We start from the raw sequence: 72,089 nt of genomic DNA, 5'->3' as shown, positions 1-72,089 counted from the left end.
ATATACTACTAAATTAAGCATATAAATTGAAATTAGGGATATGATTAACATTTAATACTTCGAATAATGCGGTTGCACCAAAACCGGAACTCAGGTTTCCGTTGTGCCTCCATGCAGCCAAAGAAAGATATTTTCTGTCTTTTATTTTTCAAACCGATTAACTGGGTAGCTCGTGGATTATCCAATAGGGGGAGGGAGTACATACATACATACATACATACATACATATATATATATATATATGTATGTATGTATGTATATATATATATATATACGGTGGCGCTACGTAGCGCCACACACAGGCGCTGCGTGCCATGGAACTATATGACGCTACTCACAACGAGACACTGGTGGAGAAACCATCTTTCGTCGGTCGGCCGATTTCCACAATAGTCCCGGATGCAATAAAAACCGGGGCTAAAGATGATCTTTAGTCCCGGTTCAAAAGGGTAACGGGCATATTTGATCTTTAGTCCCGGTTTGTGTTATCAACCGGGACTAAAGATCATCTTTAGTCCCGGTTCGAATGCTGTCAGGGCCTGTCAGGCCCCCCCGGGATCTTTAGTCCCGGTTGGTAACACAAACCGGGACTAAAGATCGTAACTTTAGTCCCGGTTGGTATCCCGGTGATCTTTAGCCCCGGTTGGTGCTACCAACCGGGACTAAAGTCCCACCCCTATATATATGTCTTCTTCCTCCTCCAGCTGCCCGAGCAAGCTTCAAAATTTCTTCAAAAAAGAGGGGAGGTCATGCCAAAATTTCTATTGAATTTATTTTGGTGATTACATACAAATCGGAGGTGCCTAAAAGGTTTGCAACTTCATCCTCCAATGTTTTTTTTTGTCATACTACATTTGCACCTATGTTTTGCACACTTTTTTTGTCTCCAAAATTTAGTTGTAAGTTGATGAGAGAGAAAATGTGTGTGGGGAAGAAAGAATATATAGAAATTTAGTTCATTTGCTAAACAAGGTTTTATAAAATAGTTGAGAAGGAAAACTCTAGTGAAAGTTAATCTTAAATAATAGAAAACAAACTAAAATGAAAATTAAAAGAAGTAAAACACATTAAAATTAGTTTAAAACTTTACAAATAGTTTTTAAGAATTATTTGGTGTAATATTTTATGATTTTTGTATGAATAAAGATATCTTATAATTATTGTATGACTGTCATTATTGTAAGAATAATAATTTGTGTACGGTTTTTTTGACTCATGTAGATGGATCGGCAATGGATGTACGCTGACCGGCGGTCCAAAGAGTTTATTGATGGCGTGCACTATTTTTTGAGAGTGGCCGAAGCTAACAGGCAAAGGGGTTTTATTTGTTGTCCATGCAATAAGTGTAAGAATCAGAAGGAGTATTCTGCATCCAGGACTATTCATTTCCACTTGTTTGAGTCAGGGTTCATGCCAAGCTATAATTGTTGGACATCCCACGGAGAGCAAGGTGTTGAAATGGAAGAAGATGAAGTGGAAGACGACAATATTCCGGACTTTGCTCAGTATGTTGGATTTGAAGGAAATCAAACGGGGGAGGAGGAAATAGCTGCTGATGGTAACGACGTTGCGGATGATCTTGGTCAGATGTTGCAGGACGCCAGGGAGGACTGTGAAAGTGAAAAGGAGGCCCATAAATTGGACAAGATGTTGGAGGACCACAGAACTTCGTTGTACCCAGGTTGCGAGCAGGGGCACAAAAAGTTGGATACCACTCTGGAGTTGTTGCAATGGAAGGCAAAAAATGGGGTTAGTGACAAGGCATTTGGCGATTTATTGAAACTCGTCAAGAACATTCTTCCGGGGGGAAACAAATTGCCCGAGACAACGTACGAGGCTAAGAAGATAGTCTGCCCGTTAGGACTGGAAGTTCATAAGATTCACGCATGTCCGAACGATTGTATCCTATATCGCGGTGAGGAGTATGAGAACCTAGAAGCATGCCCTGTTTGCAAAGCACTACGATACAAGATTAGACGGGACGATCCAGGAGAAGTTGACGGGCAGGTAACAAAGAAGAGAATTCCTGCTAAGGTGATGTGGTATTTCTCTATAATACCACGGCTAAGGCGTTTGTTCAGGAACAAGGGGAATGCTAGAATGTTGCGATGGCACGCTGAAGAGCGTCAACAGGACGGGATGCTGAGACACCCCGCCGATGGTTCGCAGTGGCGAAACATCGACAGAAAATTTAAAGAATTTGGAAAGGACGCACGAAACATACGGTTTGGTTTGAGTACGGATGGCATGAATCCTTTTGGAGAGATGAGCAGCGGCCATAGCACTTGGCCCGTTACGATGTGTATCTATAACCTCCCCCCTGGCTATGCATGAAGAGGAAGTACATAATGATGCCGATTATTATTCAAGGCCCCAAGCAACCTGGTAACGACATCGACGTGTACCTAAGACCACTGGTAGAAGATCTTAAACAGTTGTGGAAGAAGGAAGGTGTCCCCGTGTGGGACGAGGACAAACAGGAGGAGTTTAACCTACGAGCGCTGCTGTTCGTAACCATCAACGATTGGCCTGCACTTAGCAACCTATCCGGACAGTCCAACAAGGGGTACAAGGCTTGCACTCACTGTATGGATGAAACAGAAAGTACATATCTTAAGCACTGTAGGAAGGTTGTATACATGGGTCATCGTCGATTCCTTGCAGCAAACCACCCGGTACGGAAGAAAGGCAAGCACTTCGAACATAAGGCCGACCACCGTACGAAGCCTAAACATCGCAGCGGGAAAACAGTGTTTGCTATGGTTAAAGATCTTAAAGTAGTGTTCGGAAAGGGGCCTGGAAGCCAGCATATAGAGAGCGAAGATGGTCACGCGGCGATGTGGAAAAAGAACTCTATATTTTGGGAGTTACCATATTGGGAATTCTTGGACGTACGCCACGCAATCGACGTGATGCACCTCACTAAGAACCTTTGCGTAAACCTTCTTGGCTTCCTAGGTGTATACGGAAAGTCGAAAGATACACTGGAAGCACGTAATGATCTGAAGCATATGGAACAACGCGGCGACCTTCACCCGGAACCAAAGGAGAAAGGAAGCCATTACTTGAGTCCAGCCAGCTACACTCTTAGCAAGGCAGAGAAGGAAAGTATGTTTGAATGCTTGGAGAGAATAAAGGTACCGTCTGGATACTCCACGAATATCAAGCGAATAATAAGCACGAAGGAGAAGAAGTTCACAAACCTAAAGTCTCATGACTGTCACGTGTTGATGACACAACTGCTACCAGTTGTAATAAGGGGTATCCTTCCAGACAATGTCCGGGCAACAATAACAAAGCTATGTGCATTCATGAACGCAATTTCGCAGAAGGTCATCGATCCGGATAGATTAGAAGCCCTTCAGAATGAAGTGGTGCAATGTCTCGTCAGTTTTGAGTTGATATTTCCACCTTCATTTTTCAATATAATGACGCATCTGCTTTGTCACCTTGTGAAAGAGATCCGTATTCTCGGGCCTATGTACCTACACAACATGTTTCCTTTCGAGAGGTACATGGGCGTTCTGAAGAAGTATGTTCGTAACCGTGCTCGTCCAGAGGCAAGCATCGCCAAGGGTTATGGAACAGAGGAGGTCATCGAATTTTGCGTAGAATTTATCGAAGACCTTCGCCCAATCGGGGTACCTGAATCACGCCATGAAGGGAGACTACGGGGAAAGGGAACTCTCGGAAGGAAAGCAATAACGACGGTAGACAACAATTTATTCCGTAAAGCCCATTTCACTGTTCTGCAACACTCTTCATTGGTAGCTCCTTACATCGAGGAGCACTTGGCTCTAGTTCACGCCAGGAACATCGGTAAGTCCGATGCATGGATTACACGGCATCACATTGATACTTTCCCCGCGTGGCTACGACAACATCTCATGGATAACGAGTCAATCAACCAACAACTTGCCTTCCTGGCGAGGGGACCGTCTGGGTCGATCACGACATTCCAGGGATATGAGATCAATGGGTACACATTCTACACGAGAGCCCAAGACATGAAGAGCACGAACCAAAACAGCGCTGTTCGTGTCGATGCCATGGGACACGATGGAACAACTGCCACGTATTACGGTGCCATCGAGGACATATGGGAACTTGACTATGGTCCTCTCAAGGTTCCTCTGTTCCGGTGCCAATGGGTTAGGTTGACTGGTGGAGGCGTAATGATTGATGACAGTGGGATGACAACTGTTGACCTTAACAAGGTTGGATACTCGGACGAACCTTTTGTCCTTGCCAATGATGTAACGCAAGTCTTTTTCGTGAAGGACATGTCTAGCAAAGGAAAGAAGGGCAGAGGGCCTGATGAGCCTAAGCGTCAAGTGGTTCTCCCAGGCAAAAGAAAAATCGTCGGAGTTGAGGACAAGACTGACGAGGATTACGATCAGTTGGATGGGCAACCCCCTTTCACGGTGACGATTGACCCTAGCATCCTCCTATCAAATGAAGACACCCCTTACTCACGCAGCGATCACAAGGAGGGAACAATAGTGAGGAGAAAGTACGTGCGGTCAACCGTCACCGCCGATGTAATGCCGTAATTATTGTGTACACGATGTAAACTATTTTGGATGTATTGATTATCCATATAAATCAATTGATGTATGGCATATGTTAATTACGCACGATTATTAGAGGTTTCAACAAGTTTAAATCATGTATATGCTAGTTATATGTGATACTTACAATTTTTAAAAGTTTTAAATCACACAGGTGGCAATTTCATATGTATGTTAATTAGAGTTTTTAACATTTAATTTACTAGCATTCATATGCTAATTATAATTGACTAGAGGATTTTTAAAAGTTTTAAATCACGCAAGTGGCAATTTCATATGTTAATTAGAGTTTTTAACATTTAATTTACTATCATTCATATGCTAATTATAATTGACTGGAGAATTTTTAAAAGTATTAAATTTAATATATTTTTAAAACTATCATTCATATATTAGAGTTTTTCACAATTTAATTTACTATCTTTCATATGCTACTTATATATGACTATTCGAATTTTTAAAAGGTTTAAATCATGCATGTGGCATTTACATATGTTAATTAGAGTTTTTAGCATTTAATTTAATATAATTCCTACGCTAAGTATATATGATGATTACAATTTTTATTAATTTTAAATCATGCAGTATGTACATACATATCTTAATTAGAGTTTTTACCAATATAATAATATCATTCATATATATGCTAAGTATATATATATATTGGAATTTTTATTAATTATAAGTCATATATTTGCTTATTACGATTTATCCACTTAATTTATTACAGACAAAAATAATTTTTCGAAGTAATTGTCATTAATCTTTGTACTTTAAATAATGTTAATGCATTAACTTCTATTTTATAAACACATATGTAAGCGAAAATCATATGCAGTGCTATAATCTTTAGTCCCGGTTCTTAACCCTAACCGGGTTTAAAAAGAATTTCGAAATAGCGGGAAAAGATATTTACTCCCGGTTGTTGGGTTGTTCTCAACAACCGGGAGTAAATATCTTTTCTTTACTCCCGGTTGTTCTCAACAACCGGGACTAAAGATATCTTTAGTCCCGGTTGTTCTCAACAACCGGGAGTAAAGATCCGGGGGTATATATATTCCCGGTGCGCCCTCGTCTTCTTCACCAACACTTAGACGTTTTCGGCCGATCGATCTCTCTCGGCCTCTCTCCTTCGCCGCCACTGCCTAGGGCAAATCCCCGCGCCGACGCCGCCGTATCTCGCCGTCGTCTCGAGCTCGTCGTCCTCGCCGCCGCCTCCGCCTCCTCCGCTGCCGCCGCATCTCTGGGGTGAGAGCCGCCGCCGCCAGATCTCCCTTCATCTCGATCTCTCCGATCTCGATCTCTCTCCGTCGCGCCGCCCGCCACGAGACGCCACGCCACGACGACGACGCGCCACGCCGACGCCGCGCCAAGCCGCCGCCGGCACGCCACGCCGCCGTCTTCGCCGCCGCGCGCGCAATGCCGCCGCCGGCACGCCACGCCGCCGCCTTCGCCGCCGCGCGCGCATGCCGCCGCCGGCACGCCACGCCGCCGCCTTCGCCGCCGCGCGCGCAATGCCGCCGCCGCCACGCCACGCCGCCGCCGCCACGCCACGCCACGCCGCCGCCGCCACGCCACGCCGCCGCCGCCACGGCCCCGCAACGCCACGCCACCGCCGCCGTCGCCACGCCGTCGCCGCCGCCGCCGCGCCAACCGCCGCCCCGATGCCGCCACACCACCGTTAACGAACGAGAACGCGAACGATCGAACGAACGAGAGCGAGAACGAACACGTCAACGTACGTTGCCGCGAGAACGTGAACGAGAACGAGAACGATCGAACGAACGAGAGCGAGAACGAGAACGATCGATCGAAGACAAGCGAGAACGAGGGAACGAACGTGAATGAGAACAAGCGAACGAACGTGAATGAGAACGAGCGAACGAACGTGAACGAGCTAGGGAACATGAACGAGCGAACGAACGAGGACGAACGTTAACGTGAAATGCAATATATATATATATATATATATATATATATATATATATATATATATATATATATGTTACTTCGCATTTATCCTAATACATCTTTTTGTATCTTGCAGAAAAGACGTGTTGTCGGAGTCGTCCGTCAAGCCTGAGTGGAAGAGCTAGCCCTAGAAGGAATTGGAGCAGGCAAGTGACGTAATAATATAAATGATTGTTATATTTGTAATGCAATTAATTAAGATTATTAGACCTGTAATTGGACTTATCATATAAGATTGTGTAGTGTTCTAATATTATTTGAGTTTTAATATAAGATTACTTTATTTGTAATTAGACTTAGTATGTATAATTATTGACTACGGAATTGGGGCGACAAGTAGCAATTGACTATTGTAGTCTTAATTAGACTTAGCATATACGCACGAAACACTTAGCATAGATGACTATTTTAGTCTTAGCATGTAATATTATTGGAGTTTTAATATAAGATTACTTTATTTGTAATTAGACTTAGTATGTAATTATTGACTATGGAATTGGTGCGACAAGTAGCAATTGACTATTGTAGTCTTAATTATACTTAGCATATACGCACGAAACACTTAGCATATACATGACTATTGTAGTCTTAGCATGTAATATTAGTTGAGTTTTAATATAAGATTATTTTATTTGTAATTAGACTTAGTATATAATTATTTACTAGCTAGGGTTGTACAATATACGTCACCTAGACTTAGCTTATATCACGATTTGTAATTAGACTTAGCACGTAAGGTTGTGTAGGGTTCTAATGTACGACATTTACACTTAGCATACATGACTTAGATTGTTAAAACATAAATGTCTCGTGACTTAGCAGATGTTTCTTGTATCAACAGATGGCTGACCGCGATGAGGAACAGATATTGTACGATACAATCGCGGAGGGAAGCAGCCAGTACTGGAATGAAGAAGAGGGGAACGAGGATCCAAACCAGTACTTGAACGAGGAAGGAAACGTGGAGAGGGATGCGGAGGGGAACCAGCAGGGGCACGTGGAAAGGGATGTGGAGGGGAACCAGGAGGAGGAGGCTAGTGGTAGTCAACCCGCCGTTGGACAGAAGAGGGCACGCGGGCAACGAGGTGCAGCGAAGAAGCTTGAGGGTTGACACATCATAACGGAAGTGCAAGAAGATGAACGTCCTAGTGCCCCGGCCGAAGCCGCCAAGAACTATGTACGTCACAGCGGTTGGGTTGTGCGGGATAACGTGCCTGTCAGTACGGTGTACTGGCGAAGAACAAGGGCACGCGGAGATCATGAGAGCTTTGTCCCAGATTCGGAGAAAGAGATGCTGTGGACCACAATGCTCGAGACATTCACCCTTCCTGCGGGTACAGAGGACAAAGTGAAAAGGTGGACTCTGAAGAAAATGGCAGAACAGTTTCAGAGCTTCAAGGGAGATCTGTACCAGAAGTATATACTGAAGGGGCAGACACCGAACTTCGACACATTCCCAAAGCTAAGGGATCACTGGGACGAGTTCGTTGCATATAAGACAGGTGAACATGGGCAGGCGATGATGGAAAGAAACAAAGAAAATGCCGCCAAGAAGAAGTACCATCACCACTTGGGGTCAGGAGGCTATAGCGTCGCGATGCCGAAGTGGGAGGAGATGGAGGCTAGCTTGATTGAGAGGGGTATCGAACCGGCAACAGCCAATTGGCCGGAACGATCGAAGTTCTGGTACTATGCTCACGGTGGAACGCTCAACCCAGCTGATGGCTCACTGGTCTTCGGCGATCAGATACGAGAGGCTGCGCGACGACTAACAGATGCAGTGGAAGCCTCCTCTCAGGGCACGTTCCGACCAGACAGAGATAGGGACGAACTGACACTCGCCCTGCAGACTCTAGAGCATCCAGGACGAACACGAGGGAAAGGGGTGATTCCTTGGAAGATTGGTTTCAAGGAGGACATCCACACGTACAGGAGTCGGATGAGGAGCAAGAGAGATACCGAGGCGAAGATTGCAGACCTAGAGTTCCGGGTATCGAGCTACGAACTCAACATGCAAGAGGAGGTGGCAAGGAAGGTTGATGAACGCATGTCCGCACATCGGTCCCATGATCCCCAGCCGACCATTCCTCCTGCAATGGTGAGCCCGTCAGGAAACCGTAGCAGCTGCGCCTCAACGGGGCAGGTAGGATCACAGAGCATGGACGCCATGCAAACACAGGACGAATCGACATGTCCCGTTGATGACATCACTCAGCGGACACAATGTGAGCTGCATATTCCTTTCAAGAACTTATCAATAAAGGTAAGATTTAGCCATTCCGCTAGTTGCTGCTTATATATGTTGATTACTAATAAATAATCTCTCACAACATGAAGGTGGCGTCGGGCATGGCCATCCCAACGGACCCTTCAGGTACTTACCACTGCAGGCCGATTCCAGCAGGATACTCGAAGGTCGAAGTTGAGTTGGTCGAAGGCGCGTACGAGGACCTCGAGCTGGATTACCCTGGAGGAGACGGTGAGACGCATCTACGAGACACAAGCCATGCCATTATTCTATGGCACAGGCGGTACATCATCCTCCCTGGGCGACAAGCGGCGTCTCGTGCACCATCTCCTCCGGCTCTGCCATCTCCTCCTCAGGATCCTGCACCGTCTCCTCCTCATGCTCCGCCAGCACCGTCTCCACCTCAGGCTCCAGCATCGACTCCTCCTCAGGATCCTGCACCGACTCCTCCTCGTGCTCCTACACCTACTCCCCCGCAAGCTCCTCTTCCGGCACCTTCAAAGTCAAGGGCCCCCCCAGCTCCACCGCCTGCCCACACAAGGGCAACGAAGAAGGCGAAAGTTGACGCCGCCAAGAACAAGGACCCGGGATACGATTGCACGCAAGAGGAGCTTGACGCTTACGTTGCATCAGAAGTCAAGAGACAATTCAAGCCTCGAAGTCCAGAAAAGAAGATTCCTATAGACCCCAGTGTCAGGAACTTCTTCAGGGGTATGTCTGCATCTGTCAAGGAGGCCATCAAGCTATCGGACTATGAGCGAACGCTGAAGAAAGCATCTTCTGGAAAGTCCAAACCAGTCCCTCAGCTTGGAGAGCAACCAAACCAGGAGATCGAGCCGTTGGTTACCGGTAAAGAAATGACGATAGAACAATTTATTACTGACACCGGTCTAACTACGGATCAATTGCTAGGAGTCGCACCAATCGAAAAGGCGGAAGTGAAATACATGTACGAACTCGGTAAACCGCTTGTCAAGCCTGAGCTGCTGCAGTCCCTACCCACACAAATGTACAAGTTCCATCAGCTGTACATGGAGATGAGCGCCGCCGGTAGAGAGATGATCGGAGCGAGGATCAGGGACACGGACTTCTTGCAAGGAGATGACATTCTCTGGATCAATTTCAAGGGAATCTACGAACTATACCAGCTGGACGCCCTCGACGTCTCTATTATGAGTTGCTGGATTTTGTAAGTATATCGTTCGGTTAGATTTCTTACTATACGTCTCCTTTAATAAATTAGGTCCTTGTATATAAGTAGACTATAGAAAATAATATACTCCCTTTTATTGTTGTAGAATGGAGATTCAAAGGGCCCGACGGCGGAGGGTTTTCGATACTGGATTCATCGACCCTCGGAGAGTAAACGTCGCAATGCTCGACCAATATCCACAAGAAACAGAGGACAATCTCGTCCATCTCCTGAAGGCGCAGCATTACAAGACGTTCATACTGTTGCCATACAACACAGAGTTAGTTTAATTTTACTGTCTTCCTACATACCAAATTTCATTCCCGTACGAACTTGCTAAGTGTTTCATATGTAATGCATCCCACGCACATTGCAGATTCCACTGGGTGCTTTTACTCTTCGACCTGGAGGCCTGCACCGTCAACGTATATGACTCAATGGATAAAAAAGAGTCTACGTTTGACAAGGTTTTCGAACTTATAGACAGGTACCATCATAAGTTCCTTTGTTAATTAAGAAAATCTTGTTATGTTAATTGCTACTACGAATCATAGCTTTAAACTCCATGTAGGGCTTGGTATCGGTTCCGTCATTTGGTCCGCGGCAAATGGAGAGAAAGACTTAGGCGGAAGTTCAAATTTCCTGTGAGTACACATGCTCTACATTTATATTTCTCCGATTCAAATACATACAAGTGTATATTAATTAGATCTCTCGTTGTTTGTCATTTATTTGTAGTGCGCAAAGCAAAAGCAGGGAAATAACTTGTGCGGCTATTACGTGTGCGAGTATTGCCACTGCCTTGCAAACCAAATCATCACCACAAGAGAGCTCGATGTACGTACAAATAAATTCAAAATTTCATTACGTAGCGATTTCTTGTTTAATTACTAATCAATTTCATACATTCATATAGTTTATTCGCATGAGGGATAACCTGACCACACACAAGGAATTTATCACGGCGGTTCAAGAACAACTCATGGGATTCATCAACGAAGAAATCCTTAATCCCAAGGGTGAATTCTACTACGACGGAAACACAATTCACCGGTCCTTAGCTTCTGAGCTAGCAGCGAGTACTACTACGTCGAAATGATAGCTAGCTAGCTAGGACATATAATGGATTGTAATTAATACATGACTACATATGTTTCTATATGCATGTGTACACATTTTCTATAATGTAAATATATTTTGGTCATATATATATCTATATACATATGCATTTGCATAACATATATATGTATAAATACATATATATTATGCATGTATATACATATAATATAATATAATATATATATATATATACATATATATATATGTATGCATATATATGTATTGAAACATATATATGCATGGTTTATATATATATATATATATATATATATATATATATATATATAAACCATGCAGCAACAGGGCCATGAAAAAAAAAAAAGGTCAGCTCGATCTTTAGTCCCGGTTGGTTGGCTCAGCCGGCCACGTGGCTGAGCCATCTTTAGTCCCGGTTGGTGTTACCAACCGGGACTAAAGATCGATCTTTACTCCCGGTTATTTCACCCGGGACTAAAGATAGCGATCTTTAGTCCCGGATTGGTACTCCCGGTTTAGAAACCGGGACTAAAGGGGGGTTACGAACCGGGACTACAAAGGGTTTCTCCACCAGTGAGAAAAGACTGCCCACCAAACCAAACCAACAGACCATGGAGTTAAAAAATAACTCGCGGAAAACGTGAAGCAACGAACCCTCGCCCGCAGGACCAAACAAAGCTGAATGTGAAGTTAAATTTTAACTAATACTATGTTGAGTTATGCGCTGCGGTGATTTCGTCGTTGAGTTAAAATTTTACCTATGTTCCGGCTATATGAATGAGTCGTCATTAACTTAAATTACGGGTTGGTGGTTATGTAGTTAAAAATTTACTGGTAGACGATGATCTATGATGAAAAATAACACAGTTATTTTGTAGATTCTTTTTTTATGGATGTGTGTTGTTTCTCATGACAAGGAATGTGAGTTAAATTTTAACTTATCGTAAACTGGTATGAGTAGATGAAAAACTTTGAGACATTAGGCGGTGGTGGCGATGTGTGACGTAATTCACACTTTATTATTAGAATTTTATTGTTTTGATGCACATCTCCCCAGAAAATTATGTCGATGGAAATTAACTGATGATTAATTCACCGGATAGAAATCAACTCCATGTCGCCGGTCCGCCGGTCCAGAAACTACGAAATCCTAGCGTGCATTGATTTGGCGTTAATTCGATAAGCTGTTAGAGGAGGCCCCGGAATAAGCGGAATTTTTTTTCATGCGATACATCCTGTTGTTGTGGATAATGAAGAGAGTCCTAGATCCAAAAATAATACTTGTACACCTAAATTTAGTTTTCTCTCCACAGGGAACGGAATTTCTGTTTCTTTTAGGTATGGTCAGATTCAACTCTCGTACATCATTTAGTTACTTTTACTCACAAATTACAAATAGTAAATATTTTACTCCAAACATTACATATAGTAATTTTTTAATTGTCAATATACTGATATGGAGATTGCATTTTTTTTTTGCAAGATGCCCGGATGCATCTAATCATATAGGAATCACATGTATTAGAAACTAATTACACACAAATAATGCAATAACACATCGGAGAGATCAAATAACAGGACAACGTCCAACTAAAATCAGGAAAAATAATTGATTAATGGCGTTGTTGATCCTGGCAGCTTTCTTCTCCTTCTGGATCCGTCGAATAAAAAAGGTGGCTCTTGGTGGTTTCCAGATTGAGAACGGAAACAACGGGCGGTGGCCGTTTCTTCCGCCGGTGAAGAAGATGAAAATGGAAAACTCGGAGAGAGGCATGCTCGGTGCCTCCGTCTCCATGGATGCCCGCCACTGCTCCATGGATGCCGGAGGACAAGCTCACCGCCGCAATGGTCGCCGCCGTCTCGCCTCTTGCCCATAGTCTTCACCCGTGCAGGTTCACACGGGAGGAAGGGGGCGCTGGATCCGCCGACGCGCCGCCTGCAACCGCGCCGGATCCGCGCCGCCGTAGCCAGATCCACGCGCATGGTGCGCAAAGCGGCGGCCAAATCCGCCGCCACATCGCCTCCCGCCCACAGTCACCCATCGACGCCGCACATGCCAACATCGCGCCCGTCCTCGCACCTCAGCACCACCGGATCCGCCGCTCCTCCTCCTCGTCACTCCTCTCATCCCCGAACCACCACCGCTGCTCCTCCTCGTCGCCAAGCCATCACCGGAACCGCCTCGCTGCCACTCCTCATCCCCTAATCACCGTCGCCGTTCCTCCTCTCTGCACAAGGAACCACAAGTCGTCACTGATCCGTAAAATGTGGAGAGGAAGAGGAAAGAGTGGGTGGACGGTTTCTATGATGGGAATCCGTAATATATATATACCAGATAGAGGCAGTATGTCGAGTTAAAATTTAACAGTGTGGTATGCATCAGATCGAGTGCGCGTGGGGTGGGTAGCTGAGTTAAAATTTAACTGTGTGGTATGCACCAGATCGAGTGCGCGTGGGGGACAGGTTGGGTTGTGGGTTGCAGAGTTAAAATTTAACTTGCGCGTGGGGGTGGGTGGTTGAGTTAACAGTTAACTGTGTAGCTTGCACCAGATCAAGTTCGTGTGGGGGTGGCGGGGTGGTGGGTCGTTGAGTTAAAAATTAACTACGTGGTCTGTTTAAATTGAATGTGTGTGGGGGTGGGGCAGGGGGTTGATTGTGTCAGGCGCCATCTAATACGTGGCGCCTGTAGCGCCATACAATAGTTCTCTCTCTCTCTATATATATATATAGATATAGTAAATTTGTTTGGTGCTCCATAGTGCCCGGGCACCATTGTTGAAATTGAGTATATACCTATATCAAATGAGTATGAAACCTTTTCAATTATTTAGGTATTAACATTAACTACTTTACTAACTAGTTCAAAGCAAGTTTGAACTGAATTTGAACTTGTTTTTGTTAGATTTTGATTCTCGGTATATAGCATCCATACATATAATTAGTTAGGTATGTAATCATGAATTGTGAAATAAAATTAAATTTGAGTTGTTTTATTGATAGGTATATGTATGAATCAAATTCTTATAACTAGGTATATACTCATAATTTGAAAATTTTGAAAAATTTGAGTGATTTTGAGCATTTGAAACCATGGTGCCCGGGCACCATGGTATATATATATATATGTATATATATATATATGTATATATATATATGTATATATATATATATATTGCCCGGGCTCCAAGGTATAAAACACACAAAATCTCTCAATTTTTTAAGAAAATTTAAATTGTGAGTATATACCTAGATATATGAATTTGATTCATACCAATACCTAACAACAAAATAACTCAAACTCAACTTTATTTCACAATTCATTATTACATACCTAGCCAATTATATGTTTGGATGTTACTAGTTGGATGCCCATGCGTTGCAATGGGAAAAAAATTAGGGCAACTTTAAATCTTAGCGAGATGATAAGAAATAATCAGTTCATCGCAACAGAAAATATTATTTTAGCATAAACAACAATTACATCTGATCTAATGATCTTTACATATTCAGCAACAGATACAGTGAAATATTGTGATACAAATATAATAAAACAACACATAATAATTCCAGGGATTCCAGGGGTATCAAGAGGAGCAAAGTTTGAAAATCTACTGAAATATCAAAAAGTATAAACATGAACAGTAAAATACATGTATACCAAAATAGAGAACAAAGCATGGCAATATATTCCTTACTTGAAGTCCACAAAAGCATGGGCAACGTACAATAATAGCTAGATGTCATGTAAACCGCTACAGCGAGGCATACATGTGTCACCACGAAATGGTCCCATAATACAGTTACAACACCAATGCAACAGAGCATTGACCATCATCTAGCAAACATGCTACTTCTAGCAAGATTACCACCTACTTCTAGCAAGCATCATTGCTATAAATAGCTTCCACCGAACGGGATCTTATACTTCCAGCAAGCATATAGCTAGAAATAATCCCCAAAAGATACGGATGCACTTCCCATCTCCCTTCATGTATCATGGAGAAGACTTCCCAGTAAGCTCCATACTGAGGCTGCAAAACCATTCATAATAACCTATATAAGTGAAAATAGTTAATAAAATAAATATTTTGGTCAAAAATCTATTTACCTCTTCCTTAATTCACGTGCAACTGCAACATTAGGATCAAACTGCACCCTACTGAAGCATGTAGTGTGCAGGCTATGGTCTGAAATAAAAGGTACAACAATTATATTACATAATTTTGTTGATCATAAGATCGATGAACATAAAATTAACAAGGACACATCAGCTTACCTTCTTCACGCTTTGCTCTAAGCATTGTTGCTACAATGATAGGTTGCTCATTAGAGCATCTCGCCCATTTAGTTAAATGGTCGGTAAGCATTTTATCCTTAATAACTAACATCACAGGTTTGAAACTACATAAAAATAAACATGTCAAATGCAAATAGTGATAAGAAATTAAGGTAGAAACAAAAAGACATGTACCCCAAAAAAAAAAAGTATGTGCATACCTGCCATCAATTATAAGAATATTCCTATATGGGATCCTCTTCTTGTAGCCTTCCACAAAGCCTATAGAGCTTACAAAGATGACCATTCCAATAACATCTGCACATGTGAAAATTGTGTTAATAGAACTTCTATTTGTCACAAATTAATATTTGTTTGGGTGGTTAGTTGAACTACTTACCAACATAAATGTCATTATGGTAAGTAAACTCGAAAACTTGATCAAGTGGCATAAGCGGAGGGAGTAATGGTAATATCTTCTCATGCATGTTTGCTATCTCAGTAATAGTAGTATCACGTGTGAAAACACACACAAAAGCATGGTCTGCAAGCCACTGATACAAAATCATCCTAGCTGGCTCTATGGACATCCTCGACACATAATATGCGGAACCCTCTCGAAGTAGGGGATCTAAACGATCCACTTGGTCATCATAAATGATAGCTACCATCTTTGTGCCCTATTTATAATAGATAAAGTCAAATGCCATACAGAAATCATTGCACTGTAACATATCAAAGCTCAAAATATATACAAGACCATGACCTGCTCATCCAATAGAACCAAGTTGAGCCTCTTCCTGCTAGGAGCAAATCTCTCAACATGGTACTTATGGTATACTCGAACACCTAGACTCCAACTGCCCCTAGGATGTACGTCACTGAATGTTGGAACAGGTAGTGCTTCTACTCTTTTACGCTTCAACGACCCCATCCTAAATGGCAAAAAATAAATGTTCTGAAAACCAACAAAGATGTGTTGCTACAGCAAACGATAAGGATTATACAGAGGCATATAACTTAACCATTTGTAGCAAGGAATTGGAAACTTATAGGATCAAGCAGAATGCCATTGATTAAATAATGTAAACTACTGTACGTTCATGAAGTTCTCTTAACTGTTTTGCAATAGGCTCATGATCATCAAATCAAGTGCAATTCAGGCTGAAATTCAAGAAATCCCTGCAAACTAAAACTTTTGAAACGGTGAAGTGAACGAAATCTAAAAAGCATTATACTCATCTAAATTACAGCACTGCCATTACCTAAACTACAGCATTACACCTACTACAACTACTACATATGAACATGAAAAGGGGGAGCATTACACCTACTACAGCCACTACATCTGAACATGAAAAGGGGTTTTTGAGTTGTACCTCGAATGAGCTATAGAACAAGATGACAGTGAGCCTAGGAGGCAGCTAATGCAGTGTGCCAAGCAAATAATATATATAGTTGTAGCCGAAAATATTTGAATATTTGAAGTTTTGAACTCCACCCGCCAAGAATCCAAGCCCGCCATCCTCTTCTCCCAGATTGTGACCAAATAATAGGTCGATTTTGTGCTTTCCCCATGAAGAGAGAGGTCTACTGCCCTAACCCGTGCTCCTGTCATACCAGCCAGCAGTACTCCTTGGTAGTATCATCTATCAAGTCTTAAGAGAGGGAGAGACATGCCGTGTAGACCACTCTTCTCCAATCAGACCTGCTACATTTCCAATCAAAGGAGTGTGTGTGGTTAGAGAGGGGGATTGAATGCAGCGAATCAGACACCTGCTAGATTTCCAATCAACGGAGGGTGTGGGGTAAATTGTTAGAGATGGGGGATTGAATGGAGCGTGCACTGGAATGGATGAGACTGATCTTACCTTGGATTCAGAGAGTGATGTAGTACTCCGTAGAGGACTTGTACGCTCATGGATCCTGTTGCAGGCAAGTACTACCAATGTGACTTGTGAGGTCCTTCACAGTACGACGACATGGCCTCTGGATTCGATTGGTGCACGAGTGCTCCGCTGCGACGTGGTCCCCACAATCCGCCGCCGCTCCGAGCCCTGCGCCTCCACGTCGCCCTTGTCCGCCACCGCTCCGCCCCACTGGCAGCCGCCGACAGCAAAGGAAGCGACGGGCGGAGGACGGGAGGAGGGGCGGAGGGAACGACGTCGGCTCGGTAGGGGGAGCGCGCTGCTGGCCCCGCTGTCGCCCTTGCTCGACCGGGCCATCGCCTCCGAGATCTCCCTCATCCAAATCCTGCAAGCCCACGGAAGAGGGAGGGGCGTCGGCTGGGAAACGCGTGCTGGCCGGGGAAGGAGGAAGGGGGCGCCGGCCGGAGGAAGTGGAACGGCGGCGCTGGCCGGGGGAGGAGGAGAAGAAGCGCTGAGGCGTGGCGGCCGGGGGATAAGGAGAAGATGCGCTGGGGCTGGCGATTTTTTTCGGTGGCCCTTGTTTTTCGTTTTCTTTTTTTTTTAGCGCGATTTGTAGTCGTAGAGGACGGTGGATGATAGACTCTGGGAAGGGATAAGGAGGAGATTTTAAGTTTCTTTTTATTAAATGGGTGTGGCAATCGATGATAAATATAAGTTTTGTAATGGAGTGATATCACTATATTTGTACGTATACAATTCAGTTCAATTATAGGCTCTCAATTTTAAATTTTAAATTTGGAATTTATTATATTTGCAATTTTGAATTTTAATTAATGTTGTAGTGGGTTCTATATGGACTCTTCTTCCATTATTACTTAATTTTAATTCAGAATTTTATTTATTTCTAATTGCATTTTTATTTGAACTCTTCTTTTTCTAATTTTGGAAATATATTTTATTTTTTATTTTAAATTTTAATTAATCTTATATCGTACAGAGAGTTGTACAGCAATGTGGGGGTAATCTTCGGGACTGTACGCAATGACTTCTCACTTTAGCACTGGCCGATGGTTTTGGTGTCCTTAGCACTTCTTTGCTGGCTATCACGAGGGTCCACTGTTTGGCGCTTAAAATTTTTGAACTCAGGTGTAGCTTCTGTTTCTGTGGAAGATCTTAGGTGTTTATTTGGCGTCGATACTGGAGTTGATAGGTCTAGATATTGTTCAATGTGGTCCAATAATGGTTGCATTCGGTGGTTATAACAGTTATCCATGGCAATAAACAAGGTTGAGAGCGGTTACTTAGCCATTGCACTGGTTTATACACATACTTACTATTGCCTCGTGCACTCGGGTACGCGTCTCATTGAGCACGTATTTATAGGGGAGAGGAGGGGGGTCCGGGTGTGGTTACTTTGGCCTGCTTTTGTCGAGCACGTGGGCAAGAGAGAGGAGAGGGGAAAATGGAGAGGAGGGCTGGCGGGGGCTTACTTCGCCGGCGGTCGGGGCCGAAGGTGGCGGAGATCGAGGTGCAGCGGCGAGCTATTCCACCGGTGCAAGTGACGGGTGGCGCTGCCGTTGGCGAGGGCGCTGGAGCGGTTGTGCCTAAGCGTTCCTGTCGAGGGGAAACCTTCCTGGCAGGGGTGGCCATTGTTTTGCGCTGGGTGTGCTCCAGTATGCGATTTGTCGGGGCAACCATCTTCACCATCTTAGCTTGGATGGTTCGCCCGCTGGTCTTGCTCTGGAAATGGTGGCGAGATCTGATCGATGATGGCCACTCTGATTACTTATGCGAGGCAGTTTGTCTCTTCATTGTGTTGGCACCGATTGTTTTTGTTTCTACTCTTAAAGCGCTACTGGAGTAGATAATTTATGAAATGGTTGCCAAGTCTTGGCATGTATCCCTTATGTATCAACTTGCATAATCTCTACTTTAATCTTTCTACACATGTGCCTGATTTGTGTTGCCTGTGAATGTGGGATTTCTAGTTTTTTCTCAACATTCTTAGGCGCTTTTAGGTTTGGCATCCTCTTTATTCGGCGGGATAATCCATTCTTACTCGATAAATGATTTAATGTTAGAAGGGCACTTCGGCGTAAGGGTGATTATGGACAACCATTTCTGAACCACTAAGTCATGGGGGCAAGAGATTGCATTACTCCATATTCAATTTTCTTTTACAACAAGGTACCAGGTAATACATCTCTAGAAAGGGGAAGGGAACTACTAATACTGGATTGGGTAGTGCCAAACAGGGCCTATGCACATCCCTTCTCATGGAGATGGTGGGGGCGAGAGGGGATCAACTTCCAACGGACGCTTCCGACGGATCCTGCCCATCCTCCCGCTCTCGATGTAGCGGGCTATCGTGAACACCTTGCAGAGAAGTAAGGTTGTGTGCTCTTGAGCTAGGCGCCGATAGCGGGATTCCAGATCGGCATATCGATCCCGAAGTTCATCAAGTTCTTCAAGAGCTTGCTCGTAGGCATTCTCGGTGGTGTGGGCTAGCTCGGAGAGAAGGGTGCATCTGCTCCCTTCAGGCTCTCCAGTCAGGCGGAGGCGGCACCGGCTGTCGTCTTCTTCGCGGTACGGGTGCATGCCAAAGCTGTTGGCTACATCCAAGGGAATGCTTATCCCGCAAAGCCGTAGGAGGGCTTCACGGAACACATCCCGAATGGCAGCTGCAAGGGTGATCCGGGGATGGCGAATCTGGAAAGTGAGCACTTCTTCTCCATCTCCCTGGTAGCGGAGGAAGATTTTCACCTTCCAGATCTCCAAGGATCCTTGGGTGATCCGCTCACAACAATAGACCGGCTCCTGGAAGTACCCTACTTGCTGGAGTAGGTACTTCAACTGTTGGGCATACCCATTAGGGTTTTCCATGGGCTAAGGTTTTTTTGACTGGCTTAGTTCAAGAGGGGGGTGTGCCCTTTTTGAAGTTGCCTTAGGTTCCTTTTATAGGCACTATTTTGTCGGTGGTTCCTGTATCCCATCAGCTGGGTTCCCATTAACATTGCTTGGGAAGGGGCGAGTCTGGATTTTCTGGGATTCTGGATCTGCAGGGTTCATTTCGAATCGTCCTGTGGTTGGTGCGTGTCTTCAATGTCATACCATCCCTCTTGTGGTGTTTCCAAGGTGGCTTTGGATAGAACGGGTGGACTGGTCATGCTAGTTTGAGTAGGTCAGGTGGGGAGGGGTAATTCGAGATGGTTCCCGGTTGTTTTTCTCACTGGCCATATCATGGGCTGCTCAACCGGTTAGACATAAATTGTGAACCACTTCACAAATGAAACCATCGCATGACACAAACATTTCCATAGTGCTATGAATTCAACTGATATTTCTAGAATAATACAAATTATGTGATTATGTTACAGGAAATCATAAGTGCGTAGAAAGCTAAGTGCTAATACATATCTTACATCTGAAATTAGGTAAAAACAAACATCAGCACATAAATATAGTGCTGGTATGACAAAAGCTAGCTACTTGCATGCTAGCTCAGAGGATTGCTGTTCAAACCAACATACTACAGTGGTGCTAGCTCAGAAATCAGTACCTCTATGACGTGAGAACCTCTCTATATACAATGTTCCTCGTGTACGTCCCACGAGACATGGAACGATGGCTCTTGTCCTTGCTTTGTACCGCGAGGATCTTAATGTTCATTCTTGCTGTTGCTCTAGACAATGCAACATACAACTGACCATGAGAGAACACCGGGTCAGGGAGGTACACGCCAACATTTGGAATGGTCTGGCCTTGCGCCTTGTTAATGGTCATGGCAAAGCTAAGTCTGACCGGAAATTGCTTTCTCTTAAAACGAAATGGGAACATCTCATCGTCGGAGGGGCATAGGGGTATCCTAGGAAGGAACACCCTCTTCCCAGCATGTTGACCAAGCACTATCTCAGCGTCGATAGTGTTTCTCTGGAATCCTCGAACCACCAACCTCGTCCCATTACAGAGTCCGTTGGCAGGATCAATATTCCTTAGAAGTATAACGGGGCAATTGATCTTAAGCTTTAGTATGTGCGGAGGCAATCCATTAGGGGTCAACGAATTTAAGAATTCAGGAGGATAGTAGTTGTGAGGATCATCCTCGGCACGATCGAAGCTGTGGTATAACATTTCCTCCCCTCGAAAACGATCGATCATCTTCATGTTTATTTGATCAACATACTCATTTCGTGTTGACAAGATGGCCCGAGATGTGATATAGTTTGGGTCGGCTAGATTAGCATCAAGCATCGGAAACACATTATCTATTAAATTGTTGAGGTCGTCATCATTCCCGGTGCATGGCACACATATCTCATCTGGAAGCCGTATGTAACCATCATCACATGCCTCCTCTATGCCATTGCCAACACGAAGAAGAAATTCGGCAAACCATCGGTCATTTTGCGCTCTCATATTTGTAACCAACCTTAGTTGGCGCATACAATCCCAAAGGTAGGACTTACGTAGTGTTGCATCGGTTATCTGAGGTCTCGTTCCCTTCCGAACAACAGGGAGTACCTGTCTAAAGTCTCCACCGAACACAACTGTCTTCCCCCCAAATGGCACGTCAGGACGGTCCATGATGTCGCGCATGCTTCTATCTAGGGCCTCGACTGCTTGCCGTTTTGTCATAGAAGCTTCGTCCCATATAATTAGGGAAGCTCTCTGGAGAAGTTTAGCTGTCCCACTCTGCTTTGTGAAACTGCATACCCCTCCATCATCAATGTTCAGTGGGATCTTGAATCTTGAGTGGGCAGTCCTACCGCCAGGCATGATGGAAGCAGCTACACCAGACGTCGCAGTTGCAACGGCTATCTTTCCCTGACCACGAATAGTAGCAAGTAGAGCCTTGTATAAAAAAGTCTTTCCAGTACCTCCAGGGCCATCTACGAAGAAGAGACCTCCTTGTCCGCCCTCAATAGCGGATAATATCTCATCATAAGCACATCTTTGCTCAGGGTTGAGTGAACTTGACAAATCCATGTGCCCATGATCCACCTCGATTGTAGACTCCTCAAAGATCTCTCTAGGCTCGCTGCCTGAAGTGTCGTATGACTCATCAATTTCGGGTAGAGGAAACGACGTTATTTCTTTTCCCATCGACTGGAGCATATTTCTAATGTCCAAAAGCACCATCTGCTCAATTGTACGTGGGCACGTGTGAGAACGACGATAGTCATCCAACATTCCCTCCAAGTGCTTGTTCCATAGACCAAGTACGTCACTTGGCTCACAAAAGACCAATATCGTGGCAAAGAGCCTCCGTAGCGATGATGGCATTTGGAACACCTCAGCCTCAGTAAGGCACTCATCTAATGTGTTGTCTGCCTCGATAAGACCCCTTTTTTCTGCAGCTTCACGAAAGGACGAGCAGACTTCACCATCCACTGTCCTAAGGTGTTCAAAGGAGGTGGCGCCAGTCACATGGGTTAGCAGCACCCTAAGGTAGTACCGCTCCCCCTCTGCAGGATGAGCTGTCACGATTCTCCCAATTTGAGTGATTCGCCGTTTCCTCCGTTGCCATACTTTTGGGCCAGCTTGCCAAGTAAATGCCTCTGGAAAATCCTTGTAGAGGATTCCTCGAGCATCTTCGTTAACTTTATTTGCCTCAAAATACTCAGTTAGCATACTCTTCTCGACGCCATTTCTCTCTACGACATCATGGAGATCTTGCCCCGCACGAAATGAGACCATGTGCATGTTTGGAAGATGCAGTTGTAGCTGTTTCACAGGCGGATGTACCTTACTAAGGTCAAAGCTATATATACGCCATAGTGCTTCTGGTGGGGTGACCCACCTTGCATCTCTATATTGTTGAATCTCATCAATGTTGCCATTGCTATCGGCCTCGCCTAGGGTGACAGATGCTCGATCATGCCCCTTATAAATGTACTTGAATAGGTATTTCACAGCCTTGATGCTGGAGCAAACCTCCACATTGATGTGGCAATTGTACATCCTTAGGAGGTAAGGATTGTAGGGCACTACCCACCTGTTGTCCAGCATCTGCTTTCGAACCTTAGCACATCGCTTGTTATCGCGTCTCCTGTACACAGGGTAGGAGTCCTTGCCATTTATGGTAACCGCGTTGAAAGCTCGAGGATAGCGGTTTTTGCATGAACCGTCTTGCATGCACACATTTTTACGATTTAGAGTCCCACATGGGCCATGCATCATATGCTTGACGACCATCTCGTACAACTCTGGATACTTATGCTTGTTTGGAAGTTCAGCGGAAATGATACAATCATATTGCTCGGGAGAAGTGAGCTTGTATTTTCCGTCCATGATCAAAAGGAAATGTGCATGTGGAAGACCCCTCTTTTGGAACTCAACCACATACGCATAAGCAATCACTTTGCCAAGGATATGCTTCTCAAGTAATTGTTTCTTGAGGTCCTCTAGTTTCGCTCGAAACACGCGCACTATGAGATCAGGCCTATCTTGGGGTGTCTGCCCAGGCTCAAGGTTACCTATTATCTCTTCCCAGTTAGGGTTGCATGTCATTGTCAAAAAAATGTCCGGCTTCCCATATTTTTGCACTAATGCCATAGAGTCCATATACCGACGCTTCATGTCCCGATTGCCCCCAATGAATGATGCTGGGAGCACAGTACGTTTGCCTACCTGGCTTGCACGGCTCTCTCCAGCATGAATGCTATCAACCACACCTTTGTATAGGTCAGCCCTTATCTCTACCTGGTGACGCCTTATGAAGTCTAGTCGAGTGCTTTCTACTTTGATGTACATATCAACTGCAAATTGTTGGAACAAGCGCTTCCCATACAATAGTGGATTGAATATACCACGACGCATTTGGAATTTGTAGCAATAGTAGTCTCTAACGGAGACACATAGTCTGCTATTTGAATCTGCACAAAGAATGAGAGCAAAAATATCGTAAGAGCTAAGGAAGTAAACCATCACATAAAAAAGGATGAGCTAGCAATACATGGATGGAAATGATAACCTGAGTCAGCATGATTATTTCCACGAGATGCAATTACATCATCTATGGACACACCTACTTTTGGGATTTCTGGGTGCCATCCGAGCTCGCCTTTCGGAAAGAAGAGAGGGTATGACAGTGGGTCGTAGCATCCGTAATATGACTGGATGTTGTACTTGGTATTGTTGTTCCCATATAGCACAACACTACGTTCGAAATGTGTACGCAGTTCATTCCCCTCTACCCACACGGCAGCCACTTCCGAAGTCACCGGCACATTATACTGCCTCTGGTCCAAACGATTATCAAGATTTAGTGTGACACGATATTCCTCAAGGTCATCAGCTTGCGCTAGACTTCTGAAGGTTTGGGAGTAGGGGTTGCCATGAAGGACTTCAACAAGTCTTCTAACAACTTCTTGGTCAAGGCTAGGGGAGCGACGAAACCGATGATTTAGACTTGGATCGTCATCATAGAAGTATAGCTCAAGATGTTCTGGGGCATTATCTCGCTGCCCAAAAGAGTGTATGTTGTGGTATATCTGGCCGTGGGCTCGAAATGTGTAGACGCCTGACCTCATATTGGTGTAGCGCTCATCAAGGCTCACACCAAGGGTGGTGAAAGAAAAATGTCCATTGAAGAATCTTATGTTGTCTCGAAAATGTGTCGCATCAGAATCCATGCTTGACCAGAGCCTCATTAGTTCAGGGGGTGTTTCCAAATTAGACAGTTTGATCTTTCCGCCCCGGCAACAAAACCCGTTTGTCTCATACTGGAACTTCTTAGCACCACAATGCTTGCAATTTGCTGTGGGCTTCAAGACATGTGTGTTACGAGGTATGTTACTGTACACATGGTCGTAGGGATCATGTTCAACTGAGTCATGTTCTATTTCATTTAAGTCTATGTCCTCCTCATCTTCCCCATCTGTAGGGATTTGGTTTAAGGAGTCACAATATGCACTACAAGATATGGAAAGAAGAGAACTATGCCAAAAATACCTCCACCAGCAAACATATAGTACTCGTCATCGTCATCGTCATCAAAGTCCATATCTGGATGGATTTAGTTTTGAGTCACACTACGCTCTACATGATATAGAAAAGAAGGAGAGCTCTGCCAAAAATACCTTCACCAGCAAACATGTGGCACTCATCATTTATGTCATCTTCATGGGTAGTTTCCATCGTAACTGCCACTTGTGAGAGTAAGGTACATGCACATCTATTCTATATTTTTATAAAAGTAATAAGAAAGCGAATATTACCATCATCCATAAGAAATGATTGTGGTGTGGACTCTGCACCATTAAGGTTGTGTGAAGATGATGGATTTACCGCGGATGAAGCACCAAAATTCGGGCATTCCATCGCGATGGATTCAAGACATGGTGTATCCCGTCTAGCTGCATCGCTTGTATTCCGTCGATCTAGCAATGCTTGCCTCTCATTAGGCGGTAAACTTTGCCTAGCTGATCTTCTACGGGCATTCAACTCTTGCCTCTCATCAGGTGTCAAACGTTGCCTATGAGCTTTTCGGCGGGCACTTTCTTTTTGCCTCTCACTTGGTGTTGCATTTTGTCGCTTTGCTCTTTGACGATCTAACTTTGCTTGCCTTTGTTCCGGTGTAAGGCTAGCATAGCGAGCCACGTGACGAGAATGTTCCCGTGCTAAAATAGATTCATTGAATAATTTTATTTGTGTACTGTGTTATGTAAAAAAAGAATGCTTATAGTTTTAGGTCGATACCATTTGAGCTTTCTCCCTGGTCCAAAACGTGAACCGATGTAAAGGTACTTCCTTTTGTTCTGTTGGATTTATTCTCCACTGCCAAAACAATTCGTTACCACCACCATGAGCGTGGGGATGTATTCAATACTCATATAAAATGTATTGTTACAAATATTTAATACTCATGCAAATGTACTGTTATAAATAATTTGGAGGGCGCAAAGCACCTTGTTTTCCTTTACAAGAGTGTTTGGTAGGAGGACGTGTCATTACTGAAAGGTGAAAGTAATATGTTAGCATATAAGAAAGAAGTAGCCTGGCCTGCAGTATTACATTAGCCACAAGTTGCAGCTAACAATTCTTATTATGTTTGTCCAACTCCAACATTCTTTCAGTCCACACCCAACAATTATATTCTATTGGGCAGTCAACAGTAAAAATGAGCTCATGTTAAATGACTGTATATCCTTAAAAACAGTAAAAATGAGCTCATGTTAAATGACTATATATCCTTAAAAATGGGAAGAACAAACATCAATTTAAATCATTTTGTTTTTCAAATTTTCATTTGATCAACAGATGACAGGTCAAATGATAGTAAAGGCTAGCTTGTCTCATTCAGCTATCTGATCAAAGGATACAAGCAAATGTGTACTATGTATGACCACATCTATCTGATTGTCAAAGGATACAAACAAATGTGTACTATGCATGACCACATATAGTAGCTGGCTGCACATATTTCTCTGATCATTGTGGGACATGGAGTTAGCTTGTGATATACTCATAAATGCCCCTCCACAATATTAATCAGTTAGTGATTAGTGAATAATTAGTTGATTTGCTTGCACAGTAGAAACAGAGAGAGAACCGGCGGCTTGGGGCGGCGGCGACGGCGCCTTGGGGCGGCTCTGCTTCTTCGCGGGAGTCGGGCAGCGGCAGCGGCTTGCACGAGAGAGACGGAGAGACAACCGGCGCCTTGGGGCGGCGGCGATGGCGCCCTGGGGAGGCTCTCCTTCACGGCAGAGGGGCGGCGGAGGCGGCTTTGGGCGGCACGGATTCTTCGCGGGAGAGGGGCGGCGGCGGCGGCGGAGGGCCGGCGCGACGGCGCGGAAGAAGCAGCGCGGGATGGCCGGCGCGGCAGCAGCGGCGGGGGATGGCTGGCGCGGCAGCAAGGGAGGGGCGGCGACGCTACGATGAGGCGAGAGAGAGAGAGAGAGAGAGAGAGCTTGCGCGGCGAGGTAGCAGCTGCGCGGGAGGGCCGGCGCGGCAGCGGCGGCGGCGGTGGCCGGCGCGGCAGCAAGGGAGGGGCGGCGGCGCTTCGATGAGGCGAGAGAGAGAGAGAGCTTGCGCGCACGGTGAGGCGAGAAAGACGAAGAGGAGACAGAGCGAGAGAGAAGGGGAGGCGCTTTTATTGGTGAGCAGCTTCGCCGCTTCGGTGGGAACGGACACCACGCTTAGAGTCTTTTTAATATGGTATAGATATACCTAGAACCAAAATCAAACAAAAAAAGTTCAAACTCAGTTCAATGAACTTGCTAGTAAAGAAGTTAATGTTCATACCTAAACATTTTCAAAAAATTCATACTCATTCAAATTGGGTACATACTCAATTTGAGTCTTGGAGCCCATACTCCATATAGCACCAGTTAATTTACCTATATATATATAATCAGGGGCGGATCCAATGTGGGTGCAGGGGGACTCGAGTCCCCCTACACCCACGAGACCTATGGATACCCCCCGGAGTACCCCCTTGAATTTTTTCACCATAAATGATATATATATATATATATATATATATATATATATATATATATATATATATATATATATATATATATATATATATATATATATATATATATATATATATATATAAAATCAGGGGCGGATCCAATGTGGGTGCAGGGGGACTCGAGTCCCCCCTACACCCACGAGACCCATGGATCAGTCAACAGCGCGGACGTCGAGGCAGACGCGGGCGGCGATGTCGACGACGGAGCCGGTGGGCGGTGCTGGCTCAGAGATGAAGACCGGGAGAAGGAGCAGCCAATGCTCCATTTTAGATATGAAGCTTCTTCTTCAGAAACCGTCTGACGGGACGAAGAAGATAGCCTATGAGCTATACCTGTGCAGATCCACATAGCTTTGGATGGTCCGATGCTGCGAGTTATTCCTTGGGCCACGGACATGCCAGTGTTGGCTATGGCTCCGGCGGCGCTGCTCTGATCCCCGAATTGGATTGACGCGATTGGGGTTGAGGTGTACTGATCCATGGCTAGATGACGTAGGCTGCTGTGTAACGTACCGGGCATAATATAGACCTCAGCTCGCTAGTCGCGATCAAAGCTGGCATGCTCCTACACGCCAGGTTCATCAGTAAAAGGAGATATAATAACTGCAAAACTGAAATCAAGGTAGTTGCTTGCTTGCTTGCTTGCATCAGCGTGGCACGTCGCCTTGATCTATGTGGATCGCAGGTACTTGCTGGAGCTGAGTTGAAATGTTACTCCCTCCGTTTCGTTTTATCTGACATCGTTGACTTTTTAGCACATATTTAACCGCTCGTCTTATTTAAAAAATTTAAATAATTATTAATTTTTTTCATATCATTTGATTCATTATTAAATATACTTTTATGCATACGTATAATTTTACATATTTCACAAAAAACTATAAGACGAACGGTCAAACATAAAATAAAAAGTCAACGGTGTCAAATAAAATGAAACGGAGGGAGTACTGAGTAATATTTTGGGTGCACGAGTTGCCGCCCATCATCGTTAGTGGCCAGCAGTAGCTGATGTTTTATGTGCATTTTCATGCATGTCGCATAATTGTTGTAACATATATATGACAATTCGGACTTACGTGTACGTCTCTTACTTGCTAGGAAAATCATGGCGTGAGTTACATGTAAACAAAGCAAATTAAGTTTGTCAAGGTCTCCTCACTCCGGCCGTTCCATGGGAGGAAGTTCTTGCTGATGGACAATGGATAGAAGAGGAGGATGCGTGAGCGTGACTAGTCAGCATAAGCTTTACTTTGCTATACTAGTCAGCATGCATGTGGAATCCACGTTACCAAACAAATTTATGAAAATGTTGAATATGGATCCCATCTGAATCTCTATTTAGAAAGACAATCTTGAAAGCAGTGGACCAAATATAACCATCTACAACACACCCACTTCTTTGCCGATTTTGCTATACTTCTTACGACCGTTTTTTTTTTTTGCCTCAAATCACTCGAATTTGATTCCGGCGGATCACTTGGGCATGATTTAATTTGACAGTTGTGATTTATCCCTTACCACCACGGCACCACCTAGCAGTATCTTTATCGGGCACACAATGAACAAATGAACAATACAAACAAACTGATGAGTACGGGCAAAAATATGAACAGATGCAAGTTAGTTTTGTTTGATGATTTGATGTTCTATTTTTTCATGTCGAATTAGGGCAGGAAATTGTGGATTTAGTGATTATGTTTTTTTCTCAATTCTTTAGTGCTTACAACCAACTATATTGTAATATGTATTTGTTGTACAGACAAAATAAAGTTTATGTTAGAGTTACGCTATAATTACACTATAGTTACAGTGTACTTACATTGTACTTACATTGTAATTACTATGTAATTATAGTGTAACTATAGTATAACTACAATGTAACTTTTGGATGGGTTAATCATATTTTTTATACAATATAAGATCTAGCAAATAAAGTATACAATATATATACCTGCTGATATCATACTATAAGGCAGCTTTCACGGTTACGGGTTAACGATGTGATTAAGAATTTGACTAATTTTGGTTAGAAAATACTCGTATGTGACTGTAGCATATTAATGAACTGATATTATCTATGGTGGTATGGTGCCCATTGGTATGCAGACTAAACATGCCTCTTAGTATCGTTGCAAGTATACTTGCCAAATATCAAAAGCGAGAAGCAAACCCGAGTAGAAATCAACCAGTTACAAATAAATTTGTGCCTCTACAGACCTGACAATCTGGATCACTAAGGCTACAGCATGGGATGCTGACTTCATAAAAGAGTATACACGTCAAGTTTAAACATCGGTATTTTTCTTCTTGGCACGGGGGCCGTACCACTTCAGCAGACATCGGTAGGAGGGCAGCAGAGCCAGTGTGTGGCTTAAATTTCTGTTTTTCAAAAGGTAGCGCATCTTGAACACTTTTTTGTGCTTGCAATGTTCACCTCTGGGATTTTTATCTGCTTTGTACGCTTCCAGCTCAAAGCCGATGGAGAGCTGTCGGCTCTACCCTTGCTTCCGAGGTTGATTCTTCATGTGCTAATGTGTCGTAGCAGTTTCTATGTCATTAGCTTTAACTGTTCTTGCTGCTTTTATCTACTATTACTTGATTGAAATCAAAGTATCTGTTTTCGCTTGTTTGGGTGTAGGAATTAAGGTTTCTGTGTATGTTTCATATGCGGTCTGTGGAGCACGCTGTATTTTTGTATATTATTATTTATTTAGTAGTGTAGTCTATTTAGATTAGAGGGTTGTTTGTCTATAAGCGGGTTACATGTGTACGTGTATGTACTTTGGACTTAACATCCTCCTTTTGTTTGCTTTATTGGCATGTTGTGAGTATTATACTTATCATAAATGGAAGATTAAATTAGTCACTACATCTATAACCTTCTATTCATCGTAAAATTATCAGTTTCACAACCGAATTTCGTAATATCACCTGGACCCATTTCTCAGCACATATGCACTTCAAGATGGTTGCGATGTTTATCTTTGCAATATTCATATGCCTTATCCGCTACTGGCTCAAAGCACGGAAAATCAAGAGTATACTTGGCCTTGGCCTCCGGTCAATTCAACACCGCGTGGGGGCAAATGCCCCCTATAATTTTTTTACTTAGTTATTGTAACTAAGTAGTAGATTGTCGGCCTACACTTGTCACTAATAGAATTCAATGGATTCCCTAGGGAGTTTATTGATCCCATAGCCACGTACTTGGAGTGCCACACTAAAATACACTCAAAACCACTAACTTTCAAAATTCCACGACAAACAGTTATAAATTGAACTAGTAATAATATCATTCCCATAGTGTGATCCATCCATATAACCCATGGAAAGAAACTAAAAGCTATCTAAAATATTATTACAAGACCGAACCATGATATAGTTTAAGTATCATTATGGACCTAGGCAATATAGTTTCATAGTGTGCAGATAAATGTGTATATAAGGATGCTACTTCCCACCCATGCATGTCGGTCTCAATGCGTACCTAAAAACTAGATAAAACACAAGACTAAGTACAAAAATACTCAGCAAGTACAATGTGGAACTAGAAAACACATGATGCAATAAAACATGATGTGATGTTGTATCCATCGCCGTTCATCTTCTATTGATTTCTTCATAAGCGCATTAATTTCTTGCCCCCAAGCAAAATCAGCTTTCTTGATTACATGATTTCGAAGGCAAAACGATAAACTATACCGGTTTCGGACCCGGTCAGCAGCACTGTTTCTAGTGTTTTTCCTGAACCGTTTATCAGAATCAAACGAAACCAGAGGTGTTGAAAAGATAACAGCAAAAACTACAAATCTTATTTAGGTCACCAAACTTGAATCTCTATGAGTAATTATCAGATTTGAAAATACGGTTTCAGCCTAGCGGCCGATAAAAAATAAATTCGATCTACCGGAAACGGATCGTCTTCTATATAAATTAGAAACAACCAGGGGCTAAAACGAATTACCTAGCAGTACTAGTTTATAAGAAGAACAATGAATTTAGAAATATCCACCAAATTCCCCAATTTCTCCTATTATTTTTCCTGTCCTCCTTGTTCCTTCTCTGCTTTGCTCTTCCATTCTCTAAACGTTGTAGAAGAAGCAGCAGCAGCAGACCACCTAGCAGCAGCAGCAAGGAACGTTGGTAGCAGCAGTAGCGAGCAAATCACAAAGCGGCAACAAATCAGATTGAAGCTCACCGGAATGAGCAGAATAGAAAGGAACCACCGATGACGACGGAGGATGATGGCTGCAGCAACCGGCAACGGTCGGGGCGGTGGTGGCGATGCAGAAGCGGCGGCGGCGTCCGCAAGAATGGCAACAATGGCGGCTAGGGCTTCAAGTATCGATCTGTTCTTTTTTTTCCTTTCTTTTTTTTCTGTTGGTTAAATAGAGGGAGCCTAACAAAGATCGAGTGGCCCACATTAATTCGATAACCGGAAATTCGTCAGGACTCCGATTACCACAAACTTATAGTCTATTTTGCAAGATACGCTACCTTTCAAAAAAACAGAAAATTGAGCCACGCACTGGCTCTGCTGCCCTCCTACCGAGGTCTGCTGCAGCGGCACGACCCCTGTGTCAAGAAGAAAAAGGTCGAGCTGTACCTGAATGATATGGAACAGCTCGGTAACTACATGTTCGAAGGTGGGCCATGGGATCAATGGAACTCCCTAGGGAATCCATTAAATTCTATCAGTGACAAGTGAAGGCTGACGATCTACTACTTAGTTACAATAACTTAGTAAAGAAATGATAGGGAGCATTTGCCCCACGCGGTGTTGAATTGACTGGGGGCCAAGGCCCCCAACTAAGTATACTCTTGATCTCACGTGCTTTGAGCCAGTAGCGGATAAGGCATATGAATATTGCAGAGATAAACAATGCAACCATCCAGTGGTGGACCCAGCAGTAAAATTTAGCTATGGCGGATCAATGTGATATGACTAGCGTATTATACTCTTAATTAATGAATTAAATATAATTATACACAAACTATATACTACAATTGCACTTATTGAAATACATGTCACTAAAATATAAAATTACCACTATAATTCTATATTTGTCATGTGGTTTTTACAACCAAAATTTTAATTTTCTTTATAATATATCTCTATTTTACATATGTTGTCACTCATATCGACCTTTTTTCAGCATGTTGCTGCCTTTTGTGCATATGGTTTAGAGCTTGGATAGTCAGGCCAATCAACAGTTATTTCTGAAAGTAGAGAAGTAGTAAACCACTGTTACACTTACATCCATTTAACTAAACTGATAAACTTGTACTAAATCAGATAGCAAATTAATCATGTGATTATCATCTAAAATCAACATGCTAATGACCAAATGGACAAACACCAAGCTTGCTTTACCGGTGGCCTAGCTATGGCCCATGCCATGGCATGCCACAAGAGAAGTTCCACCAGTGCAACCATCCTGAAGTGTTGAAGGAGTGGTCGAGGTGGTTTTCAACTTCGGTTTTGACTGCATATGTGCTGAGTAATGGGTCCAGGTGATATTACGAAATTGGGTTGTGAAACTGATAATTTTTAGTGACTAATTTAATCTTCCATTTATGATAAGTATCATCCGCGTTTCGGTACGGGTGATAACCACAGGAGACATGGTGCTGTGATTGCGGGGCTTAAGAGCGTGTTCATTCAACAAGCCCAATCGATTTGTGTCGCGACTCCGGCTAAACCGTTGATTATCAGAACCTTTCGGAAGATCAGGAACCCTAGTCCACATCAACTAGTGAATGAACATGTTAGTTGCATAGTCAAACCACCACTATTGAGTTTAAATAAAAAGGTTATATTATCCACTTTTTTAAATACTTGGGTTGTATTCAATTTGATGATTTTTGTCTACACAACTGTAGAAAAGAAATTCTTGGTGATATTTGAAGTGCCATGTTTTTCTCATATAATCTATCATGTTATTGGCAATTATGATAACAAAGGAGAATATAATGCATCGAGTATATCTTTGTTTGAATTTGAATGTACCTCCTTTTTATGATGAGATGTATGCGTATAAATAATTCTCTATCTAGTTTTTTTAGTTTTTTGAATGAGTTGCAGGTTGGTTTGCAAAAAGGGGTGTTGCGAGCTGCGCAACACTACAAAGTGTTCATCGTGTGTAAACATTTTAGAACCTAACCTTATGGTTATCAAGAAATGAAAAGGTACCACTTAGGCCTAGAGGGGGAGAATAGGCTAAATTAAAATCTTAAGCTAGAGCGGAATCAACAATTTTGGATATTTCTGAATACAACAGAATTGCGACTTTCACGGGGTAATCAAGATCTAGCTTCCCACAAATAAGAATAACAAGCTCAACCATCAACTATATCTATAGCGGCACAAGTAAGCAAGACTAGAAGTGAGGAGAGGAAAAGTGATATCACCGAAGTTTTTGCAAGATGAGTTGTTCCCCGAAGTTCGAATCCTTGAGTGGATTCTACTCTCTATTGAGGAGCCCACAAAGAGCCGGGTCTTAGCTAACACTTTCCTCAAGAGATTGCATAAAGGACTTTTCCTTCGACTAGTGGTATCTCTTCCTTTTCGGATGCGAGATCCGACCTTCACAAACTTCTCTTAGCCAACCACAAGTAGATTAGTGGCTCAAGAGTGACACCTAGCCGTCTAGGAGTCCTGAGCCTCCAAGAGTAAAAGATGGAACAAAGATACCTTTGAGATGAAACTAGTGCTCAATGAATCTTCAGGAAGTCAACACCAAGCACTCACACGAACTCAAAACCACATCTCTCACACACACAGTCTGAGCTCAAGGATCGATGGAGAGGGGAAATGAGAAAGCAATGCTCAAAGTGGTCTCAAAGCAAAGCAAGCCAAGGGCGAAAATATTTGAGATAGCACCAGCAACCTTGACTTGGAGAGGGTGGGGGTATTTATAGCCACACCCGCAAATCTGCCCGTTAGTGGGTAAAGATTCCCTTTTTTGGAAATTTCCGAAAGCACCTTCGGAAACTTCCGAAAAACACCAGTAACAAAATTGACTTGAACAACATAGTTTGGATATTTCCGAGGAACATTCAGAAATTGAAAAGACCCTTTAGAAAATTCTGAAAAACACCATTACCGAAATTGGCTTTGCAACACAGTTCGGAAATTTCCAAAGCACCTTCGGAAAATCCGAAAAAGACCAATACCCAAAATGAAAGTTCACATCACTTCAGAAATTTCCGAAACATCCTTCGGAAATATCCAAAAAACACCAGTATCGTTTTTCGAAGGCAAAAATACTTCAGAAACTTCCGAAGTTGATTTCAGAGAACTCCGAAAAACTCCAGAAGCAATTTTAAGAACAAAAACCACTTCAATAAAGACTTTTGAGCACTTTTCTCATCCCTATAGTTCAAGGAACCATCCCCTTGATAGTGCGGCTTTCCTATTGACATAAACGAATAAAAAAATACATTTTACCATTTGCATATTGTGCCGCATCACATCGCTTTCTCATTTCGTCCTGGTTTTGCCTTAATCATCACATCATTGAGAGCTAACATTCCTTCACACATACTCAAATAAATTGTAAGTCCTCTCTAATCGCATTGTTATTAATCACCAAAATAATTAGGGGCCTAGATGCACTTTCAAGAAATCAACCTCACCTTACATTGTGAAAGATAAAGATAAGTTCATCAGGTTTGATGATAAGGTGAAACCGAGGACGGTTTCCAATCAAGAAGGGGAGGATGATGAAAACATCGCCACCATCGATATGACCACATCTACCTTACATGTTTACCAACCAAAGGTGCATACATTCTATGTAATATTCCCATGTTATATATATTTGAACAAATGAAACTACACCATAAGTTTCGTGTGTTCTCATTTTACAGAAGTACTTGCATGGATGAAGAGAGGGAGACCAAGCAGCCAGAATGCGTGGATGATCATGATTGGCGGCCAACCAATATTCTTCCCCAAGTCTACTCCCACTTCACCACGTCACTTTTGGTCCATTAAAGACGAGAGATGAAGTTCTACATGTTTTGGATTCGGATTCGGATTCGGGCTTCCTGGCAGCAGTAACTTCAAATAGATCTAACCGCTGATCCAAAAGGACTCTCGGGGCACATGAGTACTTGTTGGAAAACATATGTAACCTATTTTCAGATGGTTTTAGTCCCACATCAAAATTCCTCTTGAATTGTCGAGAATCTTCAAAACAAGCCACGTACCCCATCCAACCCAAGTCTGATATGGGACTTGGCCCATGTAATTATATCATTGGGTAAGCCCAAGGGGTGGATGTCCTAGGGCTAACCCTAAGATGTCCCTAATCATATTTATTCAGTAATTGTCATAGTTTAGAGTTGGGTTTGCTTAAATTATTCTGCCATCATAGTCTCGCCATTTATTGGTTTGTAAAACCCCAACTTTAAGTTCTTGATTAATCATTCATATGCAATCGAGTTATTGCATTTCTTGTTCTTGTATGTGTTCTTCGATTCACATGCAATGATTAGTATTTTTGGTGAGGTTAATCGGGTTTTGGCAGGGTTCATAACTAGAGAAGACGTGATGCTGCAATTGCATGGTTCGGATTGTGTTGATAGGAAATCAGGTCGTGTGTGACAAGTTTTCACCAAATCGATAGTTATATTCACCTGACCGAAGATTGGACACCCATTGTCATCAAAAGTTACCTGATTTGTCACCAGTTAAAGGAGTAGGAACGCTCATTGCTTGCCCATGTATCAGCTCCGTTCTAACAAAGTATGGGCCAAGGCCCAAGCCTTTTTTTTTTTTGCCAAATTTTGCAACTCAACTATGAGTTTTCAAAGCAAAAATGTACAGGGTGTGTTGGTTATTTGCCATAACAAACTATTGGTGTTGCCACAATGTTAATATTTTGTTTGGTTGGTAACCAATTTTTGGCACTACATTGCCATCTTTTTTCTTGTTTGGCTAGTTTTTGCAAGAACACGGGACATAGTCTTGGGTAACAAACCAAATGCTAGCGTAGCTACTCTTGCCAATTTTTTGTTTAAGAAATATATTAGAAATGCAAGCAACCAAAACATATGCACACTCACCCATATAAATACGTACACACACAACCTACCCTTATAAGCACCATCGAAAGACCAGCATATATTAAGATTGACGAAATCACCATAAGCGCCTCACTATCGACGGGTACATCGCACAAGAATAATTAGCCCTAAATGCGAACACTCTTGCCAAGTCTAAAACTTTAACCTAAATGGGCATGATCCACCACAAGAAACCCAACCAAATTGAGCTACTCTTACTTCACACTCTTGCCTTTTTTTTTTTTGCACCTCGACAGAAAATTTAGCAACAGCTAATTCATACCGATAAAAAAGGATTAGCAATGCTACTAATCACCACGGACACCTCATACATCACCTACCACTGATAGAATAACTAGACGTAAATGCGAGTGCTGGTAAGTCTAAAACTTAAAACCATATTAGCAGGTTACAGCATAAGGAACCCAACCAATTAAACTATGCTCACTTAACATACTTGCCAAATTTTTTGGTACACCTTGACCAAAATTTTAGCACTAGCCAATTCGTACCAGTACAAAAGAATTGGCAAGGCTACAAATGGCAAAGAACCAAATTACAAGCCCATAGTTTGGCTAGGCCTGCTCGCTCTGCTAAGTGCATGCGATAAAGTTTATGCGGCAAAAGAGAACACGCTTTGCTAGTTACTAGTGTAAAAACCGTGACAACAATGAAATATCGATAGCTAGGGCAGAAGGTTTTTAACCAACTCACTATTGAAAAAGAAAAGAGAAATACGATCCATCCAAAAAATATAAGTAATAATAATCAACGGTGGACTGGCCAACAGTCTCTAAAATGGGCCTAAGCACAGAACCATCACATTATAAAATGTTTTGATTTCTCTATTACTTATCTAGAATTGCTAACATCCATATGAATTTAGAAGCATATATGTTATAATGTGAAGCCTATTTAAAACCCAACACATGTTATAATGTGAAGCAGAGGAAGTAGTATTTGTGAGTGACATGGCATTACAGAATTTACCGTTATTTACGTACGGTACCATAGATGTCAGATTTTATGATACAAAATATAAGGGCTACCACAATATGCTAAAAAAAAGTGATCTTAAGTAATAAATATATAGTTAAGGTGCATATACATTGTACAAGTTAAAAATAGTAAAAAGTTTCTTGTGATGTACCTTAAGCTTACAACTAACCTTAACAAAAACAAGTACTTATTCTTTCCTTTACTTTCTCTCTCCTCAAATCACTTAAGAGAGTTGGGAGCCACCTTAAATTTTATTGAGAAGGCTAATCTCTTTTTGCGAATCGAAGAACACAAACAAGAACAAAGAAGATACAACCAAAATTGTAGATGAATGATTTAGCTCATAAGTTGGGGTCTTACAAACCGAACTAGCGGCGAAATTGTTCTCGATAGAATAATCTAAACAAAACCCCAAACCCTAAAGGTGACGACGGGTACTGATATATAGATTTTAGGGTCGTGCAACCAACCCTTGATGCAACCCTAATAGGTTCCAACACGATACACGGACCAAAGGCCTAAATACGATGACACAGCACTTGAAGACATCAACTTGTTCGGTCAACTAGAAAGGAAACCCGCGCAGATGCGCGGGTGTCTTATATTACTGTTTTATGAACACAACGCTAAAAAAAACCATATTTGTTATTTCCTCCGTTTCATATTATAATACTTTCTAGTAATGCCCACATTCATATATATGCTAATGAATCTAGACATATATGTATATGTGTACCTAAGATTCATTAATATCTATATGAATGTGGGCAATGGTAGAAAGTCTTATAACCTGAAACGGAGGTAGTATAAGATATCGTTATTACCTTATAATAAAAAAGTATCTACATTGTCAAATAGACCCTAGATAATATGTTAGATGATAATAATTTCTCCCAGATTCTAATAAAAATGACGGCACCCGGTTACGTATAAATTCCCATATTATCAAGACTACTTATTATCATTGTTTTGAAACCCGGGCATATTTAATAGATGAAATTGCATATGTCCTATCACCAAAATTAAGCCTAATACATTATTAATATACTAAAAGGTTTACCATTAATCTGAGTGTTTGGGTCTCACTTATTTCCAAATCCATATATAATTATTGCAAGAATCCCACTTCTATAGGTTAATGGAATAACACCGTTAAAATTTGACATAAATACCCCTCTAACGGGTGAAGCTTGCCATAGCCGCCAAGGCTTTCTTTCTCCATTACCTTGAAAAAGGGGTCACGCATCCATGTAGCCATGTCACTTAAACCTGGCGTTGAGGACAATTATCGGCATGCTCGTAGAGGATTACAACGGTAAGTAGAAAGTTGAGCACTATTACCAACAGTGACCTCCAATAGGGCCACCTAAACTCAGCCATATGTATGCCTTTGCTGATGCTTACAACAACGTAGCAAGTTTTCTCATCCATGTTTGATGTCCTTCAACGAAGGACAAGAGAGATGATGGAGATGATAAACATAGTTTTTCTCACAGAAATAGTTTTATTTACGTTTTGAGTAGATTTGTGGTATAAAGTAGACATGATTTGTTTATAATGTTAATCGGTACTATTTAATATTTTTTATGGATACAATATTCTCTTTTGAAGATAAGCATGGTTGATCATTCGACTGTGCTTAAAAAACTATACATAAAGAGACATATCACGATGATAATCTAAAAAGCATCCTATCATTAGTATTTATATTTTGACCTAGATCCTTTTTTTGGCAACATTTGCTTTTAACACATGTTGTTCGTAATAATATGAAAAACTTTCACTAATTCCAAGAATATATTTATTTTCTCAAACTTATTTACATAATTAATTTGTTCAAGTGCACTTATAGGCATCGTTCGTTCTGGTGAGATAGGGGAGATTGAGTCTCGTTTACCGCGCGCACGCTTTTCAAACTACTAAACGGTGTTTTTTTTGCAAAAAATTTCTATAGAAAAGTTGCTTTAAAAAATCATATTAATTCATTTTTAAAATTTAAAATAGTTAATACTCAATTAATCATGAGCTAATAGCTCACCTCGTTTTGCGTATCTTCCCAATCTCCTCAATCCCCTTCTCCTCAAACACTCCCATAGTCAAGTTAGTGGGGGATATGGCATACATATAGCAATTATGCCCGACATATTAGAATTCATCAACAATAATAAAATATATCATGAGTAGTTTAATGTGCATGCTATTGGACTGCTCATTTGTAGCTAAAACTATTCTGCATAGAAAAATCATACATATAACCATCATAATCCTTGTTATGGATTAAGGTGCTTGTGTTATAGAAAGATCATTGACTCGAAATATTTTTTATAGTATTTTTCACATTACCTTGTATTTAAGAAAGAATTTTCCAGGTGATAGAAAACTTGGGAGCAAAGAAGGGATTGGGTAAAACTTTAGGGTCACATAGAAAATTTTCTCTAAAATATGTTGTGAAATTATTTTAAAAAAATATCATGACATTAATTATTTTATGTTGGTCTTATGTGTCCTGATGTATTTAGCATTATAATATCATTACTATAAGTCCACGGTAGTTCATTTAATTAGAGGAATACAATATGATCACAAATTGAATATCTGATTCAAAAATAATTTAAAACATGGACGTATGTTTAGAAGTAATATGTTTTATTTTTATATTATAGAAAATTATATAGACCGTCCTTTTTTCCCCATGATACTAACACGCGTATACATGTTTTATTTGGGCTTTAACTTTTTCTACTCGCACGTACTACGTATGGTATTTTGGGTTTTTTGGCTGGTGAACAGTACATCGGCTTTAATTATTTTTTATCGTAAGTAAATACGTTGTTAAATTTTCCCAGCGAAATAGTTACGTATTTTGTTTGTATATATACACGGGAGATTTGGTGGAAGGGATTAATTTTGTTCAATAGATCTAATCTAATGGTGTATACTAATGGGCCCACCAGTTTAAATGAAAATCGATGGTGAGATGGTTTGCTTTTCTATAAATTATTAGAAAGTGCCACGTGGCGGCCTAGGAATGTCTGTAGGAGTCCACGTGGCCGCTTGAGAGCGTTTGTAGGAAGTTTAATGGACTTTTAGTATATAATAGATAGATAGATTCCCATTGACTCGGAAACAATTTGGATGTGGGACCAAAACCATTGGAAAGGTTATCTTCTTAGCTTTCCATCCATATAAAGAACGCCCCAATCCGAGCACGTATGCGACCTGGGCACCCGTTTTAGTGTAGACTAGTCATGGACTCTGAATTGCACTCGAAGTCGGCTTGGTTTGGGCCTCCACCTTGACTTGCATGTCCTTGATGATTCTCCATGGCTCTAAGTCCTTCTCCAAGTGTCTCCTTGTCCTCTCCATTGTTGCTAATCACAATATAATCATTAGGTAGCAATCTATTCTCAAATTCATACAAAGAAGAACATAGGAATGAGCTCACCTCTAAATTCAATTGTCGCGTGCGAGCTCTTGTTATCGGTCCTTGAATGACCGTTGGAGGATTGTTGTGTGTATCCGAAGGAGTGATGTCCGCATCGCTAGTTGTAGTATGGATATAAGTGAGACAACACACAACTTTTCTTTCTTAGAAGAAACATCAAGCAAATTGTTTTATGACAAAGGTATTTCAACAGTTGTTTCCAATATGGGTTGCTCTAACGTAACATATGTAGTGGGCATATTTCGTACATCATAACTATTCATACCTTGAGTAAATGTCGCACCATTATCATCACCATTGTTCTCATCTTCAGAAATTGTTGGCGCTTGCTCAATTAAACTTTCTTAAAGCATGCATGGAGCAACGAGTAGGCCTTCTTCCTCTATGCCTTTCTTCTCTTCCTCTTTATCCTGGTTGTTCTCAAATACCTAGAAAATGTTAGTAAATCCAAAACTCATGCAACAAGTGGCGGTTATGGCACTGTTGCAGCGGTGGATGAAGGTCGTGTACTCACTGGCGGTGGTGTAGTATGAAAATGAAGGCTTAGCTAGTCCAGTAATGTTAATCTTTCTTGGCATGCAGGATGTGCCAAAATTTCTCTGGTTCTTTCGTTGATGTTCCTGCAACTCGTTTTCTACAAGCATAGCAGGCTGGAATAAACTATTGATAGTAGTAAATTCTTTATTATAAACAATATCCTGAATTTCGCTCCTCAACCCACCATAAAAACGACCAATTGTATCCCCTGCTTCATCTACTACTCCGTAACATATCATACACTTTTGAAGCTCGAGTAGTATTTATGAACAATCATATCAACTTGATATTAATGTTGTAATTTCTTATGCAAATCACGCTGGTAAGAAAGAGGAACAAATCTATTACGCATGACATCTTTTAGCTTATTCCATATAGCAGGTTGTAAGTGGATATCGCTTAGATCATTCCACTAGATTATTGCAAAGTCCTTGAACACACTAGTAGATTGTCTAAATCTATGTACCTTAGGAACTAGGTGTGAGTTAAACTTTTGTTCTACTATCATCTCCCAATCAAAGTATTCCTCAGTATCACAAGCACCAGAAAATGATGGAATACTAAACTTGACTTTAACAAAATTATTACTTTCCATACATTGACGTAGTTGTTCATCTTGTGTTGCTTCATGGCCAACCTCTCCATGTTCATGGGTACTATATCAGAGGAGTAGAGAGCCATTGAACTCGTGAAGTCTATCGTTTAGAGTAGCTAACCATTTTTTCTCATGCTCAAGGGAATTGGTTATGTCTAACTAGGTAATAGCCACTACTGGAAAATTAACTATTGCCACATAAATATTGCAACGATGTATAAATTGTTGCAATTAGTTACACTGTAGCCACAATTTTATTTTTTGTGGTATTTATAATAGTATATCACCACAATATATAATTGTTGTAATAATAGTATATCCACCCTTTTCATCGCTTGGTCTATTGTACCTTGTATCTGAGTGCGACTGACACACTCGTTGAAATCCTTAGTGTTGCTAACTCCTCCTCACATTTTTAGTGAAAACACAGAAGAGTAAAGAAAAACTCAAAGAATTACCCCTATCAATTGCAAGGCAAGAATTGAACTGGAGGCTAGCAAATGGAAGCATATTTCCAAGCTATGACAAAGTTCTTACCAACAATGCTAATGACGGTCAGCGAAATATTTTGGGTGTAATTTTGGGAAATTTTTCTGTGAATTTTTTTTTCAAGTACAATAACAGATCCAACTCTTCATTATGAAATTATGGAGATTTTTTAAATATAATGTGAATTATTTTTAGGGACTTTTTTCAGGTTGAAAATGATTACCATAGACAGGCAACCTAAGATGCCTGCCCGTGGAAATCATTTTTCACAAGTGGGTGATCTAATTTGCCTGACTGTGAAGTTTGATTTTCAGTGCCGGCTGTTTCCTGCCTACAAAATTGATGATTTCTGCGCTCGTCTAGATATAGGCGGACCGTCGATCTAGATACTTCGATGAATGGAATAACACTTTGTTTCATAAAGAATCTAATAAAGTATCTATGATTGCAATAGCACATGACTATATCACCAAATCCTAGTAAACATTTTCTTCGAAAGGAACATACTCTATTGTCAAAATGACATGTTCAACAATTCCGGAAGTCACATTTTTCTAGCTATAATATTTGGCCGGGTAGGCGGGCCATGGATCTAGATACTTCTATGAAATAACACTTTGTTTCATAAAGTATCTATGATTGCAATAGCACATGACTATATCACCAAATCCTAGTAAACATTTTCTTCGAAAGGAACATACTCTATTCTCAAAATGACATGTTCAACAATTCCAGAAGTCACATTTTTCTAGCTATAATATTTGGCCGGGTAGCCATTGACACCGCTAATCCAAACTTCTCAGCCATGTCTAAACCATTCCTGTTCACCATTTGAGGCATTGTCCATTTAAATTGGTGCATAAGCGAGCCAAGTATCATGTGCAGCATTCGGTTGGCAAGAGGCAATCCAATGCAAATGTGCCTCCCTGAACCAAATGGAATGAATTCGAAGTGTCTACCTGCAAAATCGATATCTTTTGTAATGAATCTCTTGGGGAGGAACTTTTCTGGTTGTATCCAAACTTTAACACTTTGATGAATAGCCCATGCATTCACTATTACTTTGCTCCCTTTGGGGATTGTATGTCCTTCTATTTCTACTGTCCTCTCTGCCTCGTATAGTCGCAAAGGCACAATTGGGTGTAGCCGTAGTGTTTCTTTAACAATTGCTTGGAGATAGGGAAGTTGGCCAATGTCAGATTCTTCAACTTGAGATCTAGTGCCCAGAACCATTTTTATTTCTTGTTGTAACGTTTTCATGATTTCAGGATTTTGAAGTAACTCTGCCATTGCCCACTCTACAGTAGTTGCGGTGGAGTCACTCCCCCCAACGAATAAATCCTGAAATTCATTCAAATTGATGATTACTGCACAGTTTATTTCAACATATATACAATATGTACAGTTATTGAAGTTCCGATCTAAGGGCGGATCTACAGTGTCAATGCCGGTATCAGGTGATATCGACGACTTCAGCATATATGGTTAAACTGCTTGTCTATATATTATAACACTATGATATAAGTATGATGAGTATACTACAATATTGATAGGCACCTTATGACACTAACGAACCAATTTTTTTTGATCCGTCACTGTTCTGATCGGACTGACAATATGTACATATCAGTGAAAATCAATTAAAACAACAAACGTAATATATATGTCCATTTAGAATTTACAAATAACCATTTTGAACGACTGTGTTTGACTCCTTTTAGGTGTAACAAAAACCTTGTGTTTTTATTTTCATTCCAAAATGTAGTTATGTAGAACATGTATTTTTTCAGTGGTCAGAGTTCGGGAGTTCTTTTACTTACCGTGAGCAACGCCCTCATCAAATCACGGTTTATCACCTCGTCGTCGCCATCTTCCCGCTCTTGCTCGGACATGTCAAGGAGCACGTCGAGCAAGTCCATGGCCTCGCCGCCGCGGCCGCCGCGCAACTCCCTGCAGCGCATCCGATGGTCGATCTGCGCGTCCACCAGCCGGTACGTGTTCTTCATCAGCTCGGCGAGCCTGCGACGCAGGCCCTGGAGGTCGAGCGCGGCGACCGCCGGGAAGAAGTCCGAGACGTTGGGCGTCCCGAGGAGAACGGCGGCCTCGCGCGCGACGTCGCAGAGCACGTCGAGCGTCGCCGCGTCGAGGCGGGTGGAGAACACGGAGCGCCACAGCAGCTCCACGTTCGCCGCGAGCGCCAGGCGCCCCACGTTGACCGGCGCGCCGCCGCGGTGGTCCGCGCGCTCGGCGACGCGCCGGAGGAGGCCGCCGACGATCTCGTCGCGGAGCGGCGCCAGCTCGGCGAGCTTCCGCCGCGAGAACAGGTGCGCCGCGCCGAGCTTGCGCAGCAGGCGCCACTTGCGGCCCGGCGGGAGGACGAACACGGAGTTCTCCGCGTGGCCGCCGGCGTGCCACGCGTCCTGCCGGCCGCGGCCGGCGAGGCTGGCGTTGTGCGTCTGGAGCACCGCGCGGGCCGTCGCCGGCGAGGAGGCGACGACGCAAGTCGCGGCGCCGAGCCGGACGGTCATGAGCGGGCCGTAGCGCTCGGCCAGGCGCGCGAATGAGCGGTGGGGGAGGTCGCCGATGTCAAGGAGGTTGCCGATGAGCGGCAGCGGGCATGGGCCGGGGGGAAGACGGCGGCGAGCGGCGGCGATACGTTGGAGGAGGTGGGAGAAGAGGACGAGCAGGAGTGAGAGCATGATGCTTACAAGCAAAAAGGAAGCCATTTTCGATGAGGCGTTGGCGACTTGGCGATCGAGTTGCCGACCAGCAAAATGCACTCATGCATTTATAGGCGAAATGAACGTACGTACATACGTGGTTGAATGTTCTAAAAATAATAATTAAAAGAAAAAGAAAATACGTGGTTGAACGGCACACGGTTAGCGTGGCAATGGCTACCGATAGTAATTAAAAGATTCAAAGGCGATGACCGACCTGGTTTTTTTATGTTTTGAGACTGAGAAGGACTAGTGAGATATGATTTGACCATGTTGCTCCATCTACTTGAAATATTAGTAATAATTTAAATGATTTGATGCTGTGTTCGGTTCACATTGCTGGGAATGATCATTACGAAACAACTCGTTAGTCATTAACTAATTAATTATTAACTTTTTTAAAATAAAAAAATAGACTAATATGATTTTTTTAAAGTAACTAAAAGCTATAATTTTTTTAAAAAAACATACCTTTTAGCAAACTGTGCACATGAAAAATAAAGTAATAGAGGTTACGAACGAAAAAGTGAAAAACAAAGTCTTTGATAGAGGTATTAAATAGGGGTCAAAAACTTATATTGTCTCCTGAATTGGAATGAATGAGAGAGGTCCGTACTTCTTTGGATTATAATAAGGTCAAATTCAAGAAGTAGTAGCAGGTATTATTTGTAGTTTAGTGATAAAAATCATCTTATATTTACAATAAAATTTAAATTATTTTAATTTAGGATGGAGGGTTGTAATAATATTAGTGACATTCCAATAAGCCTATATAGAGTTGTACCATATGGATTAACTGTGTCACGCGCTTTAAGAACACCATAGCAAAGCAAACAACTCATTTAGCGGTAGAAGCCTATAAGAATGTTTGATGTTAAAAGAGAAACAAACATATAGAGACAACTGGAATGGCACGGTTGATAACCTTTTCTAATCTATTTTTTAATTTATAAGTATACAATATTTGAATTCATTATCCCTATAAATGATTATGGTCGTTTTAACTTCAAGTAAAATAAGTGGTTTATCTGTGTAATCATCCGCCTAAAGCGCGAGGTCGTCCTTCAGCTTATTGAATATATAATTAAAGATCCTATTTCACTATTATAGAAACGGTTTTAAAGTGGCTAAAACTGATCTTCACATAAGGTTGGTCGGCGACAATTGAAGATTGAAATGCAAAAAAGACTTCAAATTAAAATGTTGTCAATCAACATCATAGATCTGGTCACCACATACAATTTTTCTATGAACTTGTTTAAATCCGAGTTTTATGACAAAGTTAGTTTCATATCTGAAACCAACAACTAATATTGTTATTATCATTATATAGTTGCCGGCTCGTAGCTAGAACGACATAAGTCACTTGTTAGTGCCGGATTGTATCTAGAATTTACACCTATAACCTCAACTCAAATCCTCTATTTTTATGTAGTTGCAACACACTCAAATCCTCTATTTTAACTCCTATAAAACCTATTATGCAAGTGGCCATAACACTTTCTCTAATTTGAGTCATCCTGATCGTTTGATTAGCCATACACCCATGCTGCGTGACAAACTTGTAAGCATTTCAAACGCTTTGAGTAGCACAATCCAAATTATTTTTGCATGTCTATGTTTGGTATTTTTATTTCAAGTTCTGAAGATGTTTATAACCATAAAGTCTTGCAAAAATGCTCGGGGGATCAACTGTTTTAAAATTTCACAACCAAAAACTTATTAGTGTGGTTATAATAACAATGTAGTAGCACTAATGAGTGAGATAATAGTGCTGGCTAGTTACACAAACCAATACCGATTATCCCTCCATAATAAGTATCGATTGTTCACTAGAATTTGGCACTGGTTTGGTGCCATCAGTGCTAGTTCTTGTCTGCAGAGCGCACATGGTTTGAGAGGACATGTAGTGGCGCTATGTTTTATCCAATAGACAGTTAGACACTATAGAGGTGGCACTGATAGGTTGTTATGTTATAATGTGTTTTATTCTATTTATTTTTATTATAGATATTAATTATTTTTCTGTAAACTCACAGAAAGTTAATAAGCTTCTTCGATTTACCGCAAAACTACATCTTACATACATTACATACGTAGAACGACGAAGGGTGTAATTTGGTAGTTTGCAGAAATTGCCGAGTGTCGGTTCCATCAGATGATCAGATCTGCTCTGTCGCCCTCTCCACCGTCCACGTACGTGCTTCTCACACTGCTGTCAGCAGAGGTGCCTCTATTGCTCCACACGGCTTCACGTATATACACGGAATCTATGACGCGTAAGTAATCCAACTGTTTTTTTTTTTCCCCTGCACGGCTTGATCTGCCCAGATCACTTTTGATTCAAGTTAATTATGTGTATAGTACGTATATTGCCGATTCGTGCTTGAATTATAAAATACTTTAATCTAGTATAAGTCATTGACTTAAGTTATTAGCGGCTTCACACGTGTATATATGATGCAATATAATATATTATATTGTTTAGTTTATTACGTGCAAGTACTAACATTAATTGCTCTCCAATGTTCGAGGAACACGAATTTAGAAATACACATTTGGAACGTGCTTTGTGTGTTTGGTTAACTTCAAAATTGTACATATAGAACAATCAGATGCTCCAATAATTAATCACTATTCCGCAGCTCGCGATCCTTTCCCAGAGAGATGTATATCATCTGCCCTCACACTGTTGTCCAGCAACTCAACGTGTTCCCACTAACTGGTCAGCCTCTAATGCGGAGAAGTACGCATACACTTCTAAAAAACTCTAATAGGTAACGGCACATAGGTGATAGTTTATTTAAAACCAGCACCTATATACCTTTTCGTATCTTGACGGGGTGAAACGGGTACCTTTGAATACTATAGGTTCTGTTTATACAGTAAAAACCAACACCAATGCTGTAGGTAATGATTTTATAAAAGAAACGTCTCCTATAATATTTTATATGTATTGGTTAATTAAAACCGACAACTACAGTACAATAGGTACCGGTTTCTAAAAAATTGGTACCCATAAAATCCAAACTGAGCCAAGCCAGGGTAGCCAAGTGCACGCGTCGACCTTATTCACTCATCCACCGGTCGCTCCCCTCTCCCTCCCCCCTTCTTGTCTCCTCTTTCTTCGCTCTTATCGGGCTTCTCTCATTCTTCGCCCCATCCTCAACTCCCTCTCCGTCCACTGCCCCTCCTCTCTCCCTCCCCCCTCCCTAGCCACCTCCCCCTCCTCTCCACTCTCTCTCCATCCAGCGGGAGCCCTCTCCTCTCCACTAATCAGCTTCTCCTCAGTGAGGGCCCTAAGGATCTGGCTGGTGTGGAGACAATGGTGACGACGGTGGCTGTGGGCAGCGGCGACGGCGGTGGTCAAGGATGGTGCTCCTGCCCAACGACGTCACGCTCTGCCTGTCCATGCCCCTCGCCGCGGGGCGCAACCGCCACGACGCTTAGTGTGCAACTGAGTGCAGTAGTACTAGGACTCTGGACAAAGAAGGAAGTTCATATGCATTGCTAGAATAGTAATTAATGACTTAGGCATGGTGTTTAGGTTTGAAATTATCTTTGTTGTTGTGTACTCCACGGAAAGTGAGGTAGGCGGTACGTGGTGATAGCCTTATCCGTCCCATGTATCCCTCTATGTTCGGCACATCGTAGAGCTCAAGACCAGACTTGACCTGGTAGACCAGTGGAGGGCCGGTGCCTAAAGCATATGGTAAAGTTTTACTTTTAACTTAAGTAGCTAATTCAAAGACATAGGAATCCTCTCTAACTAAACAATCATCAGTTGTTGTCCTTTGATTGAATTATGTTCATAGGTAGTACACACACGTTTCTCATGTTCGATACCTTAGAATACTGTAAGGGTAAGTGCTACAACGGTATTCGTGTACTTGCAGATTTTTCTGCGATAGTATCAAATACCAACAATAGGAAAAACTAACGGCTTCATCTTTTCGCTTATGCTTATCCGTATCGACCAAAATTTTAATTTTTAACTTTAAATTTGGAGTTGATTTTGTAATTCTTTTTTCATCATAGTTTATTCTTCAGCCTTTGTTTTTAGATCATTTAGAACACATATATAAAATTTCTATTCAAAATTAGTTTTCATTTGCAAATAGATTGTTTCGCTTTTTACTCTTACCAGGTAAACGATGGGGTTGTAAAATTTTAAAAATATTTTCACCTCTCTACTTTTTTATTTTTTCTGTCTACCTAAGAGAAGAAAAGATGTTTTTCTATGTGATTTTATTTCTGTCTACTAATAGGTAAGCGCCATCAATGTATGCTATGTCAGCGCACCAAATAGGTTAGAGCCCGTTTAAATCTACATGACATCCAAGATAAGGTTATTTAAATCTACATGACATCCAAGATAAGTTTATGAGCAGCTCATGCACTTCACCTTTTATTTTAGTTCAAAGTAGTATGGTTCATCTGTCATACAGAAATAAAATGGCCATGTGAGTCGTTAGATATACGTCTTATTGTTCTAATAATGAAAGACGAAGTTATCGATGTCTATGAGACAAATAAACACTCTCCCAATTCTTAGGAGATATGTTCTCTGTAACTGTAAATTGAAAAGGAAAAAGTACGAATTACCCATAAACTATCGAGGTCGATCGAATTAGCCCCCTAAACTCAAATACCACACATTTTATATCCTTAACCATGCAAACCTGATAAATAACCCCCTTAACTCAAACCAGTGGTTTTTTGGTACTACGTGGCAATTAATTTTTTTAAAAAAATGTTGGTGAGCCCCATATGCCATATGCTCACCCTCTCTATCTCTTTCCTTAATCCCCAATTCCCCATCATCTCTCTCTCTCTTCTCCCTTCCCTCACCTCCATCTCTCTCTCTCACCGAACCGGGCTATGAGGACCAGGCCGATGGTACCGCACAGTGGCCAGTGGTAGGAGGTGCTCGAGCCCGTGCGAGCACAGCCGCGGGCAGCGATAGAGGCAGCAACCATCGTGCGTCTTGTGGCCAACAATGGCACACGCTAGGGGGCAGAGATGGCTAACAAAAGTTGCGGTGGCAGTGTTTCCGGGGAGGAAACGGGTCTGCGGTGGTGGCGGATGGCAATGCGACAGGCGGCGATGGCGCATGGATCAAGCGACATCGACAACCAGGAGGGCGGCGGGGCAAGCTGCACATCCGCCGCCGGCTGCCTGGGCAAGCTCCGCCTCAGCCACCGGCCGCCCGGGCGAGCTTCGCCCACCACTGCCGCCGGATGCCCAAGCGATCTTCGCCCACCTCCACTTGCGCTTGAGGTAGCTTTGCCGTCATAGGTGTTGTCCCTCTTCGTGTATTGGAGAGATCGGTGCTACCAGTGGAGAAAGAAGGTGAGCAGACAGGAAAATCGGGTCTAGCCCTCTCCTTATGACGCAGTCGAGTCGGGGAGACTTCTCCTCTGGTGATGATGACAAGAGCTCATCCCCTACGGTGAAGGAAGTGGGTGCATATTGGCGTGGTTGCCCAGCTCACGCCCGAGGATGCCAATGCCATCGCTAGGTGAAGTGCCTCACCACGAAGCAAATCTGGGCCCTCTATCATGTTGACACCGTTCGACAGCGATGACACGGGAGAAAGGTGGCGAGGCGGTCAGCGTCTAGTCACCGCCCTCATGTCGAGCCCCACCTCCTATAGCCGGTTGCCGCCCCTATTCCCAGCCTTGCATCCGGCCGTCTCCCTCATGCCAAGCCCCGCCTCTTTCAGCCGGCCACTGCCACCATTCCCATCCGCGGAGAGAGGGAGGGGAGAGATGATACTGGCTAGAGGGAGAGAGATAGTTGGGAGAGAGGAGAAAGGAAACGAAAGGTGGGCCCTATAATTTATTATTATTATTTTTGTTGATTGGATTGTCACGCCGTCCAAAATAGTCCTAGGGGGTAATTCGTCTTGTTTAGAAAGTTCGGGGTTAAAAATATCTGATATTTGAGTTAGGGGTAATTCGGTCGATCGTCTTTGAAATTGAGGAGGGTAGTTCATACTTTGAAATTCCAATTGAAAATTATGTTTAAACTTTCTACCCGTGTAGACACACGTTACTGTCCTCCGTACGTCTCCGAACGAAAGAAAACGCCATGTCAAGTACTATCTTCAAGCAGGGTTCAAAATTTCGGATCAAAATTTCTGAAATTTTGGTTCTAGCGCCGCCACCCCACCCTCCCGGTATGATAGTATTTCTGGCACCCCCGTTATAAATGACCAAACTGAAAGATTAAACCATATCTCCAAGGAGGATAGATAATACTCGTCGTTTTAAATCAGGCCTATATCAACCTTTAAAATCTTTAAATATAGATAATAGTTAAAATATTTATCTTAAAAATATGGAGATTTAATTAACAAATAATTTGGTTGATATATTTATATACTAACAAAAATACGTTGCAACGAGTGAAAAAATTCTAATGATAATATACGCTTTTTATGCATAACCATGGCAATAATAACGTTTGTATGGATTGTTTTAGAACAATCAGAAAACTGGAACATCTAATGTAATGACCCAACCTTAACGATGGCAACCTTACCGATGCTTGCTTTACCTAAAATAATTGAATTATTCATGTGACAACATGCATATTATCTAAAATACTCTTTCAATCTCATTCTTGCAACCAATAATAGAATCAATCAAATCATACATTACCTCGCATAGTCAAGTCTACACAAAATAGAGTCACTATGAACTATTCTCTAGATAACAATTAAATATATGTTTATTTTTTTCATATTATTTCCATATAATATGTTATCAAGAATAGTAGCTTTACTTAACAAAAATAGTCCGATAATTGCCTATAGAGACATGCAGGGTCTCCAATACAAAAGAATAGATGATGAAACAAAAGCCTTGTAGGAGATGAAAAAAAATCGATGATCCTATCCGATCCAAGCGTCCATCAATTTAGTGTTTTTTTTCACAGTTTTTTTAGAGCGGTTTGTTTTTTTTTATAAATGGTGTTTTCTTTTTCTTGCGTGGTTTTTTCAAACAATTTATTTTAGAAATGGCTCCTTTCGTGACTTTTTTCTTCGCATGTTATTTTTTTTTGTTTTTTTACGGATGATGGGAATATTTTTTCTCACACATTTTTTTTACATTTTTACGGACAATGGAAACCTTTTTTTCTAGCGCTTTTTTTTGCTTTCTGACATTTTTTTCTCATGTGTTTTTTCTCACGCGTTTTTTGTAAACCGATTTTATTTTTTGGTGTATTTTTTGTTTTTTAGCGCACGATGGAAACTTTTCTTTTTAAAATAGTTAGATTTGATTAGAGATAGAGAAGAGTCATATATTAGATTAGATTAGAGATAGAGAAGATATACACACGGATGATGAAAACGGATATTCGGACTTTTTTTGCCGTGCTTTTTACCATACATTCGGACTTATTTTTTTGCTCTTTTTTTATTGAGTAAATTGCATTTATGGTATACGAACTTGTGTGGTGGGTGCAAATAGATAGAACAACTTGCAAACTGCATATTTCGGTACAACAACTTGTGTAGTCCATATAAATTAAGGCCAAAATAGTCAGTGTATTTGAAAATAACATGATGTGGCACTGGAACTATGCGGCTGAGGAGACAATTAGTTGCACACCGTAGTAATGGCAAGAAGATGGGTTGCAGTAGTGGAAAGAAGCACATATCCTGTAATACCAAAGTAGTAGTTTCTAAGACTGGAACAACTAGAGTGGCTGGTGATGAGACTGATCAACGACAGAAGTGTAGATGCCAGCTTCATCTCATACAAGTTGTTACTAGCAATAGCACATACTAATTGCCACGTATTAAAACGGTAGTGTAATGGCCAATCGACCCTTCACCAATATCTCTGAGCACTTGTAGCTAGTCAGCGATTTAGGTCCATGTTGCATTGAACTATGTCAGGGATGGGTGAGTGTAATAGAATGCACGAAACAAAATTTCCATATGCTTATGATTTTATAACTTTAATTTGTGAAGAAGACGCAAACATGAACTGAAACGAGCCAAGAAGGAAAGCGACATGGCATCCGTGTCAACGCCACATCAAATTATTTTGAATGCATGGTCTGTTTTGGCCTGGTTTGCACGGACTAGACAAGTTGTTATACTAAAATGTACAATTTACAAGTTATTGTATCTATTTGCACCCACCACGCAAGTTTGTGTATCGTGAGTTGAGTGCAGTTTACTCTTTTTTATTTTAGACAGAGAAACCTTTTGAATTTTTTAAGTAGTAGAGATAGAGATAGATATATATATTATAATAAGAAATAGTGGTCAAAAGTTGTTTCATGTACGTCTTTGTCCGAAACAACGAATGTTATAACCCGGAGGTACAAGACGATGCAAGTTACACCTCAAGAAACCGGTATGGTATTGACAAACGAGAGGGCGATGCTGGTGTACTGCTTGGCCATCACCACACCGGCGATCAACTCCCTCGCGGCCGGCGACACGGCGGCGCCCGTGGACGAGAGCGCGTCGGCGCAGTTGGCCTCGTTGGTCATCGCGGCGCTGAGCCACGTCTTCGCGTTGGACACCGCCCACCTCGCCTGGCTCCCCTTGGCGGCGTCCCCCATGGCGTCGAGCCTCGCGAGCTCGGCGGCCGTCTCCTTGGCGTGGCCGGACGCCGACGACGACGCGCTCGCGCAGTCGCGGATCTCGGCGGCGATCGCGGGGGCCTCGCCGGGGACGCCGTGGGCCACGAGCTCCTTGGCCCGCGCCGTCAGGTTCTTGAGGCTCGCCGCGTTGACGTCGGCAGCGGCGCGGGCGAGCTTCACCGTGCTGGTCTGGAACGCGCACCCGGAGGGGATGAGCGCGTCGTAGCAGGTCAGCCGGTACAGCGTGCTGGCGCAGCTCGCGCGGAGGAACGCCACTGCCGCCGGCGGCGCCACGCATGGCGGCGCCGCCGGTGTCGCCTTGGCTGTCGCCGGAGAAGCCGACGACAGTAGTGCGACGACGAAGACGAAGAAGACGGCGGTCATGGGACGATGACGCGCCATTGTTGCGACTAGAGGACGCCGTGGCCGGCTTTGCGGTGGATATACATAGTGGTTTCAAGGACAGGTTTAGCAGCGAATTGTATGGCTAGGATTATGAGGTTGGTGGTTAATTAGGGCAATAAATGGAGAAAAACAGAAGCTTGAGGTTTTCTTGGTACGCCGTTTTTATCGTTGCCATCTTGAGATGAACATGTTTAATTAATTAGGGCGTGCATTACCGCTGGTCAACTTTGTAAGACAAGGCAAAATGATGACAACTTGTTTTATTCTAAATTAAGTTATTGTTATCTCTAGTGTTGTATTAACATGTTCTTTGGATGCATATATGGCGGTTCCTTCTTGTACATACTCCGTATATATATATGCAAAGAATAATTACAGCTTTAATTTCTCTGTACAAAATGTGAACAATCTACGCTTAAATAAGTCAGCGGTTGAATAAAGTTTATTCGTGCACATTTGTTCTTTTTTCAGTATATCATTTATGACACAGTATTTTTGTGGACTTATATATGGAGGACGCACGTACGATCTGCGAGTTAATTAAGCTACTCGACTTAGTTTGAAACAGATCAGTTACTTAATTCTATGAATAAATTAAATATTTTGATAAATAACCTAAAATAATTGGTCTAACCAATACTAACGTACACACTCTACTCGTACAAGCACCTTCCAAACTTAAGTTTTTTAAAAATATATTTACAGACACATGGAGCGAATAATCTGATTTAATAATTCGATAAATAATCTGAAAGGAACTAGCCTAAGCCAATAGGTGAGATGATTGCTAGTTTGTGGAATAAATCACTGCTTCCACCGAATAAAAAATTCAAAATATGCTAGAGTGAATCAGGATCTTCCCTGCCTGCTGCAATGATGTTTTGTGTGCCAAAAAAGAGTGGAGGCCTAGGACTCGTGTATCCTATCTTACTGTAAAGTTATAACCCACTAATTCTAAAGCTCAACATGTAAACATGTCATCTGCAACACCATCTATAAATCATTGAATTCTACAAATCAATGTCCAATCATCTTCCTTCATATTATTTTTCATGACCATGGTTGAGGTAAGGATCATAGATTTTTTTTTTCTTACATTCCATTCCGAAATAAGTTCATCTGAGGTCCCTTAATTTTCCAATAAATCTAATTTTCGTCCTTCAACCTCAAAAACAGATACAGCCGATCCCTGAGCTGTCAAAACTAGTGCAACCGAGGTCCTTTGGCGGTTTGGAAGACGGTTTTAGCTAACATGGCGCCTATGTGACTGGTTTGACTAGGTCACCGTCCCACGTGGCATTGACGTGACGCTTACGTGGCAACTATATCTCAGCTACACAAAAAAATAATTTAAAAACTATATCTCAGCGCCACGTCAATGCCTCGTGGGACGAAGATCTAGTCAAACCAGCCACGTATGCGCCACGTTAGCGAAAAACGCCTTCCAAACTGCCAAGGAACCTCGGTTGCACTGGTTTTGACAGTTCAGGGACCGGTTGTGTCTGGTTTTGGGGTTGAAGGACGACAATCGGATTCGGTGTAAAATTTAGGGACCTCAGATGAACTTGTTCCATTCCTGTATGGAGTAGTGTCAGTCCACTGGTGGTTGGGCCATCCCCATCCTTCTCTCTCCACATGAGCTATCGGCACTACTAGAAAACTCATTTTCAGCGTCGTAGGGGATCGATTTTCGCAGGCGGGCATGTAATTCGGAGCCAAAACTCTGCCGGCAAAAAAAGTACCCAGGGTGGAGGGGACGGTCCGCCTGCGAAGATTAATCTTTGCATGCGGACCATATAAGCGTCGCCTGCGACGATCGATCTTCGCAGGCGGCAGACGTCGTGTGCCTACGAAGATCGATCTTCGCAGGCGACGCTTATATGGCCTGCCTGCAAAGATCAATCTTCGCAGGCGCCGCTTATGTCACGCTCGGAATTTCTATCCAAAATTCCAAACGCTTACATGTGTGTAAACCCTCATCCAGGAATCAGCCGAGGCACACAATAACAAATTGATAATAGAGTACAATTATTACTCTAATTAATAAGCGAATATAAAGTCATTACAGAGGTAGATAGTTCCTCTCAAACAATAAAGTTCTAAGCAGCGGAAAATAAGATAAACGGCGCAGGCGACTCCATTCCACAAGCAGCTTGACCAGGACTACGCCTAACCCTCCACACCTTCAGCATCACTCTAGAACTCCTCCTCTGATGAATGATTGCAAGGTGAGTATATGACATACTCAACAAGCCACGCAGCAAATATGCAGATGCAAGGGATAACAAAGGATGGCATAATATAGTCTCATTTTGCATAAATGGCATTTAACAAATACTTCAGAATTTAATAAAACAGTAAAGTATTTAATTAAACAATATTAATCCAACGCTATACAACATACCCGTTGCATAGGCCCAACCATTCCGAGCAACCATTCCCGGCTGCACAGTTTTATCTCCAAACCAGGAATATACCATTCCAAACCAGGAGCTAAACAAGTTATTATCAATTACAGCATCATTTATTATGGTGAGAAGTATGAGACTAATCACGAAAGACATTGTTCGACCAGCCCATAACCGCGGGCACGGCTATTTGAATAGTTTTACTCTGGCCAGAGGTGTACCACTGTACCCACAATACATAACCTCAACATCATGTCAACCATGCGTCGCGATACTTAACAAGTACCCGAATAGAGATTGTGACAATATCCTCTGCATAACACAAATCAAAGCAGTGTACCGTTCTCGAATCATAATCACCCCCTTGTAAACAAGGCATGGACTCCCCAGCGACCCCCGTGAGCTTATCTCCAACACTTCACAATCTGGTGCTCTACAATGAACCACACTATACAAAAGGTAAAGCCGTTGCCCACGCTGGCTTATGGTGACGGTTAATGTTTCACAACCGAAAATCGTGAACCGGTCCTTAATTGTCATGAGCACGACCATCAAAACCATGTGCTCACAACTCACCATTATCATGTTTTAGTTGGCATCTTAATTAATCATCCTATCATGATTAACCATCATGAGCTATCATTAAGCCATCATTAAGTAATAGTGAATCATTAATTATCCCATTCATATGAGCTAGAGTCTCTAAGCATGGCTAAGCATCCTAATTACTTTAGCTAAAATCATATAATGTTCTAGCTAATCCAATTATTAACCAGGTGACAAAGTATAGGTAATCAATATCAAAGGGCTATAACAAAAGCAATAGGTTATTCCCACCCAATGACATTCAAAAATAAATGCAATAGTTGAATAGAAACAATAGCTTTAAACGGGATCAACATGCTCAAAGGGTTGTTTGGGATCTGTGTGACTTGCCTTGCTGGCCTTGGAACTCTTCAAAGTCTTCTCCTGCAAACTCAGACTCTCCGTGAACGTCGGAATCTAAGCATAAAAGAGCAAAATCACCAAAACAGTACATAAACAATCGTAAACAGCACATGTGGATATTTTTAACATGTAGATCTCAATTTTAGAAAAATTTAGAGACTTGAACCAACTAAATCCGAGCTAAGATGAATTAGTTATGAATTTTTAAAGATTAAATCGGATTAAATCATTTATTTAGATTTTAATTGAATTATGACGCAATAAAGAATTATTTTTGAAAAGGAAAAATGATTTATTGCGTCAGCGGCTCGGGTTCATGGTGGACCGGGTGCACGGAGACGGTCTACGGAACGAACGACCGAGATCTAATCTAGCCCAAAACGAACGGCCGGGATCTAATCGATCTACCGCGGGTCTACGGATGACGCGGCGCTGACGTCAGCGATGACGTCATCACCGGCGACGGCTCAGCAACTCACGCTCGCCGGCGAACGACGGCGCGGCGGCGCAAACGGAGGACACCTACGCGTAGAGGGCGACGCGGCGAACTCACCGAGGGCTCAGACGACGATGGACGGCAACGGACGGCGACGGCGGCGAGGTCGAAGCGGCGGAGGTGCACGGGTCGACGACGACAGCGATGCTCCAGCGGTCTTCGGCGAAAACGGAGGATGGGACAAGAACGGCGATGACTTGGCGAACCCGACGGCGGCCTTCCCGAGCGACGACGACGACCGGAGCGGCGGCGGCGCACGGCTGGACTTGCGGCGGCGACGGCAGCGCAAAGGCTAACGCGGAGGCGGCGCTACAAGCGGCGGCGAGCTAAGGCGAGGTGGCGACGGATGGAGGAGGTCTCGGAGGTCCTTATATAGGGGCTAGAGGGCGGCGATGGAGGCCCATGGCGGCCGGCGGCGAGAAGGAAGGTTTAAGGTTAGGAGGGAAAAACGAATCCGAATCGAGCTCGAATCCAACAATTTCCAAACGAAATTAGATGAAGTTTCTATAGGAGAAAAGATAGAGGAGATCAAGAGGATCATTTCCCCTCTACCAATTTGACTGGATCGGGAAAGGGGCGACGGAATTTGGAAGGGGGCGGCGGCGGCTTGTGCGCTAAGGCGCGGCTGCGGCGCGAGGAGGAAGACGACGACCATGCAGGTGGGCCCCACCTGTTAGCGGGAGAGAGGAGGGAGAGCGGGCGGCTCAGCTCGGGGGGCTGGATGGGCCGGGCTCTAGCAGGCCGAAGATAGAGAGGGAGAGAACTGGGCCGACTTTCGGCCCAAAGCCAAAAGGGAGATTTTAAAACCTTTTTATATTTAAATTATTCATGAAATGCAATTCCATTTATTAAAAATACTTTCTTGGCTCAAATAAATCCCAGAAAAATCTAGGAACTATAGAATCAAGTGAAGTATTTAATAAAATTTTATCTGGCCCACTTTTATATTGGAATTTAGCACTTAAAATTAGATCTTTTCTTCAAGGCTTTTAAAATCATTTCTAATAATTTCATTTAAACAACAATTTATACATTTTGGGATTTGTAGGGTGTGACAGCTTATATGGCCCGCCTGAAAAGATGCCCCTATATAGTCTTCTTCCTCCCCGAGCCCTGTTCATTCTCCCCGAAGTTTCTCTCTCCTAAAGTGACTTAAATATAGGGGGGAGGTTTTGACTTCAAATCTTCGGGTGATTTTTCTACGGTGCTTAGATCTACTTATTTCCACACTAGGTATGTAATTTTTTAAGCTTTTAGACCTTAATTTGTGATGGATTTATGCATGCAAAATTGTGAAGGAAGAACTCCATGTTTTTTAATTTTATTTCTTTTGATATGCTGATGTTAGATGTATGTGTAATACTTGATGCCTCTTGTTGTAGTGGTTTCATGTGGTAACATAAATTCTCAATTTTTTTTTTATTTTTGCTATCACATCCACCTCTTAGTTCTAGATCTAGATCTAGATCTTGTCATATATAGAGAGAGAAAAAAATTTTTAATGTCTATTTATTCGGTGCAATAAAAAAATAGTATAGTTATAGTATTTTGTAATATGCCGATGATCTGATTTTGTTAGATTTTCCTAATGTACTAATTTGGCATGTCCGTGTAAAAAAAATTGAAATAAACTTTGATTTTTTATTAATTTACACTTAACCTTTAGTTAATTAGTTTTGAATAGCGATAAGTTTTTTCAATAAACCCTACAAATTTGGTATTAATTGTGCAAATATTTTATGTGCATTTTTTTAGAGATATGGAAAGTCGGGAATGGATGTATCATTGGCCGAGGCTTTTGTCTCCATATAGCAACGAAGTGTCTAAATTTATTGGTATTGCCAAGGCACACGCTGAGAAGAACAATATGAGGAAGATAATTTGTCCATGTGCTGACTGTAAGAATGAAATAGTCTGGGACTTCGACGATGCTTTTAAAGTGAAGGAGCACTTAGTAACTCGTGGATTTATGGACGAGTACGAAATATGGACACGTTATGGCGAAGAACAAGTGGACAGGCCTGAAAATGTAGTTCCGACACAAGTTGAAGACATGGTGCATGACGATGGTTCTGTTGAGGACAAAATCGACCTAGAGGAAATGTTACGTCATGCAGAACCCGAGGTGCTGATGGGGTCGGCCAGAGAGTTAAATAACTTTGAAGCTTTACAGAAGGCAGCAAAGGAAGTTTTGTACGATGAATCGAAGGGCTGTGACAGTGAGTTCACAACACTATGGTCAGTTCTTGAACTTATGAGGTTAAAGGCGAGACATGGATGGTCTGATATCAGTTTCGACAGTCTGTTAGAACTTCTGCAGAAAATGCTCTCGAGGCCTAACTCACTGCCATCCAGCACATATCAAGCAAAGAAACTCATATGCCCTCTTTCACTTGGTGTGGAATAAATTCATGCGTGCGTAAATCACTGCATACTGTATAGGAAAGAGTACGTTTTTTTAGATGAATGTCCAACATGCGGTACTAGCCGGTACAAATCGAATAGCAATACTGGCCTAGAACCGTCTGACACAACTGAGGGACGACAGAGAAAAATCCCGCAGCTTGTGATGTGGTACCTTCCTGTCAAAGACCGCATTAAACTGATATACTCAAACCCACGAGATGCGGAACTAATGCACTGGCATGAAGAAGGGCGCAAGAAGGATGGGATGATTCGACACCCGGCAGATGCTCGTCAGTGGATAAACTTTGATGCTCAGTACAGAGAGTTTGCTAAAGACCCACGGAACATTACATTTGCCCTGAGTACTGATGGAGTTAATCCTTTTGGAGACATGAGCAGCTCACATAGTACTTGGCCAGTGCTTCTCACCATGTATAATCTTCCTATCTGGCTTTGTCAAAAGCAAAAATACGTACTACTCTGTATCCTCATACAGGGACCCCGTCAGCCTGGTATTGATATTGACGTATTTCTTGAACCATTGTTGGAAGATATGGCTGATTTATGGAAAGAGGGATTGAAAGTGTGAGAGGAGTACTTAAGGGAATACTTCACAGTGAAGGCCATCATCTTCGTGACCATTAATGATTATCCAGCAATGTTTTCAGTTTTAGGTCAAATTAAAGGTAAAACAGGATGTGCGATCTGCTTGAATGGAACGTTCTATAGGTATCTCCCGGGTTCCAACAAGCTTGTGTACATGCGGCACCGGCGGTTCCTACGCACAAATCACAAGTACCGCAAGATGAAGGCGGAGTTCGATGGCACTGAAGAGACTGATCCTGCACCAAAACCAACATCGGGAGAAAAGGTGTGTGCAATGACAGAAAATTGTTTGCAAGTTTGGAAAAGTGACTAAGAAACCATCAAAGGGGACAAAGCGCAAGAAACCCGAGAAGAATACGAAACAAGGGGATAGTAAGAAGCAAGATGATAGTTCGAAGCCAGATGATAAACTCCCTCCCCTATTCAAGAAGCATTCCATATTTTTTAAGTACCTCCCATACTGGAAAGATCTGGAGGTTCGGCATGCCATAGATGTCATGCATCTAGAGAAGAATGTGTTTGACAACATAGTTGGAACATTGTTGGACATGCCGAACAAGACTAAAGATGGTCTGCAATCAATGATGGATCTAGTCGAGATGGGAATCAGAGAAGAGTTACACCCTCAAGAAGGAGAAAAAAATGGTAAAGTATATCTTCCACCAGCCTGTTTTACACTGACACCTGAGGAGAAGAAGTCATTTTGCAACTCATTCCGTGATGTCAGAGTGCCCATAGGTTTCTCATCAAACATCAGTCGACTAGTTTCAATGAAAGATTTGTCGGTATCTGGTTATAATTCACACGACTGTCATGTCTTGCTCACCGTGTTTTTTGCAATTGCAATAAGGGCCATAAAACCGGAGCATTTAAAGGTTGCTATTACAAGGTTGTGCTACTTTTTCAACGCAGTGTCACAGAAGGTCATTAGTCTCGAAGAGTTAGGAAATCTCCGTACATTCGCACATGAGACACAGTGCCAACTTGAGATGTGTTTCCCTCCGTCAGTTTTTGATATGATGGAGCACCTCATTGTTCACGTAGTGTCGCAGATGGTTGCGCTTCGCCCATTGTACCTCCATCAAATGTGGTCATACGAGCGTTACATGGCGGTTTTGAAGGGTTACGTCCGAAATCGTGCACATCCAGAGGGATCAATGGTTGAGGGTTATAGTACTGAAGAGGTTGTCGAGTGCTGTATCGATTATCTCAAAGATGGATATGCAATTGGAGTACCTGTGCCTCGACACGAGGGCGGATTGAGTGGCAGGGGAACGATAGGAAAGAAGAGATTTGTCACCCATGATCACAAATCATTCCAAGAAGCTCACTTCAGCGTGCTTCATCAGTTTGTTATCGTTGAGCCGTACATCGATCAACATATCGAACTAATACGAGCTAACAATAAGGGTCGCACCACCGAGTGGATAATGAAAGAACACGAGCATCTCTTCACAGATTGGTTGCGAGACCTAGACTTACCTGAGGGACAAACTACCGATGAAATGACTATGAAGCGGTTGGCTTGTGGTCCATCAACTATAGTAAATTCTTGGCAGGGATATGACATTAATAGATACTTGTTTAGTACAAGAGCCCAAGATAATAAGACTTGTATGCAAAACAGCGGTGTCCGTGTGGAGGCAATTGATGAAGCCGGGGAAAAACAATCATACTTCGGGTTTATGGAAGAAATATGTGAAATCGACTATGGGCACACAATGCAATTCTCCATATTTAAGTGCCAGTGGGTAAAATACCCGAACGGGGTCAATGTTATAAGTTCGGTCTTACTGTTGTTGACCTGGCGAGTGTGGGTCACAAGGATGACCCTTGGGTACTCGCCAATCGTGTGGCACAAGTGTTTTACGTGAAAGACCCATCAAATTTGAAGAAAGATATAGTGCTACCCGGAAAACAAAAGATATTGGGAGTGGATGGGGTTGAAGATGTCGAAGATTACAATCAATACGATAGTATGCCACTTTATAGTCAGTTTGTACAGAAGATTAAGAACGTCGAGACATCTACTCAGAAGATCGTGAAGCCTTACATGCGCACGGATGGTGTGGGAAAAAATGTTAAAGGGTAATGATTGTTGAGTCGCATGTAAGCATCTAAGAAGTGTAAGGTGATGTGTGATCATATCGCAAATTGACGAACAATTGCACGCACCATTTTGCATATTAGTTTGTACTAATTTTATGTGCAATTACCATTTGTAGGGTAACATTTACAGTTTTTTATTTTCTAAAAGTTTTTTAAAAGAGGTTTAAAAATTTAGTAGCATTTTGTTATGTTCACTTACCATTGTTTGAAAACTTATTTTAAAAAGTTTTAGAACAATGGTAAGTGCACATATAAGTAATATTAATGTTTGAAACATTTAAGTAATATTTACATTTGAAAAGTAGTAATACTAAGGTTTATCTATTTGTATGTACAATTACCATTTTTATTACAACTTCTGTAGACATTTTCAAATCACAAAAATGATTTTAAAATAATTCTGTAATAGAAAGAGTCAGTCCTGCAAAAATCTTCGCAGGCGGGCAGTCCGCCTGCGAAGATTATTATGCCGAGTAGGGTTTACATCTACACAGGCGGACCGTCCGCCTGCGAAGATAGTAAAAACGATCTTCGCAGGCGGACCGCCCGGTTGCAAAGATCATCATCGCAGGCGGACCACCCGCCTACGAAGATCGTTACCCTATATAAGGGCAAGCCTGCGGCGCGAAAATTTCTAAGTCCAGGCGGGAACCCTAGAAATTTTGGCGCCATCAGGCTGCCAAATTTTTTCGCCACCGCACGCCTCCGCCGTCCTCCGCCGCCGCCCGCCTGCGACCTTCACCCTCCGACCATCGTCCTCTGCTGCCGCCGACCGTCGTCCTCCGCGGCGGCCTTCGAGCTCGCGCCGGCCTCGCGCTCCACCGCGGCGCCGGCCGTCGATCCAGCTCCACCGCCAACCGGCCGCTCCCGCCGCCGGCCGCTCCCGCCGCCGGCCGCTCCACCGCCGAGCTCCACCGACCGCGCCTCTGCCGCCGCTCCACCGCTCCGCTGCCGCCGCCGCCGCCGTCCACCGCGCGCGCGCAAGCTCGCGCGCTAGCGCTCCACCGCCGCCGGCCGCTTCCCCCCCGGCCCCTCCACCGCGCCGCCGACCTCTCCACCGCCACCGGCTGCTCCACAGCCACCGCCGCCATCTCTCTCTCTCTCTCGCAGTCGTCCACGAGCGGCTTCGTCATCGTCGTCCACGATCGAAGACGTCCTCAGCCGAACGGCTTCGTCGGCCGGTTCGTCGTCCATGGCCGAACCTCGTCGTTGGCCCTTCCTTCGTCATCCATGACCGAAGCTCGTCGTCGGTCGTTCGTCGTCCACGGATGTGTGTGCATGTGGGTGTTCCTTTTTATATGTGTGTGCATGTGGGTGTGAGGGGGTATATATGTGTGTGCATGTGGGTGTGAATGGGAATGAGGGGTGGGTGATATGTGAATCAGGGGTTATATGTGATTGTGAATGTGAATTTGGGAATGTGGGTGATATGTGAATGAAATTGGGAGGGTATGTTCAACTTTGCAGGATATGTGAATTTGTCAAATTTTTTAAATAACATGTAGGAGGGTATGTTAACATTTTTTTAAAAAAATTGTGGAGGATATGTTTGCCTTTTTAATTTTTTTTAAACAACATGTCTAGGAAATGTAATTGTGAATTAGTGCACTACTTGATAATAACTTTTCAAATTTTGTACAAATTTGTTTGTACTAATTAATTTAGCATAATAGTAAGTAGTAATTAATTTCGCAATTTAAATTTGTTTGTACTAATTAATTTAGCATAATAGTAAGTACTAATATATAACATTTCGCAATTTAAATTTGTTTGTACTAATTAATTTAGCATAATAGTAAGTAGTAATTAATTTCGCAATTTAAATTTGTTTGTACTAATTAATTTAGCATAATAGTAAGTACTAATTAATAACATTTCGCAATTTTAATTTGTTTGTACTAATTAATTTAGCATAATAGTAAGTATAATTAATTACATTTCGCAATTTAATTTTGTTTGTACTAATTAATTTAGCATAATAGTAAGTACTAATTAATAGCATAAGTACTAATTAATAACATATCTATTCTAGCATAATAGTAAGTGGTAATTAATTTCGCAATTTAAAGTTGTTTGTACTAATTTGAGTAATTTAAAATGTGGAGGATAACTTTTTCTTTTATATTAGAGGTTTGAAACGATGGCCAATACTACTAAAGGGTCTGAAGAGAAGGGTTTAGGAGAGCAAGAGCAGTCCCTTGCTGTTGTGGTTGCTCCGGAACCAACGGTCCCACCAGAAGATAGTTCCGGCAGCGACGTAGCTCACGAAGACGATGAGTACTCGTCGCCAAGCGATCCTTGTCCAAGCCCAAGCCTGAAGAGAAGGAAAAAGGGCGACGGTGAAGAAGACGACAAAGACTACATTCCCCCTAAAGAAGGGGTAAGTAAACTTAATATGTAAACTGTTCACCGTGATAACTATTAGCCCAAGCTAATTCGAAACTTTCATGTATACCATCTCGTAGGAAACGGCGCCACGGCGATCAAAACGGCAGCCGAAGGAAAAAGTTCCGTCGCAAATTGACGAGGTACCAGCTAACACAACCGGCTCAAAAAAAAACGAACGGTCAGCTAAGGCGAAGAAAAAGAAGGGCGAGAGAAGCGTGAATAGAAAGGATGAAGGGTTCCATGTTGTTACCCATGTTTCGCCAAAAGGAGAGCCGCTCGCCCCTAAGACGGCACGTGCGAAATTCAGTTCACAGTGTGGCATAATAGTAAGGGAAAAGATCCCCATCACGGTCAAGGACTGGGATCATGTATCGAATGGGGATAAGGAAGTCCTATAGAAAGAGTTGAAGAAAATCTTCCAGTTCCCGGATGGATCAGAGGCAGCAGTGAGGAATTGTGCACTGCAAACAATGGCCAAGTCTTGGCGTGGTTGGTAAACCACCTTGAACACGAAATTTGTGAAGACGGGACGCACACCGTTTTCGACGTATGCCAACATAACCCCGAATTAGTGGGACGACTTTCTGACGTTGAAGAACTCCCCGGAAGAAATTCAAAGGAGCCAAAAGTATGCAGAGTTGGCCAAGAAGAACAAATTTCCTCATCGCTTAGGCTTCGCGGGATACGCACCAAAGGTGGAGCAGTGGACAAAAGAGGAGGAGGAAATGAGGAAGAAGGGTCAACCGGTACCTATGGAGGAATGGACACAGAGATCAGGGAACTGGGTAATTGCTAGAACTCCTAAGATCACAGATGAAAGAAAAGTATCGTTTGAAGATCCGGAGCTGCAGAGCGTTGCCGATAAAATAGAGAATTTATCCAGTTCACAGAAGAAAGGATTTTTCAAGCCTAAGAGGGAGAAAGATGTGCTAAGTACGGCGCTGGGTACTCCTGAGCATGGGGGAAGGGTTCAAGGTGTGTCGAGCAAGATGAGTTGGAAGGAAGGGTTCAAACATGACCCCCACAAGAAGCGTGAAGCGTACAAGGATAAACTTAGAGACGAAGGGGCTGCGGAGTTTGAAAGGCAAATGATGGATTTCTGCGTCAAGCACAAGATTTTGCCTCGCCCCGAAACCAAAGAACCTGAGCCAGATTACCCCTTCGACGACCTCAAGGAGAATACACCCTGCAGATTGCACGTTCCCATTGGATGCTCCGGGAAAACTTTTGAGGCCGCTACAGCCATTGCTATCCCTGGGAGAACATACAACGAAGAGTTCATACCTGATGCGTATGCCAAGGTGCAGCCGCAAGTGGTCCTTGAAGGGTTTGAGTCCTACGACATTAACTTCCCGACTGCAGATGGTGTATCCGTACTTGGGGATGCGGTCGATCTTGTAATTCTCTGGCACAAGAATGACATATCCTTTGGATTGGGCACTGACGCCACGCAAAAACTTGTGGTGCCAAAACCGGGGTTGGGAAAACCTCCGAGACCTCCTAAGATGAAGGTGACTGATTAGGCGGAGGAACCCGAGATGCAAAAGGAAAATCCAGTGCCGGATGTGCCACCGGAGATTGTAGTGCCGAAGGCAGCCATGGAGATTCCAGTGCCGGAAGTGCCCATGGAGATTACAGTGGCAGAACCAGAGGTGCAATTTGTGGCATCAGTCGGGTCAGAAATAGAAGAAGTACCAGGATTGGAATGGGACGGTACAGAGCCAGAAATATTTAAAGACCCTTCTCCTGCGAAAGACCCCGAGGTGCAAGAGACCACGGTCCCTGAGAAGGCCTCTACCAGTTCTGAGGTGCCTAGAGTGCTTAGGAGCCACAACTCCATGTCCAAAGATGAGAACAAGGAGAAGTTCATGGTAACCGTCTTCAGAGGGGGTAAGGAACGTGCCAAGCTCAAAGATGATGACCCCCAGAAGGCCGCTGAACTAGCCGGGCCAACATACTTCACAACCGATGATTGCCCGGCTGAGTACGAACATGGGAAAGCACTCTTGCCGGAATGGGCACTGAACGAAGGACCATGGGAGATGGAAAGGTTACATACCTTCTACATGCAGGCCAGCAAGAAAGGCTTGGGCAATATAACAGCTCGATCACCGGTAGATTGTTTCGGTGAAGAAAGTTACGTATGGCTAGATTTCTCAGATCTCCACGCCATATATCGTCGGGATAAGATGGACGTCAACTACGTCAGTGTTTGGTGCATGTGAGTATGAGTTTTAATTAATTATATGAAAAATATGTACAATACAAATCCATGTGATTGTTACTAACAAACTTCTTATGTAGGATGCAATACATGGATGCTAAGAAGACAAAAGAACCTATCGGCTTCTTGGATCCAACTTGGATATGCCAAACACAACATACCGTGAGGCTAACACCAGGGTCAGACCAGCCGAAGGGCAAGACTCCAAAAGAGATAGCTGAATACAAGAAGGGCTTGCACAAGGAGAAATTGATTACTGTCACACAGTAAATTGGACAAGCCTTCTTGCACTTTCAAAATAAGAGAGTCTTCATGGCCGCTTATAATTTTAAGTAAGTCGGATATATTTATCTTCTGCACATATGTCTTATTTTAGCTGGTACTAACTAACTATGCTGTTGTTAATATGTAGCGATCATTATATCTATTTACTCATCCACCCTAAAGACAGAACCGTGGTAGTCTTGGACCCTCTCGATTACAAACACTAGTCATACAAAGAATTTCTAACAATCTTACAGTAGTAAGTGATTATGACTCTTGCATTTTTATATGAATGTGTTATAAATAAATATCCTCCTTAATGTGAAACGGTACGACATCCATACAGTGTGTACCAGTACTACAAGTTCAAGGGTGGAGAACAGACCTGAACAAGGGAGAAGCTGCTAGTACGTACCTATTGGCCGGTAATACTCCACTCACTTAATGTATACCAATTGTTTCACTAATTGCAAATTTTAACTATCTTTTATGATATGTCCTGAAGTGTCACAAGCAACCGCGAGGAACGGTCCTTTGCGGATATTACGCTTGCGAATTCCTTAGAGTTAATGGGAGGTACAGGACTAACGCGGAGGATGTAAGTCTCTATACTATGTGCTAGACAGCTTCATATATTTATGATACTAATATATTGTTTATCTTCAATGCATGCAGTTGCCAAGATTAGAATGTCGAACAAGCTTTGACGATACAGGCATCAAAAATGTCCAGCGTTGTCACGTCCTGATAAATTCATCCCGAATTAAAAATCATTCGCTAAAAGGAATAATAGAATTAATTAAAAATTCGAAAAGAAATTGGCAAACATTAAAATACGTACAAGAAAAATTCAAATGTGGCCCGGAGAATTTTTGTTAAATTCTCCTTGGTCTAAAATGAGCCCTCAAATTTTACTTGAATTTTCAGAGCACCGGAAATATTTATAAAACAACAACAACATTTATCAAAGTTTAATAAAAAGAAAAATCTAAAAATAATCCTCTTCTTTCTTTTGGGCCAAATTTGGCCCAAAGTCCTCCCTCTCTTTCTCTCCCTCTCCTTCTCTCCCTCCTCCTCTTGGGCCTCTCCCCCTCTCGGCCCAGCTCCCTCCTCCCTCTCTCCCGGGCTGCCTTTTCCCCCCCCTCTTCCCTCCCGGCCTGCTCGGCCCAGGCCGCCTTCCCCTCCTCTCCTCCTGGGCCGGCCGCCCGGCCCAACCCTAGCCGCGCCCCCGCCCGTGCAGCGCGCGTGCGCGCGCTGACGCCGCCGCCTGACCGGTGGGTCCCACGCGCCAGGCCGGGCGTCGTCCCCTTCCTCCCGCCCGGCCGTCCTCTCTCCCTCTCCCGTGAACCCTAGCTCGCTTCCTCCCTCAAAATCCGCGCGAATCAAGCATGGGATTCCCAAATTGATTGAGGGGAATTAATCCCCTTTCCCTCCTCTCTCTTTCCCCCTTAATTTCCCCTTGAATGGTGCCTTCAATCCTCGGGAACGGACGCGCCAAGTCCGGCCACCAACCATGGCCGCCGGCCATCCTTCCCGTCGCCGTTCCGCCCTCTCCCGTGCTCGGCTCGCTTCCCTCCGCTATAAAATGCAACCCCCGCACTCCGTTCTATCGCTTTAGCCCCCTCCCGCGGTCTCCCGAGGTCCCTAGCCACCTCCCCGCCGTCGCCCTCTCTCTCCCACGCCGCCGGCGACCTCCAGCCGCCTGTGCCGCCTCGCCCGTGCGCCGGCCGGCCGCGCCATCGCCTCCTCCAGCGTCGCCGCCACCTCCTCCACGCCGGCCTGCCCTCCGTTTCGCGAGGTGACCCCCGGAGCTGCGTTTCCGCCGTCGCCCATCCATTTCCTCCGCGCCGGCCGCCTCCAGTCGCCTCCATCTCCCTGCCTGAACGCCGGTCGACGTCGCCACCACCTCCCTCGGCTCCACGACGCCGCTCTCATCCCCGGCATCACCTCCTCCTCGCCCGAACATCGCCGGAACACCGTCGCCCGCGCCGGCCTCACCTTCCTCCTCGTCGACATCTCCTCCGGCTGCCCCTTTCGCCATGCCCGTGCATCAGCCGACGCTGCCGTCCCCTCCCTCGGCATGGTGACGTAGCCCTCCACCTCGTCCACTCCTCGGTTTCGCCGGAACGCCATCGCCGCGAGCCCCTCCATCCGCCTCGCCGGAGTTGTTCGGCCGCCCGTCCCTCCACGCCGTGCACCGGTCGGCCACACCCCCACCATCTTCGGCATCGCAGCCGCGACGTCGTCCTCGGCCTCGCCTCCCCTTCGACCGAACCCCGCCGGTGTTCGTCATCATCATCCCGTTCATCCTCGCCGGCTCGTCGTCTCGCGGCGCCGCCTCCGTCATCGTCATCGCTGCGGCGTGTTCCACGCCGTCCTCGCCTCCGTGCAGCCGTTGCCGGCTGCCCTCGTCGTCTCCTCGCCGGCTGCCCTCGTCGCCTTCTCGCCGGCCCCGGTCGTCGTCGTCCTCGTCCTCTCGTCGTTCCCGATCGTCGTGGCGTTCGTCCCTCCGTCAAGCCGTTCTCGTTCGTCATCCTCGCTTCGTCAAAGTCGCTGCAGCCCCCGTCCTCGTCTTCGTCCTCGCCTCCGCGTCATCAAGCCCCGTGCCGGCCGCGTCTCGCCTTCGTCCAAGGATCGCCGCCGAAGTCGTTCCCTCGCCGTCCGTCTCCGCCGCGCCAGTTCGTCGTTGGCGTTCCCACGCCTCGTCGCGTGGTGGTAAGGATCCGTCCTCTCGCTTCCCCGCCCTCGTCCTTTCGGTGTCGCCCCGTACCCGTTGTGCGGTTGTCGACACCGGTACCCGTGTGCCGGTGTCGGTAGTCGTTCGCTTGTGCGTGTGGTGTCCGTGTTAGTGTGCCCGCTCGGTAGCCGCGTGGTTTCTACGTGTGCATCCCGTGTGGTGTCTAGTGGGGTCCGTTTGTTGGCCACTCGCCTCGGTTGACACACGGGATCCGCTTCCGTCGACCCGTGGACCGTCTCTGTGTACCCGGTCTACCGCGGTCCTTTAGGTTGACATGTGGGGTCCGCATGTCAACGGCGCAGCCTTCCTGTCTTTCCAGGCTAGCGCTTACACATGTTTTATAGTTGCAAAGCTTAATTATAATAATCCGCAAATCTCCATATAACAGCATTAAACTTCGGATGATCATATCTCGGTCATACGAACTCTGAATCGACCCGTTCAAGTCTCCTAATGTTTGTTATAACCTAAAGAACCATGTGCTTTCTTTTTATGTATTGTTATTGCTTCTTTATAGGCTTGCAGCTTTGCTTGTGTGCTTCGCGTAGCTTTCGTCGTTCCGGAGGTTCCCGAAGCGTGGTTCGTGGTCGTCGCCATAGGTTCGGAAGGCCGTTCTCTCTGAGAAAGGCAAGTCACATCATCCTTGAGCATATTGAATCCCAGTTTATAAAATTATTTTGATTTAAATTAATGCATTACCGCTTTATTTAAATTCCCGCGTTATCACTGTTTTATTTAGCCATGCCTATTTACCTTTGTTAAGACATTATTATTGCTATTGTTATTATTACCTTGTTCACCCTAGAATAAATAAAACCCCAACTAGTGGGTACTCTATTCGTGGTTCCACTAGTATGAATTTAGGTAGATACTTCGCTGATTAATTAGGCAACATTAGGTGGTTTTATAACTTTAGACTTTGGGAATTCTCAT

The 72,089-nt window shown here is 43.1% G+C and overlaps 5 protein-coding genes across 5 annotated transcripts; 1 reads left to right on the top strand and 4 right to left on the bottom strand.

Moving 5' to 3' along the window:
* Positions 1-9,623: 9,623 nt before the first annotated feature.
* Positions 9,624-11,177, top strand: LOC136353776 (uncharacterized). The gene is made up of 6 exons (XM_066304998.1): positions 9,624-9,979; positions 10,089-10,262; positions 10,359-10,469; positions 10,554-10,626; positions 10,721-10,819; positions 10,899-11,177. Exons 1-6 carry the CDS (start codon positions 9,648-9,650, stop codon positions 11,079-11,081), a joined length of 972 nt encoding a protein of 323 aa, XP_066161095.1. The 5' UTR covers positions 9,624-9,647; the 3' UTR covers positions 11,082-11,177.
* Positions 11,178-14,740: 3,563 nt separating this feature from the next.
* LOC4348221 (replication protein A 70 kDa DNA-binding subunit B-like) lies at positions 14,741-17,787 on the bottom strand. Its single transcript, XM_066304930.1, has 8 exons — positions 17,225-17,787; positions 16,733-17,061; positions 16,120-16,288; positions 15,754-16,033; positions 15,575-15,671; positions 15,354-15,478; positions 15,186-15,264; positions 14,741-15,108 (listed from the first exon to the last, which is right to left on the bottom strand). The coding sequence occupies exons 2-8, from the start codon at positions 16,969-16,971 to the stop codon at positions 15,072-15,074; spliced, it is 1,026 nt and encodes a 341-aa protein (XP_066161027.1). The 5' UTR covers positions 16,972-17,061; positions 17,225-17,787; the 3' UTR covers positions 14,741-15,071.
* Positions 17,788-19,495: 1,708 nt separating this feature from the next.
* On the bottom strand, positions 19,496-25,360 carry LOC107279059 (uncharacterized). The gene is made up of 5 exons (XM_015758075.1): positions 25,303-25,360; positions 25,175-25,228; positions 24,195-25,100; positions 20,810-24,096; positions 19,496-20,074 (listed from the first exon to the last, which is right to left on the bottom strand). Exons 1-5 carry the CDS (start codon positions 25,358-25,360, stop codon positions 19,496-19,498), a joined length of 4,884 nt encoding a protein of 1,627 aa, XP_015613561.1.
* An 18,037-nt stretch (positions 25,361-43,397) lies between these two features.
* On the bottom strand, positions 43,398-45,593 carry LOC107275842 (cytochrome P450 76T24). The gene is made up of 2 exons (XM_015758074.3): positions 44,659-45,593; positions 43,398-44,179 (listed from the first exon to the last, which is right to left on the bottom strand). The coding sequence occupies exons 1-2, from the start codon at positions 45,562-45,564 to the stop codon at positions 43,577-43,579; spliced, it is 1,509 nt and encodes a 502-aa protein (XP_015613560.1). The 5' UTR covers positions 45,565-45,593; the 3' UTR covers positions 43,398-43,576.
* An 8,329-nt stretch (positions 45,594-53,922) lies between these two features.
* On the bottom strand, positions 53,923-54,567 carry LOC9272693 (pectinesterase inhibitor 10). The gene has a single exon (XM_015758073.2). The coding sequence runs from the start codon at positions 54,565-54,567 to the stop codon at positions 53,923-53,925; it is 645 nt and encodes a 214-aa protein (XP_015613559.2).
* Positions 54,568-72,089: the final 17,522 nt, after the last annotated feature.

Source organism: Oryza sativa, chromosome 10 (genome assembly GCF_034140825.1).
Source record: "Oryza sativa Japonica Group chromosome 10, ASM3414082v1".
NCBI classification, from domain to species: Eukaryota; Viridiplantae; Streptophyta; class Magnoliopsida; order Poales; family Poaceae; genus Oryza; species Oryza sativa.
The sequence above is the reverse complement of the archived record's forward strand: the minus strand, read 5'-3'. Positions and strand labels throughout refer to the sequence as shown.

Coding starts and splice junctions, on each gene's coding strand:
- LOC136353776 (XM_066304998.1), top strand. CDS start 9,648: ATGACGATAGAACAATTTATTACTGACACCGGTCTAACTACGGATCAA. Junction 10,627..10,720: donor GGCGGAAGTTCAAATTTCCT/GTGAGTACACAT, acceptor ATTTATTTGTAG/TGCGCAAAGCAAAAGCAGGG. Junction 10,820..10,898: donor TCACCACAAGAGAGCTCGAT/GTACGTACAAAT, acceptor ACATTCATATAG/TTTATTCGCATGAGGGATAA.
- LOC4348221 (XM_066304930.1), bottom strand. CDS start 16,971: ATGACAGGAGCACGGGTTAGGGCAGTAGACCTCTCTCTTCATGGGGAA. Junction 16,289..16,732: donor TGTTCTATAGCTCATTCGAG/GTACAACTCAAA, acceptor TTTGCCATTTAG/GATGGGGTCGTTGAAGCGTA. Junction 15,265..15,353: donor TAGAGCAAAGCGTGAAGAAG/GTAAGCTGATGT, acceptor CTTTTATTTCAG/ACCATAGCCTGCACACTACA.
- LOC107279059 (XM_015758075.1), bottom strand. CDS start 25,360: ATGGAAACTACCCATGAAGATGACATAAATGATGAGTGCCACATGTTT. Junction 25,229..25,302: donor CCACATGTTTGCTGGTGAAG/GTATTTTTGGCA, acceptor AAATCCATCCAG/ATATGGACTTTGATGACGAT. Junction 20,075..20,809: donor GGACGTACACGAGGAACATT/GTATATAGAGAG, acceptor TATGCCCAACAG/TTGAAGTACCTACTCCAGCA.
- LOC107275842 (XM_015758074.3), bottom strand. CDS start 45,564: ATGGCTTCCTTTTTGCTTGTAAGCATCATGCTCTCACTCCTGCTCGTC. Junction 44,180..44,658: donor TGATGAGGGCGTTGCTCACG/GTAAGTAAAAGA, acceptor AATGAATTTCAG/GATTTATTCGTTGGGGGGAG.
- LOC9272693 (XM_015758073.2), bottom strand. CDS start 54,567: ATGGCGCGTCATCGTCCCATGACCGCCGTCTTCTTCGTCTTCGTCGTC.